We start from the raw sequence: 60948 nt of genomic DNA on the forward strand, positions 1-60948 counted from the left end.
TCTCAGCATTTGGCATTTGCTTTTAGAAGCACTAAAATCATTTAAAATAATCCAAGCTCTTCCATAGCACCACATTCCCCAGTTTGCTATCAGCAAAGACTTTCTATTTAATTTTTTTTTTAACTTTTTTCACAGTGGAATGTTTTAATTCAAACCACCCAGCATTTCCTGCACACGCCCTGGGAGGCAGAGCAGGAAAACAGTGGGAAAGGCCTCAAATTAACAGCATTAAAAGGGATTGACAGAAGAACAGCACTGGGCCAGGAAGACTTGTTCTAGGCATTCATATCCCACAGAAAAAGCTTGTAGTTTTAGAAAAATCAATTTTTTTAAAGGAAATAATATGTTTCCTGCATTAACATGGTCAAAAAGCTTCATTCCTAGCAGTTTCTTTCTTTCATTTTCTTGCCCCTGATCCTCAGCTCAGGTACATCAGAATCTTTTTAAGTCAACAGAGATGCATCTGCTTATGTGAGCTAAAGACCTGACCCAAACCTCAGTCTACATTACAAAGAACGTTCAAAGAGATTCCTGGCAAATGAAGAAGGGAAAATAAAATTCTTTTTGTAGGGTGAAATTTCCCAGGAATAAAACAAAAGCACAGTCAAAACTATTCAAATGACATTTCGGGAGCTCAGTCACAGAATCCATTCATGCATTTCTTTTTAGCAAATGGAGCTTGCAAATTTACTCTGGGTTTACAGGCTAACCTGTTCTATTGCCATCATGGGCAAACCTGATTCCTCCTTTAAGACCCAGCTCGGTGTTCAGAGTGTCTGTGAGGAAATGGACAGAATTCTCCCCACCATAATGGGGTTTAATTAGGATAATTACTTCAATAAGAATCTTATCAAGGTTGTATCAGCTCTGGAAGGCACGTCACATGCATATGCAAGTAAGTCAGGCATATACCCAGCAAAAATCATTCTATTTTTCAGAGCATAAGATCAGAATCAAGTGGAGGGTCTCGCAACCCTGCTGGAATAAAACAGTGCCGTTCCCCGGGGAAAGCAGTTCTGAAATCAATGTGACTCAGTAAATCTCTGCACAGCACAGTCAGTCCACAGCATTTATAGCTAAATCTTGTAGCTACAATCTTGGGCCTGATTCCCCACTGCATGGTACGAGCAGTAAATTATAATTATTCCCACTTTTAAGGTCCTTGCCCAAAGAGTTTTAGTCCTATAAAGGCAAAAAACCTGCCCCCCATCTTCTTGTATTGCTGGAGCAGAAAATGTCTCTGCACTTGTGATTCTCTCTTGACTCTATTTGGTGGCCCCATTACATCCACCTCAATATCAGCTTTATTCTCTGGGCTTGGATCATTCACAGGCAGTGAGTAAAGAGCAGTGATGCAGCTGAGACTCTCCAAGGAGGCTGGAAAATTGACTTCAGCTGGTTGCCCAGCATTATGGATGTTTGCAGTCCAGTGCAAGCCCTCTGGAGCAGAGACAGAGGGGAGGCACAGGGGCAGGGGCTGAGCTCTGCTCTGGGACTGGGGCCCAGCAAGGGCTGGGGCTGTGCCAGGGCTGGGCATGGAGCTCAGGGAAAGGTTCTTCCCCCCAGGGAATGGCGCCAGCCCTTTGAATTTGCCTTTGGGATTTCCCTCCTTTGGGGAAATCAAAATGGTTTTGTCAGGCTCTGACCCCCCCGAGCTCAATCCTGCTGCTCTGGAGTGTGAACACAGAGGAGCAGGAGCAAGTTTAAGTGACTCTAAACCCAAGCTCAGTTCTTCATAGCCATCATTTAGATTCTGCAAATACTAGTGAGAGCAAGGCTTATTTGTTGATGCCTGTTTGCAGGGGGTTATTTGTTTGAAAAGGCCAATCAGCCAACTGCTTAAATACAAAGGAAAAGGGAGAAAATATTCAAAGCTATTCAGATGAGGTGCCATGGTTTGAGTTTTGATGTCGGTGTGCAGCCAACTGACAAATGCTGAGCCACAGTCTGGTGTAAATCCAGATGAATTCCACTCGAACCAACAGACTTCCTTCCAATTTATTCTGATGTAACAGAGAGCATGATATTTCCATTCAGATTTACATTAGATTTGTTTCCTGTTTTCCATAATTCAGTCAGTTTCCATTGTGTACAAAAGCAGCCTGGGCCAGATCTTGATTTTATTTGCATCAGATGAAAACAGTTGTTTCAAATGGAGCTACACTGAATTTATAATTGCATAAATAAGAGCAGAATCTGATCTATTCCAAGAGAGAATTTCCCAGGGCGTTGCTGCGTGAGAACACTCCTGCTGAGGTGATCAGGTGCTTTGCCATTGATTTCAAGGGAGAAATTTCATTAAATCCTGGACTGAAGCCCTGAGCTTGAGCTGCTTTGCACACCCAAGGTCTAGAAGTCCCTCTTTCCTCCAGAAGATCAGTCAATAAGCCAACACCTCCATCACCTCATGACCTGACACACCAACACCATGGATGGCCTGAGGAAAGCATCAGGATGGGAAGAGCTCAGCCTTGCCTGGCAGAAATCCTCCTCCAAAGATAGATTTAACTTGTCACACACGTTGTTTATACCCAAGTGCTCCATGTTGACTTTGCTTCCTGCTGAGTTTCCTCCCTTGAGGCCCTTCTGAGTCCCCTTGCTCCACTGTAATTGGAATTTTAGGAGCAGTGCAGTTATTCCCTGGCAGATCAGACTGCCTGTGTCAGCAGCCACGCTCCCAGTAACAGATTGGGTTATTAGTAATAACCAATAAGAGTGCTATTCCCAGCAACATGTGTAATCAAGTGGATTTACTCCTCCCCGTTGAAGCTGCTTATTCCACTGCCAGCAGGAAAATAAGGCCATTTAAAGTCATTTATGGTGGTTGCAAAGGCTTTTCTGAGTAGATGTACAAGTTATGTTGCCATAGCTTCCAGGAGGACTTTGAACACCGCTCATCCATCTGGCCTCACTCCCGTCCCTCGGTGTCCTCTGGAAGGCAGGATTTCCCTGAGATGTGGACGGGCACTGTGCTCACTCTGGAGCTCCCAGGGAGGGCACAAGCTCAGGTAACCCTCACAACGCTGACCCCCCAGCTCGAACACTTTATGCACACAGATATTCCACCTCAGTTCTCAAGGGGGAGAAAACGTTCAGCTTCTTTCTTTGCTACCCGTGGCCCGGGGAAATGCAAAGCAGATCTGCAGCAGAAGCAGCTGTATCAACAAAATATCACTTTACATGGCTATGACTTGCCATTTGAAATGAAAACACACCTCTTCCACGTGGCTTGTCAGGCTCCTGTGTGTTTAATTCCACAGTAAATTTAGATTCCATTACAAATCTAAACATTTCTCTTCATTTACAATATTTAGCACCAAACATGGGAAAACGGCGACAAGAACAACTGCAATGACACCAGTGACAGCACCACAATCACAAGGCCATCAGGCTTAGGAGCACATTTTAAGTTTCAGCATCTCTGCGCTTCTCCCTCATCACATCATCTCAGCCCCTGTGCAGAGACTGGCAACCACCCCGTGGGTTTGGCCTGTGGTATAAAACAGAGCCTTGAAAAAACAAGGCAATCATCAAATTTCCAGCGTGGGTGGAATCTGTCTGTTGGGTTTGCACACACGCGCTCGCCGCCAGGGCTGCCAGTGCCTAAAGGCAGCCGTGCATCCAGTTTGTGCCTGTAAAACACAGAGGCACAACAACCTCTCTCCTCCTGGAAGGAGAGCACTTCCAGGAGGGAATGCCACCCAGGCTGAGGGGGGACAATGGGACAGAGCTGCCCCCGTGCCCCGCAGGGAAAGGAGGAGCAGCTGCCGTGGGCTGCAGAGTGTCTGCAAGGGTTCTGGGGGAGGGAAAGCCATCGTGAAGGGGCCTCAAAGGACAGGGACAGCCTGCTTGAGACCCCGGGGGTTCAGCCACTGTGCTGGATTCTCCTGGATGTGGAAAAACCATGGTATTCCCAGAGCTGCAAGTGCAGACTCATTGATTAGTAGGCAGGGCAGGAAATTAAATGAGGCGGGTGAATTAAAGCCAGACTTCACGAGCTGCATCTGTTCCTCCATTCCCTCTGGATACAACACTGCTGGAACTTCAAGAAGCAAATGTAGCGAGGAAAGCTGCCAGGCTGATGGCCCTGTAAACTGAAACATTTGATGCATGCATGTCCCAGGTACAGGAGAAGCACAGAGCAGCCACTGAAACGTGCCCCAGCCTGAGCTGCCTGACGAGAGCTCAGCTGCTGCTGGAGATGACCTGCCTGGGCTTGTCTTCTGCTCACGGAGCTCAGGAGAAGGAACTGCTGGAAAGGCCTGGCTGCAGCTCCAAGGAGGAGGTAGACAGCACTGCTTTGGATAGTCCAATGTCTGTGATGCAGGATCCCAAAGGCAAACAGCCCCAACAAGCAGCAGTCCCGTGCACAGAGCAGCACTGTGAGGTTGCAGACTTCTCCATCTTGCAGGGCACTCAGGACCCAACACACCTTCCAGGGCTGCTCCTTGCTCTCGTCCACACCTGTGTGCACAGACAAGGGAAACACCCACTTCACAGCAGTTCTCACTGTCAGCATCTTTCCTGGTATGCAGGCAGCTCCCCACACCACCGCAGTTAATTTAGTCATTACTGAGCTGCAAAAAGCCTCCCAGAGCTGCCAGCTACAGGCAGGAGGTGTTAGAGGAGATCCTGGACCTAATCCAGCTCAGGTCAGTTTGCCTTTTGCAGAAAGGCAAAACTCCAAAGAGCCTGGCTGGCTTTGAAGGACCTAGGAAAGCAAGGAGACACAGGACATCCCAAATAAAAGAGTTATTTTTGCCTAGAAGAGGATTGGAAGCATCCCTCTGCCCATTTGGTGATCCAAGCTTCTTGTCAGACTCAGGTAAACCCCCAATGTCTAAATTCCACTATAAAAAGTGGCTTCCAGCTATTCTGGCAGCAGCTGAGAGGTGTGATCCCACCACTCAGCAAGCACTGAGGATACCTGCAACCAGGAGTAAGAGGCAGCACGGGGAACACAAGTAGAAGAGGCGGTGTAAAAGCACTGAGTAAAAGAGATAATCCCTCTGTCTTCCCAGACTGGGACTGGAAGTGTTAGGGAACAGCTGGAGCTGTGCCAGGGGGTTTGGATTGGATGCTGGGGAAAGTTCTTCCCTCCCCGAGGGTGTTGGAACCACCCAGGCTCCCCAGGGAATGGCCCCAAGGCTGCCAGAGCTGCAGGGGCTCTCAGGGATGCCCAGGGTGGATTGTTGGGGGGTCTGTGCAGGGACAGGGGCTGCACTGGATGATCCTGAGGGTCCCTCCCAGCTCAGGCTCTTTCACGATTCATCACTAAAGAGTGGCACAGTTCTATTGGCAAAGCATTCAACGAATCTCTTGCAGTGAAAAAGAACACAATAAACAGGGAAACAAAGAAAAAAAAACAGGCAGTTCTTGTTCCTCAGAGCACAGCCCCTGCTCCCAAGTGCCTTGCATTGGATTGTGGCATGAAGGAAAAAAGCAGAAATACCTCAAAGAGATCCACTTCGTTTTACCTCTTTTTATGCTGGTCCTGTGGCTCTTTCTAGGTGCTTTTTCCTACTCTTTCCCATGTGATGAGATGCATCATTTGAAGGACAGCAACCCAACCAGCTCTTCCTGCTCTGGAGAAAGGCAGCAACTGCACTTAGAATAAAAGATTGTCAGGCAGATTTGAAGCGTCAATCAAAGCCTATCTCTGAAAAAAACATTAGTCCAGGCAGCTCCCCACACCACCACAGTTAATTTAGTCTTTCCAGATATCCCCCTGAGCTGCAAAAAGCCTTCCAGAGCTGACCAGAGCTGCCAGCTACAGGCAGGAGGTGTTAGAGTAGATATTGGACCTAATTCAGCTCAGGTCAGTTTGCCTTTTGCAGAGCAAAAGACTGTGATTATCAAGCCCAGGGAAGCAAATCCTGTCTCCCAGGTTTTGTGAAGCAAACTGTACCTTTCACTAGATGAGGGGCATAGATTTAGAACTCTGTCGCTCAGTGTGTCCCATCTCCAGTGGCATGCATCCACTTTAATATTATTATTCTAATTTTAATTATTATTTATGGCTACACCCAGGGCTGTGTGAGGCCCTTTCCAAGCACTCAGGAAAGTACTGGCTCTGCTCCAAGAAATTCATTATTTCAGGACAGACAGACATGCAGAGGCACTGCATGGTCAAGTGGCAGAACTGCTGACCCAACAGTCAGTACCTGCCTTGCTGGTTGACCTTGGAAAACTCACATTCCTTCTTCCCACTCTTAGTCCCATCCCACTCTTTGTCCATCCCATTTGCTTAAAAAATGTTCAGCTGTGACTGTGGTCATGTTTTTGTCTCAGAATCTCCTGTGCAAAGCCTAAAGGGGAATGTTTTTGTTCTTTGGGAAAAAGAAAATGGAAATGAAAAGGTCTATTTTCCGTAGCATTTTGTCAAATGTTTGTGTTGGGAAAAAAGGATCAAATGTTTTCTCATGGCCAAAAAACCAGAAAATGCATATTTAGAGTGTTTGGTAAGAGTTGACAGTCATTGGAATTTCCTGGGGAAAGTACTTCAGAGATTAGTGAAACATCCATCTTGCTTTCCTGAAAATAAGTTTGAACCTAAAATTCAAGTTGTTCTGTGAGTAAGGAACTGGTGAAACCCGTTCTTCCTCTGATTTGTATTACAACTCTTTTTTATTTCTTCCTTTCTTGGTGCTCCCAGCTCACTGCAATATCCTCAGGGCACCTGGTGCCCTCCAGACCTTCCCAGCAAAATCCCTGGCTGCTCCAGCAGCTTCTGGGAAGGGAAGGGGCAGCAGGAGCTGACTGAGCAGTCACATCTAAATGCCAGCTGGTCACCTGGCTGCTGCATCCCAGAATAGGCAGGGAGCAAGAGGTGTGATTACCTTTCCCTCAGCAGAATATTAACTTAAATGTCTCTCTTCTACCCAACTGCTGTTTGTTCATGAAAATTGCAGGAATCCTGGGTCTGTGGGACCTCTCTTTTTCCATCAGATTGGGTTGAACCAGGTCAGCTGGTTCAGAAGTTATTGGAGCAGGGGAAAGCAGGGGAGCAGCTGCAGCTAGAAGAACACAAGGAGGCTCGTTGCTGTGCAAACCCTGGCTCCAAAATGAGGCAGTTTTGGTGTACCTGTGGGTCCCTGAGATCAGCTGAGGTGGTGGCTGTGCCAGAGACCAACCAGCTCCTGTCCTTTGGACACAGAGAGGCTGCCAAGCTCCAGGGCTGTCTCTAGTGCACTCACTTTTTGCTGCACAGAGACTGTAACCTGGAAATGGGGCTCCACTGTACAGAAAGTGTTCTGGAGCCCAGGCAGTCCATAACCTGAGCCATTTACACCTGGCTGGACAGGCTGACAGGGAAAAAGAATGACCTCACATGTAGGAAAACAAAAGCCAAGACCAGCAACTTACTGCAGAATCCTGAGAAGGAGTCAGAAGGAGGCTCAGATGTCCCACGTCCCCATCTGGGCCCTAAGCAAAGTCCAGCTCAGCTCCTTGTTGCTCCGTTGCCCAGGCAGAAATCCCCTTTCCTGGGCATTTCCCTGATTCATTGCTCTCAGGGGCTGAGTCAGTCTCACCACACTCCTCCTTGGCAGCTGGGTCCCCATGGCACGCTGATGAGGAAACACTATTTGTTGTTTTGTTTGGGTTAATTATTCATGGGCACCATGCTGGAAACACTTGGAGCTGCTTTCTGAACAGTCTTGAGCTGGCGTGCAGGAAGGGACTTACCCACACTGGTGGCCAGGCTGCCGGTGCATGGGCCAGCTCTCTTCCATCTGCTTCCCCTCAGCCCTTGTCACACGCCCCGTCCCTCATGGCTTTGGCTCTGCTCTTTGGCATTATCTGGACAAGAAAGAGGCAAACACTTGGAGCACCACAGAGATGCAATCAAAAATGGCATTTCACCAAGCAGGCTCTGACCCTGACGTGTGGAGAAGGCAAAGCTCCTCCTCTGGCTGGTTTTGTTCTTCAATCACACTGTATAACTCAGAGGAAGCCACTTGCAGGGTTTCAAACCTGTTTATCCTCCCACAGAAGATGCCTTCACCCTCCTTCAGACAATCCACAGCTTTCTGGAAGCCTTTTCCTCATAAGCAAGGCTCTTCCTCTTTAGAGCCTGCTCCTGGAAATCCATTTTTCATCTTAGAACAAGGGTGGTCTGTAGCTTTAGGAGCACTTAAGAATGTTTGCAGTAAGACAGAGCTTGAACTGCTCCCAACACACTCACCCTCAGGCATTAGCAGCTTTCTGGGGTTGTGGGTCTATCAACATCTTCTGACAGGGGTCCAGAACCTCCATAGAAGCCTAAACTTAGCAAAGTAGAATTCTTTTCTAAGTTACTCTTCTGAAAACCCTTAGAAATCACCCAGTGCTATCCCCTGGGGTCTCCAGAACAGAACCTAAAGCTCTTCCAGGTTTGTTGGGGTACCTCTTTGGGGCTGGGATTTGCTTGGAGAGCTCATTATCCCACCTTGGACTGCAACTAAGAGCAGGGCTGAGTCTTTTGACTCCTGTGAATTGCTGTTTGCAATTACGTTTTCATTTTATGACAAGAAACTGAGCCTGTGCTGCAAATATTTCATCAGATCTTCAAGAATTTCAAAGTCTGTGGGGTGGGAGTTTTTGCTGTGTCCCAGCAAAGGATCAGTCGAGTGAGGCTGATATCAGCCTCTGGTTGGGTTTTCTGTAAAACCCAGAGCAGGATTCATCTTTCAGCACTTTCTTCTTCACTTGAAATTTCAGGGGATTTTGATAGCCAAGGGTTTGCTGTGAGCCCACCCTGGAGCACATCTGTCCCATAAAACACCATGCCAAGGGTTTGCTGTGAGCCCACCCTGCAGCACATCTGTCCCATAAAACATGGACACAGGAGGGGGGATTCATCCCAACCGGGCAAAACCCTCACCTGGTATAAATCAGCACTGCAGACAAGTCCAGTGAGCTGGGCCACACCAGAAAGAATCCCACATCAGGGTGTACTTCCCATTCATTAATTCCTTGCCTAGAACCAAGGCAGACCCCCGGGGGACACACTAGCTCAGTTTCATCTGCTGCAGTCCCGTGCAACGGCACGGGGGGGAATTCAAATCCTGCGCTCCGCGTTCTCCATCGCTGCAACCCTGGGCTCTTGTTAACTGAGCTTCCTGGGCTGAGCAGAAAGTAAACGAGCTAAATACAGGTGTGACTGTGTGACCTGTGTGCTGCCAGGTGTCAGCAGAGGTAACTGCACGAATGCTTTCAGAACTTAAAAATCACTTAACTGAGCACACCAGAAGAGAGCTTGGCCCGTGAATAACACAGATAAATACTACCTTCAGCCACTGAGATGTAGTCAGCCCCCCACCTGGCTGTTGCCTCAGTAACACATCTCTGGGAGGATATTTTTAAGCCAGTATTATTTATCTGGTAGGTGGAAGCAGACCTGTTAAGGCCATACCAGGTCAGCATATGTCTAAGCATGTACTGAAGAACTTAATTAGCTCTCCCTGAGAAGAGAGACTCCCAGTGCTGTTTAAAGGATCGTTATCCCACTGCAAGGTGCCTCAGAGCCTGCTGCTAGGCCTCAGCTTAACAGGGCAAGGCTGGAAAAGTTGGATGGGGGTGAAAAGCCTCCCCTCCATGCTGGGGAGTAATTGCTGAGCAGCCGCAGGAGCGGGAGGGTCAGTGCAAAGAGCAGGCATCACAAAACCACGCTGAAACTCAAGAGTAAAAAACCTACTTCAGGGTCAAACTGTGTACATCCCATCACTTTTTTTGTTTGTTTGTTTGTTTCTAGAGGTCCAACATCACCTGCTGTGCTTGGTGACTGCGTCCCAGGCAGCTCCAGTGACAGTGAGCAGGGCTGACAGGACGGTGATGTAGGTGTGAGTGAGGCACTGCTGAGTGCCTGTCATTGGACCTCATGTCACCACGGAGTCCAGCATGGGCAGGAGCTTAGCACCAGCTGAACTGGACCTTGTGCAAGCAGCTCAGTCATGGTTTTCATTTACAGTTCCAAAAAAACAGCCACTGTAAACCGAATGCCAAGAAGGGAATGCAATGGGCCCCCCGAGGATGGATGGCTTTGTTATTCTGGCAGGAGGTAAAATATTCATCCTTGAGTGGATGCACCTTAGGAAAACCAGACTGAGCAGCCTCTCAAGAATAAAACAGGTTCCCAAGCATGTCAAAGCTTCTGTAAGGACTGGCACTCACAGGGGACACTGAGGCTGGATTGCAGGAGAGGGAGCAACCTGGACATGCTTATTTTGACCTAAGAGTGGCTCCGATATACAACGTGGGACCTTGGTGTGCTCTTGGAGCTGTCAGGAGTTTTTCCTGGATGAGTTGTTATGGTAACTGAGCTAATGCCCTGAGATAGATGCTTTCAGGTGGCTCCAGGCCAGAAAATCAACACCAATAGATTCCAGATAATAGACTTCTCCTGAACTCAGTGCTGGCATCTACTTTATTTAACCTATTCACCAGTGACTTCCTGAACTCCATCCTCCAGGCAAGCCATGTATGATGAGAAAAGCTGCCTGGCCTCACTGAACCCAGCTTCCAAAAGGCTGAGGGGACCCACGTCCTGTGGCTGAGTCTGTGCCAGTAAATCAAACGTGCCTGGGACATTCTCCTGCACTGAGAGGACAGCTGGCCCAGAATGGCCGAGGTTTTCCTGTTGAACTCTTACTCCCCAAACCTGTGTGGAAACATCCAGGCATCCCATAAGGGGCAGTCCCTGGCCCATGCTGGCTCCTGGAATGCACCTGGACTGAGCCAAAAATTGCAGTGCAATACTGCATCATTGTAACAGACAGAAGTGCAGGCACTGCTTAATTTATCAGCACGGACCTCGCCTGGGTGACTGCTAGAGGAGACTGCAGGAGAGGAGCCTGGAACCCAGAGCAAAGGCTCTGACAATGTGCTTGTGCTTACAGCACGTACAGATGCAGCTGGAACTGTACATCCCTAGGAACAGGCAGTGACAGGCACGCCAGGGATCGCTCTGGATCAGCCACTGGCATCCTCTGAAACAGCTCACGGGTTAAGTGGAGGATTCTCCAGTTCAAGGCAATGTTCCTCCACCTCTCACTGGACATCCAAACGCAGCCAAGAATTGATCAGCAAGGAGCAGCTAATTCCATGTGCCCACCACCCAGCCCAGGTCAGACTGGGACACTTCTCACAGACTCTAGGCCAGGAGGCTAAGAGGCTAAAAGCCCTGACTTTGCTGAAGCAGCTTCTTTTACACCCTGGTCTGATACAGGTGGACCTGACTGGTCATTTAATCAATACATTTCACACGATTGGCTAATTAACAAGATGCCATTTGTAAACAACCTTATGGTCAAAACAGCTTATTACAAAACACCGGGTGCAGAGGGTTTAGAATTCTTTCTCTCCAGCTCCCTAAAGTCTCCCAGGAAAACTTATCTGGCTTTCTCTCTCTCTCTGACCAGACTACTGCATCCTCATCCCAGGGGTGGCCCTGCTCAGTGGTGCTCCACTGCAGCCAGCAAGGAGCTCCCGGGCAGCTCGCTGCAGCAGACAAAATTCGGGAAGAGTCATGCCAGTTCCAGAACTCCCACGTCACCACCAGACCAGCTGAGCAGCTCCCTGGCCGGGGCCCTGCCTCCAGAGCGAGCCAAACGGGTTCTGCCGCGGTGTGGCCCACAGTGCCAGCGCTGATCCTGCCTTGGGCGTTTGGGACAGCCTACTGCGTGCCCGTGGATGCTTTTGCATCCGTGCTGGGTGGCTGTTCTGCTCATGCCAAGACCCACTGCTGGTCTCCTGTTAGGCGCCGATGGCTTCTACACCACATGCTGGCCCAAGGCCAGCGAGCCGGGGCATTTCTCTGCTTGTTCATTCCCATTTCAACTGCTGCTTTGCTTGTTTTACCCACTGGCAAACCATGTTATTGTAATATGTCACTCTCTAGGGCAGAAACTGTTTTTTGAGCGAGTTCTTTTCTCAGCCTCTACTGCAACAGGATTGCAATTTCAGTCAGCACAGCAGCACTGTGATTAACAGGCTCTGCACAAAGGGGAATTGCATCCTAGGTGGATGTGGCATCTGCAGTTCTGGCCAGCCCATGTGTTTTCCCAGGGCGAGAGGTCATGTTGACTGATCTCCAAAATGGCTGGCTCGAACTTTTAAACATTAAGGTCTAAATAAATTTCCAGCATTAGCTGGTATGCTGATCCCTTTCCTGCCAAGCTGCCGCCTTAAGTGAATTTTTATGACTAAGTTACAAACCCCAGAAAGTACGAGCAAGAAGTGGAAACGCTGACTTGGCCTTTGCTAAATGCCAATTATCTACAAAGGCATTAGGCGGGGAGGGGAGGATGAAAAATAGGGTCATTTTCATGTTTTCTCTGGTTCAAAGCAAACTGTCCCGTGAGCCCACTGTAGGAACACACAGCGTGCAGAGTGACCATTAATATTTATAGGCACGACACTGAGCTGCAGACCTTGGCAATCACGGCAACTCCACTTTTGGAATTAACAGTGCTCTGTTTGGCTGGTACCTCGGCACGCAAGAGCAAGAAGGAGACATCAAGATTTTCAGGGAGAACTGAAGAAGTAGATGGGCAGGGATCCATACTTCACTGAGTTGGTGAAACACTAAAACCAACTCTTAAATCCTCAGCACTGCTGCCCAAATGCAGCACCACGTTTCCACCATCCTCTCTGCTCCTGTGGCTCCTAGACAGTCCCAAAAGTGCACGGGCTACTCTTGTTAAAGTCCCCGTGGTTATTCACTGTTCCCCAGCTGATACAGACCAATGACACTATGGGTGCAACGTGGATTTATAACACCTAAAGATCTGCCTGAGTCATCTTAAGACTCCAATTGGTACTGTAATCTCAGTTACAATGCAGCCTTCTCCCACTCTGCATTTCCAAAGGCCCAGTGGCAGCGAGAGACAGGCGTCTAAAATCCTCTAAAACCTCTCTGTGCTGAAGACCTGGCAAGGAGCTGAGTCACAGCCTGCCCTCAGCCCAGGACTGCCTAGCCACACATCTCAGAAATATCCAAGGGAACTATCTTGCCATGGCTCAGGTTCCTCTGCTAAGGTTCACAGCCCCATGAACCCTTAGAGAAACGTGTCCCCAGTATCTGGGCACTTCCAAAAATGCCTTTGGGAGTGGGTGAGGTTGGCACGGCCCCAATAATCCTTTATGTCAAAGAAAATCCAGGAGACACGACTTCAGGTAGAGACAGGGCACTCCCCACATTGCACCCAGCCCTGGAAAAAGCAATAGGAGATTGGCCAAAGGTGCTAGCTTAGGAACCAGGAAGGCTAGCAGGAAATCCATGGAGAAAAATATTAGAAATACCACTTCATTTTTAATGTGCTCACAAAAACTGAGCTGGGACTTTGAGCAACAGGCTCTAGATTTTGAAAAATGGCCAGTGACTTCAGCTGGGCCCTCTGAACTCAGCACAGCAGAGCAGGATCTCCTGGTGAGTTTTGCATTGCTGCAGCATGTGGGAAGGTGCAGAGCACACCTGGAAACCAGGCATCTACCAAACAAGCACCAGTATGTGCACTCCATCAACTCAGAGCCTCCAAATCCTTGGAGGACTCTGGAAACAACAACAAATAGAAGGGCTTCTGCCATTAAAAACCAGGTGAAAAGGAGGAGCTGAGCCAAGTTAATCAGAGAACTGAAATGAGATGTTGGAGAAAAGGGCCGTGGGTGACTTGGGGTTTGCAGTTAGCTGAGTGATGTGAAATCTCCCGTGTCTGGCTGAGCTCTGAAAGGAAACGCTTTATTAAATCTTCTTTGTGTGAGATTTCAAGCTGCCTCTGGACTGGAAAATAGGACCATTCCAGTATGTGGGATATAATCAGGAACTGAAGTCTTTAGTGCAGGGTTTTCTGCAGAGGAAACTCTGATCACCATAGACACATAACTCAGAGGGCTCAGGATTTAGAAAGATGAATTAGACACCACATACCCACAACATACCTCTTCTACCCAGTATCCCCAAAATGCTTCACAGAATTAATCACGCTGGCAGCAACAACCCGGCATTAGGAAAGAGTGCAGGTGGGCATAAATTCACCACACTGAATCAAAACTGTCCTGTGGGCCAGTGAGCCCAAGGTCCATTATCTCAGCTTTCATCCCCACTAGAACATAGTGCTTGCTGTGATTGATCTCCCATGCCCTGGCTCTCCTGGGAGTCTCCAGTCTCACTGTACTTTCTGCTGTGATTCAGACACGTTTTGGGCAGCTGCAGCCTCTTGCCATCCCTGTCCACACTGCTCGTGCTCTGCTCTAAGCTGGCAGCACCTCTCTCCTGTCACCAGGACTGTGCCACCCCCAAATACCTGCAGGAAGTGTTTGCACAGGCACAACGGGACAAGAGAGAGGTTCCCAGAACACTCTCCCATGTCGTACAATCTCCCCTGCCCCTTCCTTGCCATGTCTCCCTCTCTGTGCTTGGCCACATACCCAGGAAAACGAGACCTGACCAGAGACAGGACAGGCAGCAGCAACCTCCTCTGCTCTGAACCTCTTACTTCACAGCACGTGTCTGGATTTGAAGAGCCTGGAGCCTCAGTCCTGCTGGAAATTGCAAGATTTGAGTTCCTGGTCTGCCTTCCACAAACCCCGACAAGAAAGTGTCCCAAGGGACTGAGACCCACCGAGCATTCCCCTTCCTCTGCACCACCCCCGGGGCAGACGAGCTCCTCGCCTACCTTTTATTGCTGACAAGGAGGAGGACAGAACCATTCTGGATATTGGCTTCTTTGAGGGTCTCATGCTCCTCGAGCTGCCTGGAGTTGTAATAAAAGGTCTTCTTCCAGGAAGTGATGCCCTCCCGTACCAAGAGAGCCCGCAGGTCCATCACCGTGTCCCGGGGCCGGACCGTCAGGGGCATCATCAGGTCCTCATCAGCCAGGTGCACCTTGATGTGGTACCTCTTCCATCGAGACAGGCTCCTGCGCAGCGTGTCCATCCTCTCCAGCTCAGCGGGGCCAGTGGGGCAGAGCAGAGCATCCGGCTGGGAGAGCAGCAAAGCAGGGACGTGGCTCTGAAGAGGCTGGCTGCTGCAAACAGCTTAAAACGTCCTGCCAAACCTGTTCCTCCCAGTTGCCACGCTGCATGCTTCACATTCCAGGGAAGAGCTCACCTGGCTCCATGAGCCTGCTGGCTGGGAAACGTCTCCATGAATCATTTCCACACACCCCTAAATCCCATAATAATTACAGTGTCTTCACGTAGTGCTCTTCATTCCGATGGCTGGCAGAGGACTTTTCAAGCCAGAACCCCACAGACATTAGAAACGTGGGTGCATCTGAGAAATGAATGGGTTTAGCAACCTCATGTCTCCTGCTCTAAGAGGCTGCCAGCTGGGGAGAAGATCAGTTAGCAAAGCAGGCATTTAGCAACCTCACAGCTATTTAACATGGCCACTTTAATGAAGAGAAGTACAGCTGCATAGTGACAAATTCCTCACAGAGGAGAGCCACAGCACCCTGATGAGCTAGAGCCTGGCTGTGTGAACAACTCTCATCACTGCAGCCCCGATTCCCCCAGGAGTTACTGCTCACAAACAATCTGGGACCCCCCAGAAGGGGTAGGACTCATTCACTCCTCATCATACTCCTCATCATACTCCTCCTCATCCATCTGATATTGACTCACATGAGCTCCTCGATGGTTCGTTGTCTTGATTTGCTCTTCCTTTCAGGCTGTCTAATTGCAGGGCTGGGTATCCTGTGTAGTCGGTGGGATCAGCACCACGGGGCTGCAGGCACAAACAGGGGCACAGAGGCCTTGAGGTGCCAAGAGGAACCGGCCATGCTTTGGGAAATACAATGCCACCCCTGAAAGGAAGGAGCTGATGTCAGCCACAGGCTGTAATTGACTGATCCTGCAAGGCAGACTCAGGCAGTCACAAGATGATACTTCAGAGCAAACACCATGGAGATAAGGAAGCCTTTTTTGCCTTTTCCTCAAAAAGATCAAGCCACCCTCTTATCTTGTAGGTAACTTTTCTGCAGCCCATATTACAGCTTTAATTCCCTCGTCTATTCTTCTCAACATAGGCCAGTATTTTCACACCAAAGTACCGCAAGACTGTTGAGTTCAGGGTCTGCTCTTCACTACAAAGGAGCTGCTTTGCCCAGCAGATAACAAAACAGTCTGATTTTCAGATACGGCAGCAGTCAGCTGCCATTGAGAATAAGAGAAGGGTCCACTCTGCCATGGGGGAACAAGGAGGTGTCCACCTTTCTTCCACACCTCCCTTTTCCCTCCCCAGCACATTATGTCTCTGCCAAGAACAGCAGCAAATACCTTCACTTGCACCACAAGCACGGGCAGTGGAGATTCCCCTGTGCAATTGAGAAGGACTGAAGCTTCCATGGCAGCATTTCTTCTCAGCTTGGGTCACTCCAAAGGTATGATTGTTTTGGTGGGGTCTGGGATTCCTGGGTCCTTGCTCTGCCCCTGAGCTGCTGCAAAGGCGTGAGATGAGTCATGTCATGCCTTGGTGTTTGTGTTTACTCACCTCATGACTGCAGGATGGTGTAACACACGTTCATCAAGCACCTTGTGGGAAACAGGAACTGCGTTTAGCACAGTCACGGTTTGGGAGCATTTAAGGATGCCTGGATTTACAAATATGCTAATAACCTTGAGGACAGAACAACTCTGCCCCTATAAGAGATGGAGAAACTGAGGGATAAAGCTGTTCAAACCAAGAAAAGGCAAAAGGTCAGGCTCTGGTCCCCATAAGCAGGTACCTCAGTGAGGGGTCTCATCTTCAGGGACCTGCAGAAGCCCTCAAGCCCAGGGCCTTGCCATTCCTTCCCCACTGGGGTGACATTCACTCAGGGAGCCGAACTCCATCCCTGGTGTAAAGCCAGAGTCTCAGGGGTAAAGCAAGGGTCTGATCCAATTCCCAGAGCATCCAAGGGCAGGCTCTCATTGACAGCAGCCAGACCTGGAACAGGCCCCAGACACGCCGTGCTCTGATGGCTCTGGCCAACAGAATGTGCCCAGCGAGTGCCAAGGGGAGCATAAGGCATTCTCACTTCAGCAGAGCCTGTCTGGTGTCAGCGAGTCCATCAGCTCCATCCTTCTAGCATACGTGACAGCCTGACAGTTGCCAAATACCTCCCTCAGACACCTTTCAGACAGATCCTGTTTATTTTTAGGACAGCTCTTTCCCATCAAGGCTCAGATGCAAATCATTATAGAGAAAGGGGGGATGGTGGCAGGGAGAAAGCAGCTATTATTTTCATTTCTTTGCCCATGATGTGGTTGCAAACTTTCCTCACGTGCCCCCATCTGCCCACATTGGGACCCTTGGTTTTATGAAAAGGGATGATATCCTGGCCTAGGAAAGCAGGATAAGGAGAAGCACAGCAGTGAAGTCAGCTTATGAAATATTGAAGCAATGAAATCCTCACGGAACACGTGAATGCCTAATGCCAGTTTCAATTAATTCTGGATTTTTCATTAAACCACTATTAAAAGCAAAAGGACAGCAGAAATAAGGGAAATTGACTTGAGCAGTGTATTAAGTACCTTAATTTTGCTTGAGGACGTTTTATTATCTGTCCAAAGCAATTATTTCACCAGCTCCTGATGGTTTGTAGGCTAAACAGAGTATAGGGTAAAGTTCTAGATGGTCTTTCCTCAAAATTATTTTAATTTCTGTCCCCTCCCCTGCACCTGGCAGCCTGTCTCTGGTGATGTCTCTGGTATGTCATATCTGGAGGATAAGACATGGAGTCGGAGTTCTGGGAATCCGTAATAAAGTGTCACTCTGGCATTATTTACAAATCAAATAAAAACTTGTTGACTTAAGCTTTTCCCCATACTGAGGGCAAACAAAAGACATGCAAATATTCGGAGACATTCATTAGGAAAGCCTGAAAAGCAATTTAAAACCCAGGTGGGCTGTGATTTTTTTTTACGGGCAGAAGAAAGAAAGCAACAGCATTTATAAAATATCTCCTGTTCTCAGAGCTTCCTCACTCCGTTGACTGGAGCAAAAGAGAAACACCTGCCTGAATTAGTTGCTTTGTTAAGATGTCTCAAGATGGTTGAGATGATCTTGGGCCTTATAACTTCTTCTCATAATGACAGAATAGAGACATTCATTCCTTAGGCAGGTGGGGTTTTTTGGTGGGGTTGGTTGTTTGACGGTGGCTGTTTTGCTGTTTGCTGTGCTGCTCTCCTTGAAAAGGGCAATGGAGAAGTGGGATGCTGCTCAATAAGAAAATAAAGGTTTTGATAAGGAAATAAAGGTTTCTATGGAAATAAAGATTTCTTTATTTTCTGGTAGCAATCACAGGGAAACTGAAACATCTGGGAGAAATCTGATGCTGAGTGCCCGGGCAGAACCTGTCAGTCTTTGAGGAAGTCACCCAGCCAGTGCTGCTGCTCTGCCAAGGCACACCCTCTGCTGTTCCCTGAAGCCCTCTGACCCCGGGACTTGTGGTCAGTAGTGCTGAACACTTAAGGATTTTCCTCTGCTGTCTCTTTGGGGACACTTTGTGTTTGGAAGCAGAGAGAGAGCAAGGGATGAAGCGTGAGAGGTGAGCAGCCTGCTCAGGCTGAGCAGACTCTACTGCAGTGCTACAACACCGGGTACTAAAGAGAGGCTTTCTGTCAGATTCCCAAAAAGACTCCGTTCAGCTGGTGGGCACATTCTCAACCCAAACACTGCTCTCCTGCTCCATTAACCAGAGGTGCAGAGGGAAGGCTGCAGCACTGTGAGCTCTGACACCCAAACCAGGTGCTGGGGAGCAGGAGGCTGGGAAAGGTTCATTGACAGAGTGAACGGCTGTGCAGGCTTAACAGTGCTAAAACAAGGTTATAATCTTCAGTCCAATATGCAGCTGTCACCTAATTATTCAGTGCCTCAGCTATCTCAGGTGATGGGGCAGCTGAAGGCACTGGTATTTGTATTTCTGAAGGACCAGAGGCCCCAGCTAGAGCTGTACCACCACGTGCCAAGATGAGTAAGGCCTTTCCTATCACTCTGCTTCTCTCCTCCTGAGATGTGCTCGGTTATGAAATGACTGGGCTCACTTTGTAAGTCATGTTACATCTCCAGCAAATGAACAAAGAGATAATGAACGATTAATAAATGCTTTGAGAAATGAGTAATTAAATGCAACAGCTTTTTTTAAGAGTCCAACGGATAAGGACAAAATATGTAAGCCCAAGTGATAAGGCTTTCCTCCTGATACAACTTATCTGCAGCACACTGCTCACATCTGCAAGAGGGCTTAGGAACACTAGTAACTTCTTGTGCACCAGGAAAAAAGAGCCTTTCTGTGATAGAGGAGCACTTCTCCTGGGGATTAAGACAAAATCCTCTTTGTTTAGACATTTTAAATCCAGAAAAGCTGGAAGGTGCTTCCTTTAATGTGTGAGGTATGACTGTCAAGCGGAGCCCCAGCCTCCCATGCTTGCCTGGCATGGGGAAAGTGTCAACATCTTCCTGCCCTGTTCCAAGCCACACTCAGGAGCTCTCCATCTGCTCCACCAGTATAATAGATTTTTTTTTTTTTCAAAGATGGTATTCTTTCTGCTACAAATGAGGATTTCTGCCAGTAACACAGCTGAAGTCACCAAGTAAAGCAGATCCTGCTGCAAGTATCCAAATCAGATTCCAAAAGGCCCCACAACTGTTCTGGCCAGATGCCCAGCAAAAAAAATTGCACTACTGGGAGTTGGTGGACTGTTTGGCATGGGATTGAACTTCAGGAATTGAACTTCAGGCTCCAGAAAAAAAAAAATGTGTTTATATTTAGTTTTGAAGGAGAAAACCTGACTTGATTTGGAACACAAATGAACCTGCAAGTTTTCTGAGCAAAGCTGGATGTGAGCTGGTGAAATTTTCTGGTGGAAAAGGCAATGTGAAGGAAAAAAACCCTGGTAATGCACATGTTAAATGAACCAGTCAAGTGCAGACAATGGAAAAGCTGAAAAATTGATATGGAGGAAAGCATTTTGTGGTGGTAGCTATTTCTCACTTCTTTATAACTTCCCAGATGGGAGATTCATGACCCTCGGAAGAAGTCTGTATCCTTGGGCTTTGGCCTGAGGCAGCCCATGACTCACTCGCCCGAGAGGGTTGGCTATAAGCTGAGAAATAACAAAGACAGCAAAATGGTGGTGGAAACAGCAAAGCAAAAAACAAATGAGTTAACTGATGGAAAAGCAAAAAAAACCCCAAACGTCTGCACACAATGGAGGGCCTGGAAGGAGAGAGAGAGAAGGCTTGTGCTGCTGAGGACTCAGAGGAGCTGCCATCCCAGGCAGCCAGCTCCTTTTCTTTCGGGCAAAACAAATTCAGGTGCCTCCGTCTTCAAAAGTGAGATGGGCGGAAAGAGAAGATTTGAGGCTCTGTGAGCCATTCCAGCTGCAGCACCATCATTTTATCAGAGGCTCGAGGAAGAGGGAGAATCTGTGGATCTGCATTGCCATCTAACGGCAAGGCAGAGCTTGGAGCGTTGGCCGGGGCCCAGCAATGGGCTGGAGCAGTAAAAACAAGGAGGAGATGGCCCGCAGGGATGGTCCCGTGCCCTAAATGCAAATCCTGCCTCTGCAGCTGAAAGGTCTCGCCCTTGAAGACCAGTCCAGAGAAAAGCAGGGCAGCCAAAATCTTCTGCTAGAGGCTGCCGATTCTGTATTTCCTAGGATCCTCTCCATTCTGTATTAGCCAGAAATATTAGCAGGGATTCAGGGTGGCATTTGCTTCCTTCTACTGTACCCTGTTCTTCTAATGCTGGCAGTGAGACAGCTTCCCAGGCAGGTGGGTATTTCAGGTATTGAGTCAATTCTGCCATCCTGTTCAAAACAGTGTAAAATTCATTATCTCTGGTGTTCCAAGATCCTGCTGGGAAATGCAGGAAACTGGGATTATTAAAGAAAATAGGTAGATTTCCCTTGGATCGAGGCACAGGAAAAGCAGATCTACTATTTTCATCACACTCAGCCCAGTGTTTCTCTGTGGTCAGTAATGGATACTTCATGAGAATGTATTTCAGGTTGGTACTGGCACACACACTGGGAAGGGTGGAGGGAGAACCCACGGAGCAAAAATTCACTGAGATGTGAGGGTTTACACATCTTGTCATTTAAAAGGAAATGTCAGGAAGAGACAAGTTTGATGTTCAGTCTTGTGCCACCTTTTCTACTGATTCACCACATTATATAGTTTCTACAACAGAAAATTTACAAGGGAGTGGATTGTTAGCAGATACTCATGTTAGTAAAATGAAGGAATTTGGTAAAGGGCTGACAACAGCTTCTTTCTTCTGCTTTGAATTGCGTCTAGCCTTGATACATGCAGCTTTGTGTATGAGGAGTTGGAGCTCAATCAGTGTGAAAGAGAGGAAGGAGATCTTCTATGACCAAAGTTTGGAGCAGAGAAGGAGCTGCAGGACAAACTGGGGGATATAAAGCGTCTGTTTCTCCCAGCTAGTGAAATGGGCCATGTTGTGGGTCTCAGCTAACTGCTGGGCCACAAAAAAGGAGTAGGGATTGACAGCAGAGAAAATGTTGAGACCTGCCAGACTTCAGCCACAGGTCTGACCACCCCCAGTCTGCTCAATGCCTGCTGTGACAAGCTTCCCATGCAGCCTGCTGCCAAAGGAATGAGCACACTCTCCAACAATCCAACTTCATTTCCTTCTGGTATCCTCTCATATTTACACACCAGCCTTGCCAAGCTTTGCTCAGCCCAAACAATCCCTCAGAAAGAAAAGGAAAAACAAAGGAGCTCTTACAGCCTGTAAAGCACCTTCCTGCCTGCCTGAAACAAACCAAAAAAAAAAAAAAAAAAAAGAAGAAATGGTTTAGAGTGCTCTTCTTTCTCTCTTGGTTGCTCACTGTTTCCCAAGCTAATGAAAACCAGAGGCTGTGGGACTGACAGGATTATCATCACTGAATTCTTCAGGTGTTTCTCTCCAGCTCGTGAAGCAGGGAAGGGAAGAAGGGCATGTACCTGGTTGAAGGGCTACAGAGGGTGACATGTTTCTTGATGTTCCTTTCTAAATGTGGCTCTGAGTCATGCAACAGTGTTGATTAGAAAAATTATCTTCCTGCAGCTGAAGTAGAAAGGAAAAAGAATCTTGTTTGGTGTTTGCTTCCCCAGCCCTGAATCCAAGCCTGCCTGAGCCTGTGGCAGGAAGGGGGCTGGTGAGCTGACTGGAAAACCACTTGTGCTTCTCTCAATCACAGAAATTATGAAGAGGCTGTGAGAGCAGCCACAGGAACAGTTCAAAATGCACACCTAAGGGTACAAGCAGCTGTTGTCCCTAGGAGCAGCACACACAGCCTCAGGTCAGCCTCCATTCCACAAGCTCCTACATGTGCTGGGTCAAACAGGGCTAACAGAGTCCTTCCCACTCCGTTGCCCTCCCTTGTGTCTCCAAACTACACCCCAAAACTTGCTCCAGTGAGTCAGAGAGCCTGTGGCACATCATGCAGGACCACGAGGTGAAAGAGCTCTGAAGGCAGGATGGCAGCAGCGGCATGACCGAGGGAAGGAAGCCCTGGAGAGCCATAAAACACAGCCAGCTGGATGGAGCAGACAGCAGCAGCGTGAGCTGGACCGGCGGGCTGCAGCCAGCTGAGGAAGGTTATTAAAGGTGTATCTTGTCCCCGGTAAATCTGGTGGGGGTCCCGCGCTCACCCCGCACTCCCCAGAGGGCTCCTGGGCGCTCACCCCGAACCCTGCAGAGCCTCCACCAGCAGCTCCCACGCACGAGGGCGAGGAGAAGGGCACATGAACTGTGATTAACGTGGTTTATGGGACTGCCATGTCATTTCTCAAGGTTTGGAAACACTGATAACACAGTGCTTCACCCCTTCGCCTTAAAGCCGCTCCAGACTGAGGTCCTATGTGATTTTACCTTCCACTGTTCAAATCACAGAATAGCTTAAAAGTCATTGGAATTGGACTGAAAAAAAAAAAATGCCCGGGGGCCACCTTGCCGCAGAGGTACCCGGAAAAAGCACATTTAATTTTGTGAGGTGTTCACAGGGATACAGGCGCATACCAAGCGCCAGCACTGCTTTCCAAGCAAACACTGAACCTAGAGCTGTTAAAAATTCCGATTCTTTAAAATATTAAAACAAAAACAAACAAACAAAGAAGAAGAAGAAGACAAAGCAGCAGCTCCCCGCCGCCGCTGGCGGTGCCCGGGCCGGGCGGGGCAGGCCCATCCCCACAGCCCGCCGGGAGCCGCAGTCCGGGCCGCCGCCATCTTGGCGCCGCCTCAGCACCGCCCCTGAGGGCTCCCGGCAGCCATCTTGGGGTGCGGGGCGGGCTGGGTTTTCGTAAAATTAATTCATTTTTATTTAAACAGCAACAAATCTTTGTCGTGTTTTAACCCCAGCTGGCTGCCAAGCAGCACGTAGCCACTCACTTGCTCGCCCACGAGCGGAATCGGAGAGAATCAGAAGGGTGAAAGCTGGAGAACTCCTGGGTTGAAGTAAAGTTTAATAGGGAAAACAAAGAACAGGGCCCCATCCCATGGAATGGTGACGTGGGAAGACAAATGCCATCACTCCAAAAGTCCTCCATTTGTTCCTCCTTCTCCCCATTTATATCCTGAGTGATGTCAGATGGTCTGGAATATCCTGGCTGTGTCCCCTCCCAGTCTCTCAGGCACCCCCAGGCCCCTCCTCAGCTTGGTCCTGAAAGTGACTCTGTGCAAGCTCAGCAATAACAAAAGCATCTCTATATTCTCAACCCTGTGCTCAGAACAAATCCAAAACACAGCCCTGTACCAGCCACTGGGAAGGAAGTTAACTCTGTCACAGCCACAAGCACTGTGCTGGTGTCGGCTTCGTGTCTGCTCTATCATCATATTTAGCTCAATAAAGGGCAGATTTTTCCTTAAAAGTCTCTCCCAAAGGCCCTTCAGTGCCGTGCCAGCTCAGCCCCAGAGGATGGGGAAGCTCTGGGTCTCGTGGCGGGTGTCCCTCGTGGCTGGGATGCTGGGCCGTGCGGGGAGCTCAGGCTGTGAGTGAGGGGCTGCAGGGAGCAGAGCTCGGCAGGATGGGCAGGGACGGGGCAGCGAGGGGCAGCGGGACCCGCACTGGGGAAAGAACTGCGGAATGGGAAGGGTGGATATCAGGAAAAGGCTCTTCCCCCAGGGTGGTCGGGCACTGGACATATTCCTCAGGGAACGGACTCAAGGCTGCCAGAGCTCCAGAAGTGTTTGGGCAACACTCTCGGGCACAGGATAGGATTGTTGGGCAGAGCCAGGAGTTGGGCTGGATGAGCCCTGTGGGATCCATCTCAGTATATTCCATGGCCCTGTGCAGGTGCCAGGGTAGCAAAGTCAGAAAGCGCTGCCAGGCTGCCCTGGAAGGTGCCGTACATCAGAATATCAGAACATCCGAGCAGTCAGGACAAGGCTGTGGGGGGCTGTGAGGCTCAGCAAGAGCTGGTGAAGGGATGGAATGGTTTTGGGGACCTGTTTAATAGAGCTGCAAAAGGCAGCAGAGCTCATTCTGGGGCTGCTGGATGCTCTGCTTGGTGTCCTCGGTCAGTGCAGATACTCCTGCTCACCCCAGAGCCTGCTCTTCCCTGACAGAGTGAAGGTGACTGCTTCATACAGCAGAAGGAATAATTTACGGTGTTCATCAGACTGCAACTTCAGGTGTTGTTCAGTTCCCCAAGTATTTAGTGAGGGAAATTTCAAGGACAGGCACTCAAAACTCACCGAGTTTGCCTTGAGCCTGAACTCAACATCTAAATTTGAGTTCTGTTCTGTGTTACACTATCACACATTATAGCTAGTTCCTTAACACCAGTGCTTATTTTTACAGCAAAAACCTCTGCTGTCTCATATTCCTGCATCTTTTTATAACTTAAATTTAGCCACCTCTTAAGCATAGATTTTTAAAAAATTATTTATTTCTTTTATGTCTGGATTTATTTTAGAGTAACGTAAAGAGATCCTTCCCTTCATCAGCCTCATGCCTTTATTCCAGGAAGGCAGGCCATCCCCAAGATCTGCTGGGTTGGTTAATTGCTCTGCACACACAAAGGGGAGCTAATCAGCTTTTCTTCAAGCATGTGTTCATATGTCAACACTTTTGCTTCTGTCAGAAGCTTAAAAATGGAAACAGTTTTCTCTTTAAGAAAACAGGACCCAAATAAGGAGATGGAGTGGTGAAGATTCCTCTAGTGAGTCTGTTCCAGCTCATTCCTTAGAAAGGCTGTGGATGGAGCACCGGAGAAGAGGCCAATAGATCTGGGTTTTGTCCAGAGGGCTCTGGGTTTAAAGCTCTCTAAAACCACTTGTAGCTCATTTGCCCTGTGACTTGCCGGGGTACAACTTCTTCCTCCGTCCAAGCTGTTAAAAGTCTAAAATTTTAATAATAAGATTCTTTTAGTTGCGTGACAGATCCAGCCTGTCCTTGAGCAAAAATGGAAGCTATCAAGAAAAAGATGCAGATGTTGAAGTTGGACAAGGAGAATGCCATTGACAGAGCAGAGCAGGCTGAGACGGATAAGAAGGCAGCTGAGGACAAATGCAAGCAGGTAAGTGGAAATAAAATCACCGGCTTTGTGTGTGCTGCGGAAATAAGTGTAACAAAATACTGTGTGGCAATGTTCTGATTCAGAAAGCAAAATAACTTGAAGTCAGTTTTCTGTTAATCTTCGTTTGAAGTTTTTTGCCTTTTTGCTACGCTTCTACAGCCAGGACTAGGCTGTAACTTCTCAGCCATCTCAGTCTTTCCAAAATTAACATCATCCACAGATTATTAACAGTACTTTGTCTAAGTTTTCTTGAATCTTACATAATTGTCCTAAATTTCTCATGCTTTGATTCCATGCAAAAGGCCTTTACATATTTAAAATCAAAGCTGTAAACCCTGACACCTGTAGGACTAGTGCTAATAGAGTCCGCTGTGTCTAAACATTAATTAAACCTCTCCTTGAAATGAATTAATAAAGTTCACTTCAAGTTTTTGGTGCAGAGAGTGCCCCTTAGAGGTACCAGCTGATACCCAACAGGAGATATGTTCTCTTACTTTTTGTGTCAAGAATAATGGAAAATATCTTAATTTGAAGGCTGTTCTTTTAACTGAATTCTAATGATAACATTTTCATATTATTTTGCTTTTCAATGTCTTTATTCTGGGTGTCAGTCTCCTATTTGAGCTTTAGTATTTCCAGAATGATCTTGAAATGTTAGCTGAGTGCATTCAAGCACTTCTTGTAGAAGTACCACATGAATTTCCCTTTTACCTTCCCTAAATTTGGCTGCTTCTACATCTTCCATGCTGCTCTAATACGTTATAAGCATTCATCTGGCCTAATATTTCTTCTTCTTTAGAAACAGAAATCTTTGATCTTGCTCCTCTTTTCTGAATTGTCTCAAAATGTTCCGCTTCTTTTTTAACGTGGGCACGGTACTCAAGTAGTTACTTTACTATTCCTACACAAAGCCAGCGTCTGCTTCACGCTGCTCAGCGTCCCTCTCTGTTAGAACACCCCAGCAAGGTCTGCAGTTCTCTCACACTGTCTGGTTATTCTCTGCAACATAACAACATTCCAGAACAGCACCCTGCCAGAGATGTCTTTAAAACCATCAGCGAAACTAAAACGAAGGAAGTACACCGAAACACCAACTGTTTTCATGGGGTAAATTTCTGGGAAGGTGGAGCTAAACGGATAAATCACTGTCTCAACAGACTGAGCCGTTTGGTGTTGCAAATGAAAGGATGAAGCAGATGGGCTCGCAGGCCCACCCTTATCAGCAGCAGGCCTCTGATAACGTGAATTCTTCAGGGAGCAGGAGACGGTTTGTCACTAAACAGCCTCCCAGCAGGTTATAAATAGCACCATTCTAGTGAACAATATGGATTTATATGGTCTGGAGGAGTCTGAGCCCCATGGCGCAGGGAAGCTTATCGTGTTGGGCCACAGTTAGGGAATAAGCCAGGCTGGAAGGGAAGGGACCTCCCCAGGTCAGCGAGCCTCACCCGGAGCAAGGCCAGCCCTGTTCCCTCCCACATCCAGAGCGCCTCATTTGGGCTGAAGGGTCCTGAAGCACACACAAAGATCATTAAGGAAGGACCACTATTTTTTTTTTCAGCTGTACAGGAATGGAATAGTTTCCTGAAAAATCACCAGGTAATAGTGTTACAACAAACACTAAAAGGACGTAATTTAAAAACATCTATAATTATGAAGCAAAACTGCTGCAGGTTGTCAAAAAAAAAGGGCTTATACCAAGTTCTGTATTAAACCAGATCCTGTGTGTGGTGGCAGGCAGTGTTGTTCAAGGGTGACAGGTTTAATGATCCTTCCCTGCCAATTGCTACCAGTCATTCTCAGACTACTGTCACTGGTAGAACTTTGACCTGGTCTTTTGTGGCTTTTTGTATGCTATAATGGGTTAAAACTAATAGTGAAGAGTAGTTTTATCATATTAAACTGTAACTGATACTTCGTCAGTACGCTCACTTGGGGGATTTTTTCTCTCGAAAGGTAGAGGATGAGCTGGTAGCTCTGCAGAAGAAGCTGAAAGGAACTGAAGATGAGCTGGATAAATACTCAGAGGCTCTGAAAGATGCCCAGGAAAAACTGGAGCAGGCTGAGAAGAAGGCCACTGATGTACGTACCCATGGCTCACGCTTGCCTGTAACTGTGCTCGTGTATTTTGTGTGCACTTCACTGGTTGTACGCCCTTTTGCCGGGGGATGGACAGGCGGGGTTACGGGGTTTCTAAAGGTGCAGGGTTTTAATCTCCTCTCCCCTCAGCTAAAGGGAGCGGGGCTGTCCCGCACCCAGAGCATGGCACCGCAGCTGCCCGGGGAGCCCGCACCGCCTGAGGGGACCCGGGGGGACCTGCTGGGAATTCTCTGGGAAAGGAGAAATCTCCTTTAACAGAACTAAACGAAACGGTGCCTTTTGAAGCAAAACGGGACGGCAGCGGCACTGTGCCGTGCCACAAGGATGCCCTTTGCCTTCATCCTCGCGCCGGGGCCAAAGGCCACTCCGGGCTCCCCGCCACACCCGCCTCGTCGTGGCAGCTGCGAAGCGCGGGCAGGGCCCGGCAGCAGCGCGAAAACCGCCCGTGTGGGGCCGGGAGCGCGGCTGCGGGGGCAGCATCCCCCGGGCCGGGCTGAGCCGAGCCGGGATGGGCCGGGCCGAACCGGGCCGAGCGGGGCAGGGCTGAGCTGAACTGAGACGAGCCGAGCTGAGCCGAGCCGAGCCAGGATGGGATGGGCTGGGCTGAGCCGAACCGGGCCGGGCCGGGCCGAGCCGAACGGAGCCGAACGGGGCGGCCCCGGGCGCGCCCATCCCGGCCGTGCCCGCGCCGCTCCTCAGGCGACGTCACCACCTCCACCTCCAGGCGCGTGACGTCACGGGCCATTGAAAGGCGCGCGCCGCCACGTGCAGCAGCCCCGCGCGCAGCCCGCCGCCCGCGCCCATGGCCGCGCCGAGCTCCCTGGAGGCCGTCAAGAGGAAGATCCAGTGCCTGCAGCAGCAGGCCGATGAGGCCGAGGACCGCGCGCAGGTGCTCCAGCGGGAGCTGGACCTGGAACGGGACCTGCGGGAGAAAGTGAGACCGCCCGGGCTGCCTGCTCGCCTCTCTCGGTCGCTCCTCTCCCGGGCTGCTCCTTCCTTCCTGTCTCTGGCTCTCTCTCGCTGGGGCGCGCCCGGCTCTTCCCCGCCGCGGGAGGACGGCGCGGCCGCCGGCTGCCTCCATCCCTCGGCTGCCTCCATCCCTCGGCTGTCCCCGCCGCTGCGCTCCGCTCCGCGCTCACCGCCCGCGGGAGCCGCCGCAGCGCCGCGCCCGCACCGGCCCGGGGCTCCCCGCGGGAAACGGGCGCGGCGGCGGCTCCCGGCCCGCCGCTTATCGCGCTTTGGGGCCCGTTCCTGCGGAAAAGGGCTCGAGCACCGATTGGCACCGGGGAGCGGTTCGGAGTTTAGTAGGAAATGGCTGTTTAATTAGGCAAAAGCGCTGCATGACACGGAGCGGGGAGTTCCCGCCTCTCGGCGCCGCACCGCTGGCCTCAGCACAGCTGGGAAATGTCCGAACTGCTGAAAAATAACTTTCCGTCCTGGCTTTCACAGAGAAATGCGAAATCTCCGCTAGCGTGCGGCTCTCCCGGGGTTGGACAGCTGGTTTCACTTAGATTTGTGTGCGATCAGCCTTCCCGGCATCTTCCTGCTATTTTATCACATGTCAGCGAGTTAGTTTTACCGTATAAGGACTGCGGGCTGCTGCTGGGAGAGGTGGAGCCAGGCTCACCCCAGATTCCCAGTGGCCCCGGCTCCATAACTCTGGAATCTTGCTGAATTAAAATGTGACTTAAAAGTGCCCTGTCTAGTGGAAGGAGTTGCTGCCACAGAACAGATGCCAGTTTTGTACGTGATCGATGCTTTGGGTATAAATCGGGAAGTTAAACACTGCGCTGGGTAAAAACAGATGAAATCTTGGATAATTTATGACTAGAGGAATCCTGGGTCAGCTTCCATTTGGATCAGCCACTGAACTCCTTTCCAAGATGGCTCAGAAGTGAATGGAAACCACTTCCTCCAGCTTAGGAGTGGTCAGAAACCAAATTTGCCAAGCTGCAGCAAAACGCCTTTGGTTTTTTTTCCGAAGTGTTTTAACATAAAGCATAAAACAGTCGCCCCTCCAGGGTTTATACCCTGCAAAAGTGTTTGAGGAAAGATAAAAAGTTAATCGTGTATATGGCAATCCTCCTCAGACTGGGGGACAATACAGTGCACAAGCCTGGCTGTTACTAAAGCAGGGCTCTATTTTCCTTCAAAAACAAGCAATTAAAGGAGCCAAATCTTAATAAACACCTATTTATGGACACCAGTTTGTCCATGTTGTGTGTATCGAGCATTTCTCCCAGCAATCTCCTCCATTTATGAACTAGTCTATTTTTTGTACACTGTGTTCCAGTTACTGTGCAGTTTGTTCAGTAATACACAGAGAAATGCATCCTGCCTAATTCCCTAAGAACCGCGGGAAGCAAAGTTCACTTCTTTTGAGAATATATCTTAATTTTGTCCCAAAACAGCCTGGCTCTGCCGTGCTGAGGCCACTGTGTGCCCAGCTGGCCCCGTAGATTCTCCAGCGTCTGCAGGCTGGGAGCCAGGATGGGTCTGGAACTGGCTGCAGCTTCACAGCGAGCTGTGACAGGGAGTCACTGAAACCAAGGGCAGGGAAACCAACGGTGAAGGGTTTGGAACTAAGCCATCGTGGAAACGGTTCATTTTTTAAAGTTTGGAGAGATGCAGCCCTGTGAAGTGCTCCAAAAATACCCCGATCCATTTCGATCCGTTTCGCAGTCCTGTAGAGCTCCTTTTTGTGTGGCAGGAATGATAAGTGCCATTAAAAAAAGAAAGGACAAGCACACACTCCATACCTTGACATTCCTGAGATGCCAGAGTTTAGGCAAACAAAAAAGCAGAGGCAGAAGGGCCCCTGGGCTGCCCTGCACGTCCCAGGGAGATGCTGTTCAGCTGCAGGGATGAAGGGCTGGGAGCCTTGGCCAGCAGCAGCCTGTGTGACCCCAGTTTGTCCAGGGGATGCTGTTCAGATGCAGGGATGAAGGGCTGGGAGCCTTGGCCAGCAGCAGCCTGTGTGACCCCAGTTTGTCCCAGGGAGATGCTGTGGGAGCTGCAGGGATGAAGGGCTGGGAGCAGTGGCCAGCAGCAGCCTGTGTGACCCCGGTTTGTCCCAGGGAGATGCTGTTCAGGGCTGGGAGCCTTGGCCAGCAGCAGTCTGTGTGACCCCAGTTTGTCCAGGGGATGCTGTTCAGATGCAGGGATGAAGGGCTGGGAGCCTTGGCCAGCAGCAGCCTGTGTGACCCCGGTTTGTCCCAGGGAGATGCTGTGGGAGCTGCAAGGATGAAGGGATGATGGGCTGGGAGCAATGGCCAGCAGCAGCCTGTGTGACCCTGGTTTGTCCCAGGGAGATGCTGTGGCAGCAGCAGGGATGATGGGATGGTGGGCTGGGAGCAGTGGCCAGCAGCAGTCTGTGTGACCCCGGTTTGTCCCAGGGGATGCTGTTCAGCTGCAGGGATGAAGTGCTGGGAGCAGTGGCCAGCAGCAGCCTGTGTGACCCTGCTTTGGCCATTGTCCCACGCAGGCTGAGGGTGAGGTGGCAGCTCTGAACAGACGCATCCAGCTCGTGGAAGAGGAGTTGGATCGTGCCCAGGAACGACTGGCCACAGCCCTGCAGAAACTGGAGGAGGCTGAGAAAGCAGCAGATGAGAGCGAGAGGTACGCTCCTTTTTATTTTCTGGTGTTAAAAAAATGAATATATGTGAATAAAATATTCCTGTGTAATTTTGTGTCTGCGTGTGCTACTGCAGGTCAGAGACTTGAAACTTTTTTACAGGCTTGATTGGGTAATTCCGTTAGCCTTGATGAACACAGTGGTCATAATGGGCCACGTTCAGGTTATAAATAACAAATTCCGCTTTGTGAAGTTGAGATGCAAGTGCCAAAATGCTTCTACTTTGACTTCTGCAGAGGAATGAAGGTTATTGAGAACAGAGCAATGAAAGATGAAGAGAAAATGGAAATTCAGGAAATGCAGTTGAAGGAGGCCAAGCACATTGCTGAAGAGGCCGACCGCAAGTATGAGGAGGTAAAAGGGAGAAGGAAATGGTGAAACAGGAGAGCCATGACAGGGGCACTGCTCTTCAGCTTAGTGCCTCTGTTCAGTTGGCATGGGGTGATGCTTCAGCCTGGGAACATTGCCAACCAGGAGGAATTTTAATAGTGACTTGCAGCATCTTAGCTACCTAAAAATACTGCAAAATCTCACTGACTGGGGAGGGCTGTTACATCTGTGGGGTGTTTTTCCGCTGTGCTCGTACTGGTGAGGCCACACCTCGAGTGCTGTGTCCAGTGCTGGCCCCTCAGTTTAGGAGGGACGTTGAGAGGCTTGAGCGTGTCCAGAGGAGAGCAACGAGGCTGGAGAGGGGCTTGGAACACAAGCCGTGTGAAGAACGGCTGAGGGAGCTGGGGGTGTTCAGCCTGGAGAAAAGGAGACTCAGAGGTGACCTTATCACTCTCTGCAGCCTCCTGAAGCGGGGCTGTGCTGAGCTGGGGTCGCTCTCTTTCTCCAGGCAATGACAGAACAAGAGGATGCAGTCTCCAGCTGCACCAAGGGAGATCCAGGCTGGAATTAAGGAGGAAGTTTTTCACAGAAAGAGTGGGCAAATACTGGAATCATCTGCCCAGGGAGGTGCTGGAGTCACCATCCCTGGATGTGTTTAAAAACAGCCTGGATGTGGCACTTGGTGCCGTGATCTCGTTGAGGTGTTAGAACATGGCTTGGACTCGATGGTCTTAAAGGTCTCTTCCAACCTAGAAATTCTGTGATTCTGTGTGCTTCAGCCCAATTTCCTTACTCCAGAGGAAGCAGGAACGGAGTATTCTGAGTGCTTTTTGAACTCTGTAAAGAAAGTGTCCCAGCCTGTGGCAGGGGATGGAAGTGTAGATGATTTTTGAGGTCCCTCCCAGCCAAGCCGTGCTGTGATTCTGTGAAGCTCACGCTGACAGCTGGCTGTTGTCTCTTTACAGGTTGCCCGTAAACTGGTTATTTTGGAGGGTGAACTGGAAAGAGCTGAGGAGCGTGCAGAGGTGTCTGAAGTGTGAGTAACTTTTCAGAATATAGGAAATACCAACACTACCTTTCATTAAAAACAATCTCCTGGTAGGCAAGCATGTAGTTTAGTATATGTAGAAAAGTTTGTTTGTACACTATATACCTGGTTTTCTTCTTTCAGACTTAATTATTTCCTCCCTCGTGTTTTTTAGACTGCTCCAGATCATAACAGGAACACTAGTAATTAATTCCTACTTCTATTTTCCCCTTCTAGTAAGTGCAGTGACCTCGAAGAGGAGTTAAAGAACGTCACAAACAACCTGAAATCTTTGGAAGCTCAATCTGAAAAGGTTGGTTCTTTCCCTAAGCTAAAGGATACGGGCAAAGCAAAAACTTGTCAATGGAATTGATAGAAAGAAACCAGAAATACAAAGCGAGTGAGAGGTTTTACCTGCCTGCCTGTGGACGCCGCTCCATCAGTCCTGCCCAAACAATCCTGGAGGTCTGCAGGGGAGCACGGAAATGGTGTTTGCAGCTGTCGTGAAAGGAAGAGTGCTTATAAATAGGTCACGGTTTCATAAACATTTCATATTGTTGCTGCTGCTTCCCTTAAAGAGTGTTTATTGTTTTCACAGTACTCGGAAAAAGAAGACAAATACGAAGAAGAAATCAAGATTCTCTCTGACAAGCTGAAAGAAGTAAGTTTGGCCGTCCCCAAGCTGGATGCATCTTTGGGCATAATCTTTCTAGGAGCATCCAGTGATGGTATTTCATCTTTTTTAGGCTGAAACTCGTGCAGAATTTGCAGAGAGAACTGTTGCCAAACTGGAAAAGTCTATTGACGACCTGGAAGGTATGGAATGAGTCGAGTTGCTTTAAAAGTGGTCAGTTTCAAATCAGATAGCAAGTTCTAGGAGTGGGTGGTGGATTTAATGGGAAGCAACAGCAGCATACTGGTAGAGGGGTGTGATCTGTCCACTGGGCACCGGCCCCGTGTGGTGGAAGTCCTCCTGGAAAAGGTTTTTTTCCATAAAGTTGGTAGCAATTACCTGATTTTGGCCAGCTTACAGATGGAGGGGCTCAAGGGCTCAAGATCCCCACCCTACTTAATCTGCTTACTGGAAAATAATTGCGAGATTACAAAAAGACAAAAAGTTCACTTAGGTGGGACTTCTGACCAGGCAGCTTTGTGGGTGTTTTGCTTTCCTTCTGATACTCAACTGTGCCTCTGTTTTCTTCTTTTGTTTTCCTGCCCAACTGCTTTGGCTGCTGTTGCCTCTTGCCTGTCTCCGCTCTCCTCCTGTGGCCTCTTCTCTTCCCTGCATTTCTTGCTGGCCTGTTCCTGCTGGTGCCTGACAGATGAGCTCTACGCTCAGAAGCTGAAGTACAAAGCCATCAGTGAGGAGCTGGACCATGCCCTCAACGACATGACCTCTCTGTGACCTGCCCCTGGGTGGGGGCTCCCTCTCACTGTGGTTTTTTTCTCTTTTCTTGCCTGTAATCCCTGTCACTCCCGTGCCACCTCCGCGTCTGTGGGAACTGAGCTCAATAAAACACGATACCTCCACCTTTCACCTTGCAGGGTTAACTTCTCTGTAGATCCACTCAAATACACTTTGAGGACACCAAAAACACATTCAGCTCCTCATGCGGGGCTGGACAAGACACGGTCAGGATGGGGCAGGAGCTGCTTTTGGCAAACAATTGGATTTTGGTGTTCCCTTTAGCCAGGGAAAAGCTTTGAGAGCACTCAGGGTCTACTCGTGCTCCTCCAGCCTGTGTAAAAACCTCCCAGTCCAAGGAAAACCCAGCAGGATGTGGGCTATCAATGACACATTAAAACACAGGCCTTTCACAGTCCATGAGACGTGTCCAAAAACCTCCCTTAAGGACAGCAGTTACAAAAAATTGGCGCTGTTTTGATGATACAGATGTAAAGGTGTTATAAATACAAAGGTAAGCTACCCCAGGTTTTATTTAAAGCGAAAAGGCTGTAAAATAATGTGATTTAAATCTTGTGGTTTTCTTCTTTCCCACCAGAAAAACTTGCTCAAGCCAAAGAGGAGAACCTGGGCTTGCACCAGACACTGGACCAGACGCTAAACGAACTGAACTGTATATGAGGGGCGCAGAGCTGCCAGCAGCCGCGGGAGCCGCCTGCCCCGCCTCGCTCCTCTCTCTTTCTCTCTCTGTATCCTGGAAAAGCCGATTAACTTATGACCGGCACAGCCACACCGTGGGCTCCGGGCCGTGCCGGGCCATGCCGTGCCGTGTCGGCTCTCGCGGTTCCTTAGTCCTTTCCTGTAAACCCCGGTAGAAGCTGCCCCCGAGCGGCGGCGCCTGCTCCGCTGCCGTTTCTCATTAAACCATTTCTCACGGTTCCGAGGCCTCCTGCGGGTTTTTGTACCGCTCGGGGGCGTGACGTCACGGCGCGGGCAGGTACGGGAGTGACGTCACTATGTCACCGCCCGGCCTCACCGCTCCGTAACGGGAAATGACGTAGCACCGGCGGTGGGGCCGACGGCCAATCGCGGCGCCGCTTGCATCGCGTCAGAGCCGCCCGCCAATGGCGTGCCGGCTCCGAGCGCTCTCCGCCGGGCTGGGCCAATGGGCGTGCGCGTGGTGGGCGGGGCCGGCGCCCACCAACATGGCGAAGACCTACGACTACCTGTTCAAGCTGCTGCTGATCGGCGACTCGGGCGTGGGCAAGACCTGCGCGCTGTTCCGCTTCTCCGAGGACGCCTTCAACGCCACCTTCATCTCCACCATCGGTGAGCGCGCCCGCGCTGCGCTCCGCGGGCCGCTCGGGCTTCGGCCGCGGCACCGGCGGGGCGCGTTCGCCGCCGTGCCGGGCTCGCCGTGCCGGGCTGGCCCCGCTGCCGTGCCGGGCTGGCTCCGCCGCCGTGCCGGGCTCTCCGCACGGGGCCGTGAGGGGCGGTTCCGTGCGGCCCCGCAGCGGCGGGGAAGGAGCGCTGAGCAGCGGAATTGAGGGCAAAGCCCCTGGATTTGGCCTTTCGGCGGCAGCTGTGAGTAAAGGAATTGGTTCTCCTTTCAGGAATCGACTTTAAAATCAGAACGATAGAGCTCGATGGCAAGAGAATCAAGCTGCAGATCTGGTAAGGCTCCTCAGAGCAGGGGGCGTCTGCTCACTGGGGCTCCGTGCTGCGCGTGGGGATGCGGTCGGTTCTCATCCGGTTGTGCTGCTCAGTGCTTTATGGTATTTTAGAACCCAGAAGGCAGTTCTGGTGCTCTGGAGGCTGGTTCAGGTTTGTTTAAGGCTTGCGGTGGCGGTAGCGGGAGCCGAGGTGGAGGTGGCCGGCGTGAGCCCCGTGTTGTGTGTGTTGCAGGGACACGGCCGGGCAGGAGCGGTTCCGGACCATCACCACCGCCTACTACCGGGGAGCCATGGTAGGGGCACAGCCGGGATCCTGCGGCAGGGGCCGGGATAAACCCAGCTGGCTGTGGCGTGGAGCCCTCGCAGCATGCTGCTCTGCCAGGCTGCACGCTCACAGCTCTGCTCCTGCTCCAGGTGGGGCTGGAGCTGCGCTCGGTGTTGGATAACACCCTTTTCTTGACTTAGAGTTGGGGTAACTGGGAGGCGTTTTAAAAGCTTCTGTTCCATTTTCAGTCTCAGAAGGGTGAGACAATGCAGATGTTATAATGCGCGCCATCACAATCAGAAGCCAGCTATTTCCTAATTGCAACACACTATAAGTGTTTCTTGGCTTATCAGTTTTTTACCATGCCATGTAAAACCAATCATCTAAAACTGCCCTCATAGGTCCCCCTACAACATACCTTTCATGTTTCTGTTTCTCCAAACTATCTAGTCTTACTTACAAGAACACCTTTTGAAACTTTTTTCCTAGCTCCTTTCCTCTCTCAGCAATATCTGTTCTACAGTATTTTTAAGTCAGCATTTCTTGTCTCAGAGTTTACCTGTGGATGCACACTGTGCCTTCTGTCAGGCCCTGAGAGCTCCCTACAGATCCATTTCCCACACGGGGACAATCTGGGACTTTGCAAAGGCAGCTTGCCCGTGTTTCACTCTGAGTACACGTCCTGCACACCTTATCTCGCTGCCGTTAGCTGGGAGCCACTTGTTAAAAACAGCCACTGGTGAGTTGCTCCTCTCAGCTTTGGATAAACCTGTAGCTAATAAACAGTCTTTCTTTACCTTTAGGGCATCATGCTGGTGTACGACATCACCAACGAAAAGTCTTTTGAAAATATTCGGAACTGGGTGAGGAATATTGAAGAGGTAATTTCCCTTTTTACTCGCTGCTGACTGTTAAAGGTGTCAGTTCTTCCTCTGGTAATTAAAGCTGAAGTGCTTCAGGAGCGTTATATTTTGCTGCGGGGTACTTGGAAGATAAGTGGGGTGGAAGGCAGTAATAGCTTCTGGGGTGCCTTGGCTGCTGGTGATTTGTTGTGAGGGCTCTAGCCCCTGTACTTCTGGCAATTTCCTGCCACAACAATTGATCCAAGAACTGCCACGGTGCAGGGAAAAAGGGTTGGGGGAGCCTGGAGCTCTGTGGAAGACTCTCAGGACTGGCATCTCTGTGTTGGGTACTCGGTGGGTGCCTCACCTGTATCTGCAAAAGCCAAGCCCAAGTTTCTGCTCTTTGTCTCAGCATGCCTCTCCAGATGTTGAAAAAATGATCCTGGGGAACAAATGCGATGCAAATGACAAAAGACAAGTCTCTAGAGAGCAGGGGGAGAAGGTAAGTGCCGTGGCCTCCGTGTGTTTTGATGCAGGCTTTTCAGAGCCTAAAGCCTGCCCTGGTACCCAGGGGTGTTCCTGAGGGAAGGACTGAACACTCCCCAGGCTGGCACGGCAGTGCTTTCACCCTCTGGCATCAGCAGCAGAACCTGTGTTAAGGATTCTTGTCAGTTACCCAACAGATGTGAGGCAAGGAGTGGGACTTCTCTAAAAAAGTGCTAGATTTGGACACGGAGAAAATGTGTGTTTAGGCTGAAAGCCACTGAGACACGGTGGATGGGGCTGTCTCCTCTGATCTCAGATGTTACTGAGTCCAGGCAGAGTTTTTTTCTGTGCTGTGGTTGTTATGAGACTGACAAGGTATCTATGCAAGAAACAAATAAAAAAGAGCAAGTTCAAAAGTGTGCAGAGTGTAAAAGAGCAGAGCAAAGCCAGTGAGAACTGATGCCGATTGCAATGGGATTTAGTTCCTAATTTTTGCAAATTGTTCTGCATGAGTGAATGCCCAGCTCCACTGCCTGGTGCCAGCAGGGACAGATGCTGTGCCCAGCTCTGTCTTTGGAGCCCAGCTCCACTGCCCGGTGCCAGCAGGGACAGATTCTGTGCCCAGGGCTGTGTTTGGAGCCCAGCTCCACTGCCCGGTGCCAGCAGGGACAGATGCTGTGCCCAGCTCTGTCTTTGGAGCCCAGCTCCACTGCCTGCTGGCAGCAGGGACAGATGCTGTGCCCAGAGCTGTGTTTGGAGCCCAGCTCCACTGCCTGCTGGCAGCAGGGACAGATGCTGTGCCCGGGGCTGTGTTTGTTTGGAGCCCAGCTCCACTGCCTGGTGCCAGCAGGGACAGATGCTGTGCCCGGGGCTGTGTTTGTAGCCCAGCTCCACTGCCTGCTGGCAGCAGGGACAGATGCTGTGCCCAGCGCTGTGTTTGGGGCCCAGCTCCACTGCCTGGTGCCAGCAGGGACAGATGCTGTGCCCGGGGCTGTGTTTGGAGCCCAGCTCCACTGCCTGGTGGCAGCAGGGACAGAGGCTGTGCCCAGGGCTGTGTTTGGAGCTGTTCCTACAATTGTTCAACTAACGTGCAGTCTGCTTTTGTTCAGCTTGCTGCAAGTTTCGGGATTAAATTCATGGAGACCAGTGCAAAGGCAAATATAAACATAGAGAATGTAAGTACTGATGCCTTTCTCTTGTGTTTATTGTCCTCTTTGTGCAAACCAGCAGTGTGGGCAGCTGCCCGTGCTGGAGGGATGCAGGACCCTGTTGTTTAGCACTTCCTGCAGCACAGACCCTGGCTGGGCTGGCACTGTGGCCTTGGGGCTCAGAAAGAAGCTTGTGGAGCTAGAGAAGGAGCATTAAAACCTGGAGCAGAGGGAAAAATACTGAAAGACTAACGTTGTTGTATAGCTGTTGGGAAGGCAGCTTATGGCTATACAAAACGGTTAGAAAACATTTTATACCCTGTAACACTGAACTGTTTGACTTGTCACAGGCATTTTTCACTCTTGCAAGAGATATCAAAGCAAAAATGGACAAGAAGTTGGTGAGTAACTTTGATTTTACCCATGATGGATTTAAATAGGAAAAAAAAAAAAGCAAAGCAAAAGCCACATTGCAAGAGGTGTTTTACAGTGTATAAAAAATTGTCATAGTCTCTTTTATGAAGGATCCCTGAAAGTTCTAGAAATGTATTTTTAGTTTGTGAAGCTGTGCTCTGATGTTGGCTGTCTGTGCATTTCAGGAATTGGCTGCAATGGTTGAGGTTTTCTAAATGAAATTATCTGTTGTTTGTTTTATCAAAAGTCAGTTGGGGGTAGAGCAGTTTCTCACTCTTGCAGTCTGAAAATCATATAAATTAGAGGAGGCAGACATACTTCAGGATGGAAACTTCAAACTGTTTAAGAATAGGTAAAGAATTCATGGTTTTGGATCATCTTTGCACAAATATCCTGAGCAACAATTGGGTTGTCTTTTTACCACCAATAAATGCACAGTGATGTTGGCTTGTTCCTTAAGGAGTATGAAATGAAACTAATGAAGGCTCTTTCTGCTCTTGCTGATATTTCTACCTTCGTGTGACACAAACTGATGCAGTGGGATATATTTTGGGTCCTGCTGATGATTCCTAAGCCTTCCAACAGGAGCCAGACATGCCCTGTAATTTATTGGTTTTTAGTCTCAGCTGTCTTTGAGTCGATGGCAGCTGAGGCACAGGCACAGTGTGAGCTGGCTGAAGCCAAAAGCTGCAGATGCAGTTCAGTGTTTTGTCGTGGCTGGTGTAAGACTCTGAAAAATGAGTGAGGCCTCTTACTGACTGTGGAAAGGTTCTTGTGTATGTCAGGCTCGGTTAAGAGTGACCAGATGAAGTATGGATGGAAGAATCTGTTAAGTATGAGTAAGTAACTGGATATTCTTTCCATCTTCAGGAAGGCAATAGCCCTCAAGGCAGCAACCAGGGAGTCAAAATCACACAAGACCAGCAAAAGAAAAGCAGCTTTTTCCGATGTGTTCTTCTGTGAGGGACACGGCCTTAATCTGAGCTGGACTGTGCCTGTGCTAAGTGAGGTTTCCTCTTTCTGTGGACTTAGTGCTCCCAACATACCTTGTCACTCTGTGACCATCTGAATAAGAAATGGCTTATTTTGGTAATTGTCTGACTCTTCAATTTTGGAGATGAAACAGGTTTATTTTTGTCAGATTGCCACTGGGCATGTGTATTGTCTAGCAGAGGAAGAACAGATCACATGTGACCTGGGATGCAGCACCATGGCTTCAGTCTTCATTTGTATCTGTCACGTATCCAGTTTAGAAAGATGAAGTTGTGATCAAAATAAGAAACCTAAACGCCACTGTTCATGAAGTACAGGTGTGCATACGTGGTACGTGTGCATATCCAGAGTGTAGCTGCACACTGAATAGTGGCATGAGACATCCCAGAAATCACTGAGGTGAGCAGTGCAGGCTGATGCCTTCCCAGCAGGTACGAGGGAGCTTTCTGCAGCTCCACCTCTTTACTACTGCAGAGAAACTCCTTTATCTGCCTGTCTCTTACTCTAGACAATCCACAAGTACAATTGATGTTTTAAAAAAATTCTCCTCAGAGGAATCTCTATTTTTTTAAAAAAAAGAATGTGTGCTGTACATAGAATGGGTCCTTACCATTGGTAATTCATCCATGTTAGACTTGACTGTGCTTAATTAAGTACTCCGGACATTCAGACATGTTTAACAGGAGCTGATGGCTACACTGAGTCCTGTACAGATGATCTGTCATTTGTTCTTGGAGAACCAGGGTCAGGCAGGGACACTTACACAAAATCTGTCACCTTACAATGGGTGGCTTTACCACTCTCCAGCTGGGAATGACTCCAGACCTATCGTGACAGAGTAGGTAGTTTTAAATCACGACAAAGAAACGCAGTGCACTGCTCTCAGCCGTGCGCTCCCAAGCACACTTGCTCACACATGCAGATCAGTGTTGCACGTCAGAACTCTTTGTGAGTAGAGTCTCTCTGGGCTGGGACTGGCCTTGCTGCTGGGTGTGTGTCACTGCAGCCATCAGCCTGTGCCCGTGCACCTCAGCCCTCCCAGAGCAGGCAAACGCAGTGCACTGCTCTCAGCCGTGCGCTCCCAAGCACACTTGCTCACACATGCAGATCAATGTTGCATGTCAGAACTCTTTGTGAGTAGAGACTCTCTGGGCTGGGACTGGCCTTGCTGCTGGGCGTGGGTCACTGCAGCCATCAGCCTGTGCCCGTGCACCTCAGCCCTCCCAGAGCAGCTGATTGCCACAAACCCAGCCCAGCGCGCTCCCGTGTGGGGAAGGCCAGAGCCAAGCACAGCTCCTCAGCGGGTGCTGCTCACAGGGCAGGGGCTGCAGGCCTGCCTCTGGATTCGACTGACAGAAGGAGCCAGGAGGAGCCTCAGCCTCTGAGGCTGCTGCCCAGGGATTGCAGGGATGCTGCACCCGGCCCAGTGAACGCACCAGCTGTGTCTGCAGCTCGCTGGAACTGAAACGTGCTTTGTTTACATTGACCACTGCACTTAAGGGTAAAATCAAAGTTGATTCTGAAGTTGTGGAATTTACTCGCCAGTTTTGTTTTCTTCAAGTTTGTGGTATTGAACTCTGGGCCTCAGAGTAGAGCTAATAAGTGTTGCTGTGGTTAAATATCTTGTTAGATTCACAATTAAACTGTATAACTCTGCAGCATGCACTTGGGCCCAACAGGAACACTGCCTGTTCCAACATGGGAAAAGATTTCACTCTGTAAGTTGCTGGTTTATAGAAATGCATTTTAGATGCATTTAGATAATCTGTGATTAAAGCTTTCCTCTAACCAAAACCTTACGATGGTTTGGTTCTTTGTTTACTCGTGGCTTTTTAGCATGAGGACTTGATGAACATGCCCTGTAGTGGGTTTACACGTAGATGTAACTGTAGGATAAAACCATGCTAAGTTACTGAGGAGGCTTCTAGACAGAGTGTAGTTAACACAGACCTGTAGACTGGACAAGCAGCACCTCTGTCTTGAGCTAAGGATGTTTTTAAAGAGTTTGTGTGTGCTTCAAGAAATGATTGAGGCACAACTGGGGCAGTGATAAGACAGGCTGAATTTCCTACATAACTCTGTAACAATTTGCTTCTGGCTTAGTAATAACTGTGCATTGTCTTGCATCTGTATTGTGCTTTATACAGCCAGATGCTGAGCCAGATTTATTTTTCAGAGTGACTGGAAAAATTGGCGTTTATCTGACTTGATACCATGGGTCTGCCATGATGCTGGTTCTTGCCTGTGGACTGTATCAATAACTCATCCCGAGATGGGAAAGCAAATATTCATTTACAAGTGGGTAAAACGTGAAGGATGCTATTGTGATTTTTCACACATTTTCGAAATCTGAAGTTACTCTTGCATTCAGAATTCTTTGTATGTGAATACCTTCTGTTTAAACTTAGGCTGGTCGTTGCATGTGTTTATGTACCTAATTATAACATTATTTCCTTTGAAGTGGTTGGGTTTACGAACAACAACGTTATTGCTTGATCTCAGGAAGTCTCATGCAGTTACTGTGACTACAGTCATCACTGTACTTCAGGGCGTGAAGGCTCTACACAGACATAAATCTGTGCAAGCAACGTGAAACCCAAAATGCAAGTGTAGGAGAGGAAAAGGTTAAAGACACTGCACTGCACAATGTGTCACTAAACACAGGCATCAAATCTAGGAGAAGTACAGAATGTTTCCATCACATCATTCAGTTACTGTGTTTATGAAGTATGAATGTAATGGGAAATGCAATTGTCAGAGAGGTACTCTGTAAATACATACTTAATCTACTTGTGTCTAAGCTTTCTTCAACTAAGGAGGAAAAAATCAGAAATGGGGGTACAAAACCTGTAAAACTGAGGAATGGAAGTAGGTCTGCAAAACTAACTGTACTTACTGCACATTCTCAGTGTCTAAATGCCACTAAAATGTCAAGTAATTGATTAACATTTGTTTTGTAGAGAAACAAACCCATTTTTGAGCGTGCCCTCAAATTCCCTTATTTCAGTGAGTATCATGGAATTCTGTGGTTGACCTTATTTTTGAGGCTGGTTACAGTACAGTGCACAGTTGTCACTCCTTGGGGTGGAAACCTGTCAGTCTGTCAATAACTGGTGGAGCTGCTGTTCTAGCACTTATTTAACACCCGTGTTATCTTTGTCCTGTGCTGACAGGCACAGCTCATGTTCCTTGACATCAGAACCTTATGCCAGCCTCAGACTTCCAGCCTCAGATTTATAAATCCTATGGATTATTGTAAGTCTCTTTACTGCTGCTGAAAATCATTTGGGCTGTCCTTTCCTGTGAGATGCTGATCATCTCCTGATGGTTTCTAAGGGGCTGTTGTGGTGGTGTGTTTGGCTGATGATCGTGCTCAAAACTGCCGTGATTTCCTGTTCTCTTGGACTTGCCAGGGGAGTGCACAAACAGCTGTGTGAGGATGGGCTCCTTTGCGCTTGGAGAAGAATGATGAGTAACTCGTGTCTTCATTCCTAGCTTACCTGAAGATCTGTTCGAAGGAATGGGAATGGTAACTGCAGTCTGAGTGTTCCAGGCTGCCTTGTTCCCTGCCCCATCCTTCCCTGCTCCTCGGAGTCGCTGTGGTCAGTAAAGGTAACTGGCTGGTGAACTGGTCTCTCCAGCCTTTCTGCAGGAATCACCTGCTCTGCATCGAGTGCGAGTTGGGACTTAAGACTTTGTTCTGAAGGGAATTTAACGCATCCCGAAATTTGTAAAAATAACTGTAAATGGTATTTTTCAAATGATCACTTTTGGCTGCCACCCTTCCCACATTACGACTGCTTTCTTAAACACTTCTCATTGATTTTCATGTTTGTATTAAAACAAAACTGTTGTTTATTACAGTCTGTTTGTTTTTACTCTCTTGTACGGGACCCTAAGCACTGCATAAATAAACTTCTTACGAAAAGAGAATTTTACAAACTTAACTTTTCAGTCCTATTCATGATTTGTGTGTAGGGAGCCTGGTGGGTGTGGAAAATAGGAGATTTCTGAAAATGGAGAAGAGGGACAGGACCTGGGGCAGACTCTTTTGTCTCTAAACTATGCTGACTTCATTGTAAATCCTGCACCGTGGGAGAATACTTCAGGAATTGATTCACTGGACCATTTATTAAAACCATAAATAATCAGAGGACTTATGTTTTTGAAATAAAGGGATTTTTTTTTACTGGTTAAGGCATTTTTGGGTGAATTTTTAGAGGTTATAGTTTGATACAAGTTTCTTTACTACCAGGTGGTACCTGAACTTTTAAAAAAGTACTTCCCTTCTGACTGTCCAGGCCAGGTCTGCTCTAGCTGAGGGTGAGGAGTAGACATTTTGCTAGATTACAGGGAAAACCTGATGAAGAGCTTAATGAATTGTTCCTTTTAAAGAGATAAATGAAAGACACTATTCTGAGTGGTTCAGTTACCAGAAGTTGTCCTCTTTGCCCCTCTCATCTTGTGCTCCCATGGCTGGTAATCACAGGTGGAGTGAGAGTTGTTCAAAGTCCCAGCAGCACTCCCATCCCCGTGGCTGACTAGATTTAGATTCGAATATGAAAGGTGCTGTTAAAAAAAAAGGAAGCCGTGATCACTTCTGCATCACTGTTTAAAGGATTTACTACAGTTAATTGTAGGACTCTGTGATAAACTGGAAACTATTTTTGAAAAGAGGGGGTACATTAAATAAATGCAAGATTTGAGTGCTGGTTTGTGTAAGAGTGCCTCAGAAACCACATTAACACTATGTTAAGCACTGAGTGAGCAGATCTCATACATTTATCAATGCAGCCTAAGTGCTAATGCTAACTTTTTGTTACAAGGACCTTCTATCATGTAATAAGTACTTGGGAAGTTCAAAAGCAAGTCAAGAAGCCTCCAGGCTTTTTCAAGCATCTATTTTTGCAGTGGGCAGCTCTGCTAGAACCTGCCCCGGAAGAGTGGTGATCTGCAAACACTGAGGAGATGTAAACACACACTTCAGAGGCTTCTGAAAGGGAAACGGAGAGAATTTTGTGCTAGAAATTAAAAGCAAATATTACCTGAGGAAATCTGGAGCTCGTACAATCATATGCTGAAAGTCTGCCAAGGACAGCTTGCCATCGTTGTCCACATCAGCCTCGTAAATCACCTTTTCACACACAAGGCTGACTTCTTCCGGGGTCAGTTCATTTCGGGTTAATTTGTTAACAGTTTTCTCCAGGTCTGATTTGCATATGTAATCATCATTGTTGAAGTCTGACAAAGGAGACAAAAGTCAACATTTTACGTGGTTGGTTGCCAAGACCCAATAGAAGGGCTTGGTTCCCAGGCTGTGGTGGATTTTTATCAGTAAAACTCTCAAATCAGAAATGAAGTTACCTCCATCTATTTGTAAAAGAAATGAGTTACAAAATAAAAAATCTCTTCATTTCTCCTTTTCATACATAAGGGTAACAACTGTCAGTAGTTTAATGGCTAAACATAGCCCAGCCATCATTAAATCATTCCAAGGTTGTGTTGGTCTGATACACTGTTTGTCTTTAGCTGATCATAAAGAAAGTAACTGGAAATATACATTTAAAAAAAATCTTTACATTTGTCCTTGGGAAAAAAAAAGCCTGCAGTGTTCTTCTCTGCCTCTACCTCCCAAATTCACCCTACAGATTCACGGGGAGCCAAATCCCCTGTGCTGTACTTTTCCAAGCAGCCCCTCAGACGCAAATATTTCTTAATGTTTATCAGCTCTTGAAAACTGCAGGTAATTTCAAGTTGTAAATTTGGTAGTAAATCTTAATACCAAATAAATTAGAGACAAAAGGATAAAGAAAACCAGAAGTTTTTAGAGGAGGGAGAGCAAACATTCAAGTGCAGTTAAAATGGTAACTTGAAGTCATTACGCCGACAAAGCGAGGATTTTGCAGCCCCACATGAAGCTCCAGGATTTCCCCCACTTACTTTTTATGCATGTCTCACTCACCATAAATTTTAAAAGCATAATAAGCTTTCAAGTCTCGGGGAGCCATTTCACTTAGCACAGAAAACATGTCCAAAAAATCATCCAAAGTCATGTTGCCGTCGCCGTGCTCCGAGAACACCTCAGCTATCCGCTGGCGGAATGGGTTGTCCTGGGAAACAGCACAGGAGCAAGGGAATTTTTGTTGAAACACCTTTTTTTTGGCAATTTCTCCCCTTTCTGCCTGTAAGTTCTTGTCTAATGCTGTGTCAGAAGCAGACACAGCCGCACCCAGTTTAACCTTTGTGCTGTCTCAGCGTGTTTTCTGGGAATTACTAGAAGCTTCCAGAAAGACTTTTAACTTTGATAGCCCAAATTTCTCTCTGTGGCAGCCTCCCAGCAATTAGTCGTGGATGAATTATTCAGAAAGGGTAGATGAAACTGAAATGTGTCACTCGAGTCGTGTGCTCGGTACCTTGAGCTCTGGCATGCTGCCGATGAGCTCGTAGGGCAGTGTCACGGCTGGTTTGTCCGAGTAGTCAAGGGGAACGAGCTGCGGGGCCAGATCTCGGTACCTGTGGAACAGCCTGAGACACAGAGAAAGGCTCGTTGGCTCTTGAGACTCCTGGTTGTTTGCTTTTCCACCTCATTTTCACGCTTTGCATCCATTACCAGATGAGATCAGACACTCAGGAACAGTTAGTTTGTTTTTCTTGGAACAAACAAGCAACATAATGTAACTGGTGAAAAATACCAAGCTTCATTACAGAACTGTTTGGTGAAAACGCTCACAGGGACATGCAGCCAAACCCTTAGGAGACGAGAACAAGTTCATGTTTTCAGTGAGGACTCTCAGCCCCACCTGATCCTGCCTTTATCAGATCCTTTGGCCAGAGGTGAAATAGGGAGTTCAGTGAGGCCCGGGAAAAATGCGACTTGCAGCAGCAGTGTAATCGTTTACAGGAAAACATGAAGAAAACTTGACACAATCATTAAAGTTTTCATAAACCAGCAAAGCGTTCCAGAGAACAACAGTACTCTTTGCAGCATCTGTCTGAAAACCCTGTGAGAGAACCGTGGATGTCGCCGCCACTGAGACGTAATTCTTACATTTATTTCTAATAAATAAAGAGGGACTAGTACGTAAATACAAAATTTAGAATCCTGACTCAGTTTAGGATAGGGTTTGTAAATGAAAAAAAGCCAACAAGAATGCTCAGATTGCCCCACAGCATCAATTTAAATTTGAGTAAACCCATTTAAAAATATTTTTAAAATACATTATCCCATATGTAACCTGCCTTTACAGCAATCTCTGCCCTTTTCTCACAACGTGCATACAGAAGACTCACCTCAGAATTTCTTTCCTGGTGAAAAATGTGCAGTCCTATGAAATAAGAAAAAGCATAACACGAAATGACAGCTTTTAGCATGCATTGGCCCAAACTTTTTCCATGCAGTGACTGCAGTGAAGCCATACTGTAGCATATGTATAAGCATTAAAGATTTCTTTCTGGCATTCAATTAGGCATATCTTATAACCCTTCCTTTTGATGTAAAAATCAAACTATGTTCCTAAAATCTTTGCTGCAATTCAGTACGTCTACTTACTAATTTTTAAGATATGTTGTTTTAAAAAAAACCCAACAATACCTTTGCCATTATTCAACGTCCTGCCCAAAGAGCCATTTAGTTTGCTTTATACCTGATAGGCATCCAGTTGCTCTTGAGTGAAAATGGTTTGCTTGTTGCCCATTTTGAGCTGGGAATACTGACTCTTGTCAGCTCTTTCCTCAAAGGCACCTTTAAAGGTCGCCTGGATATTCAGTTATTAAAAGCTGCAACAATGAGGCTCAGGTACAGCAGAGGATCAGGTAACCAACTTCTCCAGGCTGCAAAGTATCATAATAGGAGCATTTCATCAAATCTTTAGTGTGGCTGCTTGAGGCTCTTATCCAGCAGCATTCACCCGTCTCCTGTGTGCACCACGAAGACTCGGGTTACAGGATTTAGCCAAATAAGTAATAGCTGCTCATTAGTGCCCTTCAGCTGCAGGTAGACCCAGTGGACCCTGCTTTTTCATGCCTTCAGATACGGTGAATTAACTGAAAAGTGTTAGTAGTGTTTCCCTTCTTTAAAATTTAACACCAAATGATGGAAATTGGGTAGCCTCTCCTCCTTTCCTTCTCACGTTTTATAGGGTCAGAATTATAAAGGTTGGAAAAGCCCTTTTAGATCATGAATGCAGCACTGCCAAGGCCATCGCTATACCATGTCCCCAAGTGCCACATCCACAAGTATTTTGAACACTTCCAGGGATGGTGACTTCACCACTGTCCTAGGCAGCCTGTGCCAGCATTTTCCTTTAGTGCACCCTGTTAAAATACACTAATGCTGATGGCAGCTTGTACTGGAGGTAGCACCCATCAAGTCCACTCACTCCCTTTCTTCTGCATCATCTGCTGATGTATGTTACTATTAATTAATGGTTGTTAGCATGACGTCCATCCATTCTGACACATACAGGGCCTTTACACTGAAAAGATGTGTGAGTGTCTAGTTCATACTATACCGGAGGGGCCGCTCCCCCTCACGGAGGCGCAGGGCGGCTCACGGCTGCCTCGGGTCCCCTCACGGAGGCGCAAGGCGGCTCACGGCTGCCTCGGGTCCCCTCACGGAGGCGCAAGGCGGCTCACGACCGCTTCGGTTCCCCTCAGGGCAGTGCAGGACGCCTCACGGCTGCCTCGGGTCCCCTCACGGAGCCCCGGGCGGGGCTCGTTCCCGCTCCCCCTCACGGAGGCGCAGGGCGGCTCACGGCCGCCTCGGGTCCCCTCACGGAGCCCCGGGCGAGGCTCGTTCCCGTTCCCGCTCCCCCTCACGGAGGCGCAGGGCGGCTCACGGCCGCCTCGGGTCCCCTCACGGAGCCCCGGGCGAGGCTCGTTCTCGTTCCCGTTCCCGCTCCCCCTCACGGAGGCGCAAGGCGGCTCACGGCCGCCTCGGTTCCCCTCAGGGCAGCGCAGGGCGCCTCACGGCTGCCTCGGTTCCCCTCAGGGCAGTGCGGGGCCCCCACGGCCGCCTCGGTTCCCCTCACGGATCCCCGGGCGGGGCTCGGGCGGGGCTCGCGCGGGCCCGGCCCCGGCGGCGCCGTTGCGGCGGGGCCGGCAGGGGGCGCGGGCGCGGCCGTTCGGCCATGGCGGATTACGAGGCGGTGCAGCGCGGCCCGCTGCGGCTGAAGGGCAGCGGCGGGGCTCTGGGGGCCGGCAAGCGGTGAGGGGCGTCGGGGGGGAGCCGGGGGGAGAACGGGGGGCGGCGAGGAGGGGCCGGGAGAACGGCGGGCGAGGAGGGGACACCCAGCCCCGGGGCTGAGCGCTGACCGGGCGCTCCCCGCAGGAAGAAGAAGAAGGCGAAAGACAAGGCCCAGATGCTGGAGCAGATCGTGAGCAGCAAGAAGCAGGAGGAGGAGAAGAAGCGCGGGCTGGACAAGCGGACCCCGGCGCAGGTGGCCTACGAGAAGATGCAGGAGAAGCGGGTAAGGCTTTAAAAGCCCCGTGAGGCCGCGGGTGAGGGGGCTGCGGGGGCCGCGGGTAACCGGCTCTTGTGTGTCTCCTGCAGCAAATGGAACGGATCCTGAAGAAAGCGTCGAAAACCCACAAGCAGCGAGTGGAGGTGAGCCAAAGCATCCCGAGCTCCTCGGGCCGGCCTGTTTATCGTTGGGCTGAAGGAGCTGTTCCGCCTTGCCAAGCACAGGCCGGGACGCCGGGGAGGTTGTGGTTCAGCTTGGCGATGTCAGCACCCGTTCTCTTTCTGTTTCTCTCCCGCAGGACTTCAACAGGCACTTGGATACTCTGACCGAGCATTACGACATTCCCAAAGTCAGCTGGACTAAATAACCGGGCTGCTTTTCACGGCTCTGGAGCTGGAGTTGTGTTTTGTTTGTATCAAGCAGGGTTGCCATGTAAATCTGTCTTTTCTCCATATTGTCTAATACATCTTCTGAGCTTTTATGACTTTATACTGTCTTATTTTATAGACTTGTTATTTAAAACCAAACGTGCAGCAATGTCTCCTCTGAGCTGAGGAGCTCTGGTTTACGTCGATGCAGAGGGCTCATTTTTCTTAGTGTTTATAGAGAGATTAAGGCCAAAACTAATTACTGCGAGCCAGATGGAAAACATTTCTTTATTTCTTTGGTTCTAACAGTTCTCCCTTTTTGAGGTGAAGAGTCTGACAGGCTCACATTTAAGTTTCTCTCTGAATTGTATAATTACTTTCTATCAAGTTCTGTCAGAGGCCACGCTGCAAAATGTGAAATATGTAAAATTATTTTAGGAAAGGATATTCTTTGGTATTTGATCTTTGTATACTTTCAAGCCTAACCAGCAAGAAGGGAGGCTTAATCCATGAAAGAGAGCAGCCAACAAGCTCTGAGTGATGTCCAAGTTTTGATGTGCTGGATTTCTGGGATCCCAGCGAGCATCCAGGCTTGTGCAACTCTGAAATAAATGATCAGTGTGTCTCTCGGGTGTGTAATTACTGGCTTGCTGTAACAGCACCGGGTGCTGAATCCGATTTTTGTGGAAAACAGTATCATTTGTGTCTTGAGAATCAACAGTATCATTCCTGTCTTGGGCTCTCTCAGAGGGGTCTGCTGCGCCTTGTAAATTCGATGTAATTTATTAAAACGCTGCTTTCATCCCTTTTGTGGTGCTGATATACGCATGAAATCGGGAGTGTGGAGTCTGATTCTTGCCCCTGAGGGCTGGCCCGTCCCCTGACGTTCGAACTCCTGCCGCGCGCTTCGCTCGGGATATCGTTCTTAACCGAACGAGCTTCCGCCGCGGGCGCCCTTGAGCGCTGGTACCCGGCGTGCGTCCGGGGCCCCGCCCGCTCCCGGGGCTGTGCCGGCGGTACCGGGACATCCCGGGGGAGCACGCCGGCACTATTTACCGGCCGATTCGCGCGGTGTCCCTCCGCCGCAGGCGCGGGTCGCTGCGCGCAGCCGCCGCGCGGCGCGGCCGTCACTTCCCGCGGAAGCGGAAGCAGCGGCGGCGGCGGCGGCGGGCGCGGCCCGGCCGGGGCGATGTCGGCCAGCGCCGTCTATGTGCTGGACCTGAAGGGGAAGGTGAGGCCCGGCCCGCCTGGGGCTGCGCCGCCGCTGGCAGGGCTGCGGGGCCGCGTTCCGCCCGCCGGGCTGCCAGCCCCGGCTCAGCCGGGCGGGGACGGGGCGGTTGTGGCCTGTGGCCCCTCGCCGGTAGGGCTGCGGCGTGAGGCGGCAGCCCCGGGGTCATTCACCGCTGTTGGAGCTGCTTTGCCTCACAGGAGCTGCGTGTTTTCCTATCCTAAAATCGCTGTTAGAGCGTGAGCAGGAATAGGGGGAGGATAGGTCTGGAAAATACTGATACGTGACTTTGCACTTGAATGTTGGTGTTCGCGTTCTGATCGGCAAAGTATTTCGGCCTTGTGACTTGCAGGTGTAAATGCAGAGAGGCTCGAGGGAAGCTGGATGGTTTTAGAAAGGCCTTTCAAGCATTTGTGTGTCTTGCACGATAACGCCCTTATGAAAAAGAAAAAAAGAAGCATTCGGTTGCTTTCTTTATAGGTTCTGATCTGTCGGAATTACCGTGGAGATGTGGACATGTCAGAGGTGGAACACTTTATGCCAATCCTTATGGAGAAGGAAGAGGAGGGGACACTTTCTCCTATCCTAGCGCACGGGGGAGTTCGTTTCATGTGGATCAAGCACAACAACCTGTATCGTATCCTTGGTGCTGCTGGCGTGCCCAGGCTGCCTGCTTTGGTTTCTTTCACGTCAAAATGCAAAGTGGTATAAAGGGGCAATATTCAGTAAAGTTGGTTATATTAAATAAGGGGTTTCTGTGCTTTACAGATGCACCAGCAGCATAAGGGTCCAAAAAAGTGTTTTAATTTTACTCTAATGAATGATTTCCTGAATGTTTATCTCCCTGTCTCCTTAGATCATACACGCTGTTAAGTAGTTAATGCATAATTCTTCCAGGCCTCTATTTGCCAAAAATTAGGCTTTTTAAAGTGCACTTAGTAAACTTTTTTTAAAAATGCACATTCCTGAACATCCTTTTTCAGTTGTTGCAACTTCTAAGAAAAATGCTTGTGTATCACTGGTGTTTTCATTTTTATATAAAGTAGTTCAGGTGAGTACATTTCAGGAGTGACCTTTGTGTTCTGCCTAAGTAGAAGTGCTTTCACATTTTTAAGGACTTCGCTGATAGCATTTTTAGTTTATATTTGATTATTTTGTAGAATCTTGTTAAGGGCACTGATATTTTGTATCTGTGTGGGCAGAGGATGGGGCAGGGTGCTGTAATAGTTACACAAGACCTGAGCACCCCGAGGAGGCTGTGAATCGGTGCATGATCCAAACACAGATCCTGTGCCTGCTTCATCTATACCTGTTGAGAAAAATACTTTCTGCAGAATAAATATTTTTCATAACAGTTTCTTCTGGGATTAATTGTGGTGGTTTCCTGGGGCTGATCTGAGCAGAGTGCTGTTTGGGAAGTCTGGGGTTTGAACTTTGCAAGATTCTTGGTTTAGATGCAGGGATGCCTTCTGCATGTGCTGTGCTGCCTCAGTTAATGTCCTTCTTCCCCCTCTCCCTCCTCTTGTTGCATTTCAGGTTTTTTCTGAATATTTCAAGGAGTTGGAAGAAGAGAGCATTAGGGATAATTTTGTTATTATTTATGAGTTGTTAGATGAGCTTATGGATTTTGGTTATCCACAAACCACTGATAGTAAAATTTTACAAGAGTAAGTATCGCTCACCAGTGACAAAGCCCTTGGAATGTTTTGAGCCTTTTTCCATAGGCAAACAAATGTTTTGGTGTGTTCTAATTATCAAAACCGTGAATTTTGGTTTTTTTTTTCCGTGCCAATTCCGTGGTTGTGAAGGTACATCACTCAGGAAGGCCACAAACTGGAAACTGGAGCCCCACGCCCGCCTGCCACTGTCACAAACGCTGTTTCATGGAGGTCAGAAGGGATAAAATACAGGAAAAACGAGGTGTTCCTGGATGTCATAGAGTCGGTTAACCTTTTGGTGGGTACCTTGCAGTGTAACTTTCGTGTGAGAATTGAGTAGGAAGTGTTAAAAAGGGCTTTTGGCATGAAAACCTGCAGCGGAGAGTCTGACTGTGGGTGGTGTGCTGTGACACTCGAAGCAATGTAATCATCAAGTTCCCCTGAGGAAATCCAGTGCAAACAATGCTTTAATTGCGTGTATTGCTGATTTTTGGATATGTCCTTTGATCCTCTGTCTCTGCTGCTTCACGTCCCTGATTTAATTCACTCTCCAGGATTAATTCCTCATAAGAAACACATCCAAGAAATCCCAGGGCGTGGGGATAGGGTGGGAGTGTTTCTCGATGTCACAACGTGCCACATCAGAGATGTCTCACCTTCCTCTTCGTCTTTGCTCAGGTCAGTGCCAACGGGAACGTGTTACGGAGCGAGATAGTTGGATCCATTAAAATGAGAGTTTTCCTCTCGGGAATGCCGGAGCTGCGCCTTGGCTTGAACGACAAAGTTCTCTTTGATAACACAGGCCGTGAGTGCTGCACTGTCAGGATAACCATCACAGATGCTAGCTGAGGCCTGAGCTTTGGGAGGCCTGGGTAGCATGGTGATCACAGAACCATGAAGGTGGAAAAGCCCTCTAAAATCATGAGGTCCAGCTGCTGAGCAGCACCACGTGTTCAGCACTGAGCCGTGTCCCCAGCTGCCACATCCACAGGCCTTTTGAACACTTCCAGGGGTGGAGACCCCACCAGTGCCCTGGGCAGCCTGTGCCAATGCACGGCCCTCCTTTCAGTGAAGAAATCTCCCCAAAATATAACCTAAACCTCCAGTGGCACAACTTGAGGCCATTTCCTCTTGTCCTGTCCTGTGTTGCCTGGGAGCAGAGCCTGACCCCCACCTGGCTCCATCCTCCAGAGTGAGAAGGCTCCCCCTGAACCTACTTTTCTCCAGGCTGAGTCCCCCCAGCTCCCTCAGCTGCTCCTTGTGCTCCAGCCCCTTCCCCAGCTCCGTTTCCTTTTCTGGACACACTCCAGCCCCTCGCTGTTGTCCTTGTGAGGGGTCCAGAACTGATCACAGGATTTGAGGTGGCTGAGCAGTGCCCAGCACAGGGGCACAGTCACTGCCCTGATCCCAGAAAGCTAAAGGAAGGAATGGCAGCAGCTGTGCTGTGCTGTGCTGAGACTTGGGCCGTGCTTTGTGTGACCTGTGTGTTTTCTGCTAGGCGGGAAGAGTAAATCAGTAGAACTGGAAGATGTGAAGTTCCACCAATGCGTTCGTCTGTCTCGCTTTGAAAACGACAGGACCATCTCCTTCATTCCACCCGATGGAGAGTTTGAGCTCATGTCCTATCGCCTCAATACCCACGTGAGTCTGGAGCTTTGCCTTTTTAAAATGAGAGTGGCTTAGATTGTAGCCTCAACAGCTTTCCCTCCTTTTTAATTTTTTTTTCTCTTAAAACTTGGGCAGCACATGGGTTTTTGAGTCAACTGTGAACAGCAAAACTTGGTGCTCACTCCTCCTGGAGGAAGAAGGAAGTTGAGATTTCACTTAGCAATAAGTCTCTGTATTTTCAACTGCTGTTGAAACTGTTTTTGAAACACTATGTTTTTAATCTAACTACGTAATGTCAGTATAATTAATTGTGCTTGCTAACAACAGTATTTATGTCACTCAGTTTTATTGGAGTATGCCAGCCATGGTGATAAAGAAAAGTCAAAAAATTCAATCTAGAGAAGGTCTATAGCAAAGAAATAGTTCAGTCCCTAGTGTGTAAAACTATCAAATATTTTCTGATGCAAGTGTTTGTTATTAGGGATTTATCTGAGACATACATTTTTAAGCCCATAATTATTGTACATTTGCTCATTGATATATCAGTGCTTGCTCATTTGTATAATTATTTCTTTAAAAACCACAATTCTGTCATTTTGAATACCCCAGGCTGCATTTTCCATGTGGTTTCACGTATTGAGTGTACTTCGAAGGAGAAGGAACATTTTAGTGCCTCTGTCAGTAAACTCAGAGCTGTGCTGTGTTCTTTCACCACCAGGTAAAGCCCCTGATCTGGATTGAGTCTGTGATTGAGAAGCATTCCCACAGCCGCATCGAGTACATGATCAAGGTCAGGCATCCTTAAATAATTATGGCTCATTTTAGTCTTCTTTTGTTTGTTTTCATAGCTTGGTGAGCAGTTTATGCATTTTTGTACAAGTGTTCAGCATTTCCATGGGACTCAGATGATGGGCTGTTTGGGGTCACTATTTGATGTGGTGGTTTTTAGGGCAGTCAGGACCTGGTGAAGGGAAGGAGGGATCTTGATTCTATTTTAGAAGGCTGGTTTATTATATTAAGATATATATTGCATTAAAAAAGACTATATTATAATTATACTATAAAAAACAAAGAGAAAGATTTATTAGAAGGTGAGATAAGAATAGAAAGGAATGAATAACAAAGTTCTGTGATTCTCAGAAAGTCTGAGAGCTGCTGCTTCTTTGATTAGTCAATAAGTAAAAACATCCTACGTTGATTAATTAAGAAAGCACTTACTACATTCCACAGCAGCAAATAATAAATGGTTTACACTTAAAGCTGAGACACTCTCAGCTTCTCAGAAGAAGAAAATCCTAGCAAAGGGATTTTCATAAAACATCATAACTACACTTGGATACCTCTGAAGACTTCATTTGTCAGCATGATCTCAGTTGCAGTTCTACTTCTTGGGGTTGGGGTGGAGCTGTGTGTCTCACAGCTCTCTGAGCTCACCAGCATCATGGAAATACTTAGACCCTGCTTTATTCTGCTTTATCACTCTCTGCAACTTCCTGAAGGGTGGCTGTGCTGAGCTGGGGTCAGTCTCTTTCTCCAGGCAACAACAGACAGAACAAGAGGGTGCAGTCTCAGGCTGCGCCAAGGGAGATCCAGGCTGGAATTAAGGAGGAAGTTTTTCACAGAAAGAGTGGGCAAACACTGGAATCATCTGCCCAGGGAGGTGGTGCAGTCACCATCCCTGGATGTGTTTAAAAACAGCCTGGATGTGGCACTGGGTGCCATGATCTAGTTGAGGTGTTAGAACATGGGTTGGGCTCGATGATCTTAAAGGTCTCTTCCAACCTAGAAAAATTCTGTGATTGCTTTTCTTCTTTACTTTTTTTTTTTTACTTCTTTACTGATTGCTTTTCTTCTGTAGGCAAAGAGTCAGTTTAAGCGTCGATCAACTGCCAACAATGTGGAGATTCACATCCCAGTTCCAAATGATGCAGACTCGCCAAAGTTTAAAACCACTGTTGGAAGTGTCAAATGGGTTCCAGAGAACAGTGAAATTGTCTGGTCCATTAAATCTTTTCCAGTAAGTTGTTCCAGTTGTTTTTTACTCTTACCACCAAAGAGTGTAATAATTACTTAACACTAATATTTCATTCACATTTAGACTCTGCCTAAAGCAAATCCTGTCGGTATCACACAAGTAGCAGTGGACTCCTCCTCTTTTTCCATGGATGAAAGATTGGAACTTGCTAATAAATGTTGTTTATATTTGTTTCACTTGGATATTTTTTCAGAACCCGGGCAGAGAGCAGATTTTTGAGTGATGTCTCTGGGTGGTGTAATCCTTGGCCTGGCTTTAGCAGCAGCTGCTTGAGTTTTGTCAGGCTCTGCTTCTTGGGTGGTTCCATGAGCATGAGCTCTGTCCACTGCTGATGGTGTGATAGTGCAGCTGTGTGTCACTATTTAATCTGAATTTTTGCGTATGAGGCTGGAAGAAAATGAATTATGCCTCAGGCTGGATCTGCTTTTTTTTTTTTTTTTTAAGGATTTTTAAAATAAAAATATGTGTCACTTTGAAACCCTGGAGAAAAGCTGCAATAAACACTGGAGTTCAGCAGTTTGATGTTAAGGAAACTACTTGTATCATTGCAAATTTTTTATTATTTTTTTGTTTCAAGAAAAAAAAAACAATTGTCCCTTTTGGATAGGGTGGAAAAGAATACCTGATGAGAGCTCACTTTGGACTTCCGAGTGTCGAAGCTGAAGACAAGGAAGGAAAACCTCCCATTAGTGTAAAGTTTGAGATTCCCTATTTCACCACTTCAGGAATCCAGGTCAGTGTTTGAAAACAGAAATGCTGATAAATTCACATGCTGGGCTCTAAGACACGAGGTGTTTCTCATCTTGATGATCCCTGTTCAGTTTTATCCACGAGACAGATTTTTACCCATGAAAGGGGCAGGTTTTTTGCTTTTCTTTTTTTGCTGAATGCTGCTTGGTCAGCATGGGAGGCTTTATATCTTACAGATCTTTTTCTTTTCCAGGTTCGTTACTTAAAGATCATTGAGAAGAGTGGCTACCAGGCTCTGCCCTGGGTCAGGTACATCACCCAGAATGGAGGTGAGAGGAAGGGAATACTTTGTTTCTCCAGAATACACCTACAAATCGAAGCTGCTGGTTTTGAGTATGAGCTGATCTGGGTTAGATACACGGGAATTAAACACTGTTTCTTTTCTAATCCCCTTTTTGGTGTCTAATGAAAGACCCAGTGGGCTAGAGTGGTAATGCTGTTCGAGTGTTTTCTGGCTGAGCTGGAATTTGGTGAATTTACAAACAAACACGTCATTAGCAGTGTGCTCACACATCTCATTCTGCCAGCTTTAAAATGTATGAAGCACTGGCTAGTACCAAATACCAGACTTTCAGCAAGCAGAAATGGTGGGGTTTGGTTTTGTTGGGGTTTTTTGTTGCTGTGCTGGTATTGTTCTTGTCATTTTCGGTTTGTTTTTTTTGTTTCTATTTTTCTAAGTTATATTTTTCTGGCGTTTAAGCGTGACTGCCCACAATTGCCTTGCTTCTCATGGCCATTCTAAGCAAAGATTTGAGTTTATTTTATAGAATTGTTGAATCCCAGACTCGTTTGGCTGGGAAGGGACCTTAAAGCTCATCTTATTCCACCCCTCCCATGGCAGGGACACCTTCCACTGTCCCAGGTGCTCCCAGCCCTGTCCAGCCTGGCCTTGGGCACTGCCAGGGATCCAGGGGCAGCCCCAGCTGCTCTGGGCACCCTGTGCCAAGCCTGCCCACCCTGCACAGGAAGAATTTATTCCTCATATCCCATCCAACCCTTCCCTCTTTCAGCTCAAGGCTATTCCCTCTCAGTGTTTTATTGATACTTGCATCTTCTTTTATTAATATATATTACTACAAGAAGGTATTTTATCACTTTATCCCAACTTGCTGCTCTGCTTTGAATGAGACTAATTACTAAAATTGCATTTTTGTTGTTTTTTTTTCTCTTTTACAGACTACCAGCTCCGGACACAGTAAAACACCTCACAGGCACCACAGACAACAAACCTTCAGGCCTAGAATTCATTTGCAGAAGCTTCTGTGGTCCTGAGAGATGTGAATGTTGTTGCCAAGGGTCTCGTTTCTGCAATCTTGGATTGACGGAAGAAAGATTGGAAACGGATTGATTTCAATAATGTGTTTGAGCTTTCTGAACCATTAGTATTGATTGTGTGAATATTTATTTCATTCTTAGAACACGCTGATCTTGCTGCTAAATGCTAAATTACAGTAGGAGTAGCAGTTACATTGAGGAGCCAGGAATCCAGGATGAACCTTGGGAATGTCTTGTCGATGCCTTGTCCGTTACAGTCGCAGAGTTTCTAGTATTTGTATTTTAGGATCCCTAAAGACATTGGCAGCATTATGCTACAAATTAGGGAGATGATTGTGCAATTAAATGACTGCTGAACACGTTGTTGTATTTAGCCCAAGGTATTTATTTTTTGGGTTTTTTTTCTGGGCATTTGGGTGCCTTAACTCATTCCTAGCTGTTAACTTAAAAAAAACAAAAAGACTATGAGTTGAAATGATCTGAATTGCACGGTTTCAAAGGAATTCATCTGAGAGAACAGCTTCAAGCGAAAGGTTTGGAAACAAAAATAGGGGTTTGTTAAAGACTTAAGTTAACTGAGAACAGGAGTAAATGCCTGTGGGAGAGTCTCTGGAAGCAGGATTGCTGCCTCCAGTCAGTCCAAATGCAGGTGAAAGAATTCCAACCTTGTGATACCCCAGGCCTGGAAACCCCCTGCCAACTGACCAGTATTTGCTTTTTCAAATTTCTGTTCATCAAACAAGTTCCCAATTGTCATATGTAGGCACAAAGCCTTAGATTAGGTATTAAAAGACCAAAAACACTTCTAGAGGTAGTGTGATCTGGTAGGAAGATTGGCTGTTCATGATTATTTTTCCAGATAACAGTAATATACTCCAAGCTCTTCCTGGAAGTTACTGAATAAGAAGAGGCCCGACAAAAATACAGTTGCCATCTTTCTTCCAGCTTGCCTTTTGTGTTAATTTAGGGCAAATCCCCTTTTTTGCTATAGTTTGCTAGAATTGTTTGACTTCATTTGCCCTAAGGAGAGATGTTTTCTTTCTCAGTCTTTTCCGTTTGTTAACAGCTGTTACTGTATCTTCCTGGCAGAATGAATAACAGTTTGCAATGTTATTCTTAAAGGTATTATATTTTTTTTACATGCCATTTCATTTTTTTTTCTCAGAAGCTACCATTGGCATGGGTGTACATAGTTTTTTTGGGTTTTGGTGAGGTTTTTTTGGGTTTTTTTTTCAGGAAAATTGTGACGGTTATCAGTATTTTCTTTACACAACTTCTAGGATGTTTTAGCTTGAATTTAGTACTCCTGAGAGGTGCTAAACTTACACCATCCAAATCGAAATATCTATTGTCTGCAGATGTGATGTGATAATACACTGTGTGCAAAGTTCTCCACTGGTGGGAGAGGCCAGGAGAGTCCACAGAGAGTGAGAAGGTATTTCAGTCCCTGTCCTCACTGAATCCTTGTGGACTGTACCCAGACACACCCGTGTGTGCAATTAGCCAAAAATCAGCTCAGCTCCCCAGGCTGCAGCTGCTGTGACATCACAGAAGACTTGCCTCAGGAAATCTAATGTCTGGTGGTGGTTGGCAACAACCTCACACCCAGTTTTTGGCAACCATGGGTGTGGACAGGTGTATTCTGGCTCTGTCACCCAAAAATCTTGATGTTGAAACGGAATCATCTTGTTCAAGATTTCAGTTCCACTGCTCATTTTCATTTGAACAATTAAGCTCACGACTGGACTAAAACCTTTTCTATTCTAACTGTAACTGGTTGACAAATCACTTTCTGCTGACTTTATTTTTCCAAGTGTTTGCTCTAATTATGCCTGTAAAATGTGACTCTCCATCTTTGTTTTCCTCTTGAAGTTCGGATCTTGTGGACCAGAACCATGTTTTCTCCTGTTCTGTTGCAGTTTGACTGTTCTGATGATGGGGCATCAGCCATGCTTGTCCAGAAGGAAATAAAGGCAGAAAGTCCTCTTTGACTCAGTTGTACTTTGCCTGATTCTTTTTCAGTTTGATCACAGAATTTTTCTAGGTTGGAAGAGACCTTTAAGATCATCAAGCCCAACCCATGTTCTAACACCTCAACGAGATCATGGCACCCAGTGCCACATCCAGGCTGTTTTTAAACACATCCAGGGATGGTGACTCCACACCTCCCTGGGCAGATGATTCCAGTATTTGCCCACTCTTATGATCTACACCAGGTAGTAGCTCTGATCTCAGAGTGTGCTCAGCTCTTGAGTGGAACAGAACTTTATAAAAGCAGGCAGTGCTGATATTCCTGATTCGCCTACCAAATTCTGACAAAAAAAAAATTTCACTTTGCTGTTCTCAGCAAATAAAATTGGCCATAAAATTGGTACTCAGAAAGCAAAATTCCCCCCTTCCTTTTCACCCGCTCGTTGTTACAATGGGGGTGCACAGGCAGCAGGACAGAAACAAGGGGAGTTTTATTCCAGCACCTGCTCTCCTGCAAGGAGGCCACGTTTGGGTGGGACACAAACCTCCCTGGGAGGGTGGGGAGGCCCCTGGAGCCCTGGCAGTGCCCAGGGGAAGGTGTCCCATTTAGAGTGAGATGGGCTGTAATATCTCTTCCAACCAAACTGCTCTCTGATCCTTCGAGTAATTTTTTTCCCCACAAGTTTTGTTCTTTGACTGCTAAATCTTTGTCTCGCTGAACGTCGTTCTCTGCTTCATGTGGTAAAATGTAAATGTCTTGGTTTGCCGCCGTGTTATAGGTAAGTGCCTAA

At 48.1% G+C, this 60948-nt stretch overlaps 5 protein-coding genes across 9 annotated transcripts; 4 read left to right on the top strand and 1 right to left on the bottom strand.

Moving 5' to 3' along the window:
• The first annotated feature begins 25124 nt into the window (after positions 1–25124).
• On the top strand, positions 25125–34922 carry TPM4 (tropomyosin 4). 4 transcript variants are annotated; one of them, XM_038163633.1, is made up of 9 exons: positions 25125–25486; positions 27443–27568; positions 31071–31204; positions 31457–31574; positions 32516–32586; positions 32815–32890; positions 33176–33238; positions 33324–33393; positions 34581–34922. In XM_038163633.1, the coding sequence occupies exons 1-9, from the start codon at positions 25373–25375 to the stop codon at positions 34661–34663; spliced, it is 855 nt and encodes a 284-aa protein (XP_038019561.1). In that variant the 5' UTR covers positions 25125–25372; the 3' UTR covers positions 34664–34922. The 4 variants fall into 4 exon arrangements, with proteins under 4 accessions (XP_038019561.1, XP_038019560.1, XP_038019562.1 ...); XM_038163632.1 differs by lacking the exon at positions 34581–34922 and adding an exon at positions 33900–34114; XM_038163634.1 differs by lacking the exons at positions 25125–25486; positions 27443–27568; positions 34581–34922 and adding exons at positions 28346–28520; positions 33900–33993.
• A 228-nt stretch (positions 34923–35150) lies between these two features.
• RAB8A (RAB8A, member RAS oncogene family) lies at positions 35151–43666 on the top strand. Of its 2 annotated transcripts, XR_005259819.1 has the most exons (9): positions 35151–35311; positions 35596–35656; positions 35888–35948; positions 36724–36801; positions 37175–37264; positions 38358–38423; positions 38747–38797; positions 39681–43058; positions 43299–43666. XR_005259819.1 is itself a non-coding variant. In XM_038163636.1 (8 exons), the coding sequence occupies exons 1-8, from the start codon at positions 35188–35190 to the stop codon at positions 39771–39773; spliced, it is 624 nt and encodes a 207-aa protein (XP_038019564.1). In that variant the 5' UTR covers positions 35151–35187; the 3' UTR covers positions 39774–43666. The 2 variants fall into 2 exon arrangements, 1 of the variants encoding a protein (XP_038019564.1); XM_038163636.1 differs by having other exon boundaries at positions 39681–43666.
• A 236-nt stretch (positions 43667–43902) lies between these two features.
• CIB3 (calcium and integrin binding family member 3) lies at positions 43903–48436 on the bottom strand. The gene is made up of 6 exons (XM_038163638.1): positions 47447–48436; positions 47094–47128; positions 46217–46328; positions 45766–45913; positions 44849–45044; positions 43903–44372 (listed from the first exon to the last, which is right to left on the bottom strand). Exons 1-6 carry the CDS (start codon positions 47495–47497, stop codon positions 44351–44353), a joined length of 564 nt encoding a protein of 187 aa, XP_038019566.1. The 5' UTR covers positions 47498–48436; the 3' UTR covers positions 43903–44350.
• A 415-nt stretch (positions 48437–48851) lies between these two features.
• On the top strand, positions 48852–50439 carry FAM32A (family with sequence similarity 32 member A). Its single transcript, XM_038163646.1, has 4 exons — positions 48852–49008; positions 49132–49270; positions 49354–49407; positions 49563–50439. Exons 1-4 carry the CDS (start codon positions 48932–48934, stop codon positions 49629–49631), a joined length of 339 nt encoding a protein of 112 aa, XP_038019574.1. The 5' UTR covers positions 48852–48931; the 3' UTR covers positions 49632–50439.
• Positions 50440–50716: 277 nt separating this feature from the next.
• AP1M1 (adaptor related protein complex 1 subunit mu 1) lies at positions 50717–60177 on the top strand. Its single transcript, XM_038163625.1, has 12 exons — positions 50717–50863; positions 51341–51497; positions 51844–51911; positions 52397–52527; positions 52669–52816; positions 53197–53323; positions 54017–54159; positions 54845–54916; positions 55985–56143; positions 56769–56894; positions 57105–57180; positions 58088–60177. The coding sequence occupies exons 1-12, from the start codon at positions 50822–50824 to the stop codon at positions 58108–58110; spliced, it is 1272 nt and encodes a 423-aa protein (XP_038019553.1). The 5' UTR covers positions 50717–50821; the 3' UTR covers positions 58111–60177.
• The last annotated feature ends 771 nt before the right edge of the window (positions 60178–60948 follow it).

Source organism: Motacilla alba, chromosome 28, assembly GCF_015832195.1.
Source record: "Motacilla alba alba isolate MOTALB_02 chromosome 28, Motacilla_alba_V1.0_pri, whole genome shotgun sequence".
Taxonomy (NCBI): domain Eukaryota; kingdom Metazoa; phylum Chordata; class Aves; order Passeriformes; family Motacillidae; genus Motacilla; species Motacilla alba.

Coding starts and splice junctions, on each gene's coding strand:
- FAM32A (XM_038163646.1), top strand. CDS start 48,932: ATGGCGGATTACGAGGCGGTGCAGCGCGGCCCGCTGCGGCTGAAGGGC. Junction 49,271..49,353: donor AGAAGATGCAGGAGAAGCGG/GTAAGGCTTTAA, acceptor TGTCTCCTGCAG/CAAATGGAACGGATCCTGAA. Junction 49,408..49,562: donor CCCACAAGCAGCGAGTGGAG/GTGAGCCAAAGC, acceptor TCTCTCCCGCAG/GACTTCAACAGGCACTTGGA.
- TPM4 (XM_038163633.1), top strand. CDS start 25,373: ATGGAAGCTATCAAGAAAAAGATGCAGATGTTGAAGTTGGACAAGGAG. Junction 31,205..31,456: donor GCAGCAGATGAGAGCGAGAG/GTACGCTCCTTT, acceptor TGACTTCTGCAG/AGGAATGAAGGTTATTGAGA. Junction 32,587..32,814: donor CGTGCAGAGGTGTCTGAAGT/GTGAGTAACTTT, acceptor TTCCCCTTCTAG/TAAGTGCAGTGACCTCGAAG.
- RAB8A (XM_038163636.1), top strand. CDS start 35,188: ATGGCGAAGACCTACGACTACCTGTTCAAGCTGCTGCTGATCGGCGAC. Junction 35,312..35,595: donor CACCTTCATCTCCACCATCG/GTGAGCGCGCCC, acceptor TTCTCCTTTCAG/GAATCGACTTTAAAATCAGA. Junction 38,424..38,746: donor CAAATATAAACATAGAGAAT/GTAAGTACTGAT, acceptor GACTTGTCACAG/GCATTTTTCACTCTTGCAAG.
- AP1M1 (XM_038163625.1), top strand. CDS start 50,822: ATGTCGGCCAGCGCCGTCTATGTGCTGGACCTGAAGGGGAAG. Junction 53,324..54,016: donor TCTCTTTGATAACACAGGCC/GTGAGTGCTGCA, acceptor GTTTTCTGCTAG/GCGGGAAGAGTAAATCAGTA. Junction 54,917..55,984: donor GCATCGAGTACATGATCAAG/GTCAGGCATCCT, acceptor TTTCTTCTGTAG/GCAAAGAGTCAGTTTAAGCG.
- CIB3 (XM_038163638.1), bottom strand. CDS start 47,497: ATGGGCAACAAGCAAACCATTTTCACTCAAGAGCAACTGGATGCCTAT. Junction 47,129..47,446: donor AGCAACTGGATGCCTATCAG/GTATAAAGCAAA, acceptor CTTATTTCATAG/GACTGCACATTTTTCACCAG. Junction 44,373..44,848: donor CGAGCTCCAGATTTCCTCAG/GTAATATTTGCT, acceptor TTTTTTTAACAG/CACCTTTCATATTCGAATCT.